Genomic DNA, 72,089 nt, shown 5'->3' on the forward strand with positions numbered 1-72,089 from the left:
CCTTTCATCAAGGCTGTTTTGTAAAAGTCCATTACATCTCATCAGAAAACAAGTATCAGCCAAACCAGCTGCTTTTTAACAACTGGCTTAAATATTAAACTGACTTATTCACAAACAAAAATAGTAAAAGGTGAGATCTTCAATAGTCCAAATACAGTACTGGGGATCAAAATAGATTCAAAATAAATCTGTCAGCAAGTCCCTTTGAATTCTCTTGATAGAAATCCTGATCATTTACTTCAGAAGAAAATAAGCAATCCTATTTCTCAGCAGAAACAGTAGTTTTTATAATTATGCAAGAAAGCACTTGCAGAGCCTAATTTACCTCCATATACCAGTTAGATAAACAAAGTCAATTTATGAATAGTAGTTTTATTATACTTGCTTTTAAGGTAGGGCTGTTAGATAAAAGGTGATCAACTGAACAGTAACAACCATCTTTACAATCTATAGACCATAAGGCATGAAGATAATAATGGAATAGGGGTGGTTGATGAGATTTCAAAGATTGGAAAATTGACACCATTTCAACCCACAACAGATCATAGACAGAACTGTACAACTTTAAACAGACGGAAGCCATATGGCCCATTGTATCTGACTCTTTTGTTGAGCATCCCAAAACTAGTTCTGTTGCCCGTGCTTTTGGTGTATCTTTGCATCAAAAGCTTGTCCAATTTTGTCTTAAAAGATGCAGTGTTTTTGGCTTCAACCACTCCTTATATGTATGCACCAAAAGCTCTAGATAATTTTCTCCCAACCTCTCCTCTTTTAATGATAACCCCTCATCAACTCCCAAGGGCCATTACAATTAGTTCCAATGCTGCTGCCTTACCATTAGCCAGTAACCTCTGCTGAGTGTGTTTGGATATTGAATGGGGACATAATAAAAAAAAACTCAAGGCTGTAAAAAAAAGCCAGCATCCATTTGACACTTTATCCCATCACAATTGCTTCCTCAGGATATGCATCAGCTACAATGACCCCCCTCTTCAAAAAAAAACTTCCGTAGCCGTCAACTCTTCCCATGAACCTCTACAGAGAGTAATTATTTTACAATATGAACAGCTTGATCAAGTTCTTAACAGTATTAACTAACTATTTGAAGAAATAATGACCCAAGTAAAATATAAAATGCAGAGTAACTACATAAAACTTTTATTTTTCAAAAAATAATAGACAAGACCTAACATGCATAGCTTTACTTGTTAACTATGCACTTTATTTCTTCAAAACTTACTGACAGCTTTTATGACTTTATTCCCTGCAGACAATGCCAAAGAGACAATCCATGTGATTTCAAACCTGCATTTTAATACAACATTGAGATTACACTCCTACTTGGCGGCAGGGGGGGGGGGGGGGGGGAGGGGAGAGAAATACAAAAACAAATTCAGTACAAAGTACAAAAGTTAATTCCAGTACAAGAAATATATATTGAAATCAGTGCCAAAGTGCAGTTTTATAGAAATAAGGGAAAAATACTATAAATCAAATCTCAAAGAATATTTGGTTAAACAATATTCTGAACAGACCATATCCATCCATTTTATTATTTTTCTACATAAATAGAACTTTTATATTACAATTCTTTCTTCTCCATATATAAATATTATACACATTAACTGAAACTGTCTAACCAGTAATGGCTTCTTCAGATAATTACACCTTAACATGTGTGACCATCTTGAAAGCTACAGTAATATTTTAAGTAAAAAAACAAAAATGTGAACTTACATTTCCTATAATGTATGTGGGTGGGATTGTGAATGTAAAAATCACAACACTGAGGATCACCAGAAAACTTCATTCAAAAAGCAAGTTACTCTTTCTCTTCCTAAAATCTCAAATGTCAATAAATTTGTTGCAAAATTAAATCTCCCCAAGCTGCCGTCGCACTCTCTGTTCTGCACGTTTGTCCAAGGTCCTTTGTCGGAACATAACAATGATGGCAAAAATTACCCCCACCAAAATCACAACTCCTTCAAACTTCCAAAACTTTAGTTCCTCCATTTCAACTGAACGACAGCTATAGAGGGGTGAAAGTGAAAACAGCATTAATGAAAAATGAAAGATATATATATATTTTAATAGGCAATTTCCTGGATCCAACATTGAGATCTACTAGGTTAATGAGATGCAGCTGTGACTTTTATACAGAATTCAAATTCAAGCTTTAGAGGAAGCCACAGCAAAGCATAATTTTCTTTTCATAGATGAGGATTAAACAACTTGAACAAAAAGCAAACTAAGCAGAGAAATACAAGTACTACGTATCCATAATATAGAGTTCTGTATAGCCACCTGGAACATAGCCTCCCAGAAAATGCCTGATTAACCACAAAAACCAAAGTCTCTATTAGCCCCTTTACAGAACCCACTATTTACAGATCCCAGAAACAGCCACCAAGCTAAAGAGTTAGAAATTAGCCAGCCTACGCACGTTTTAAACACCCTTTTTTCGCGTAGTGTTTTTTTTTGTCATGTAAAGAAACCTAACAAAATTCCCCAAAGGTTACAAATGGCGGTTTCAAAATAATCGGCAAAAAGCGGACCACCATACATAAAAAATCGGACCGCCTAAATGTGGCCATTCGGCGAACCGGTACTTGGGTAAAAAAAACAACACGTGAGAAAAGCATGTGTTGCAGCCTCAAACGTCAGTAAATAGGAAGACCTACAAAAAAGATAAATAGAAGTTTTTTAAAAATTCTTTTTCAGCAATTGATTACTTAAGGGTATTGTTAATGTTTCTGATTTTTACTTTTGGAAATGTGTGCGTTTCCTCCCCTGTATTTTTGGCGAGATCGGCCACGCGGTAAAGTTAGCAAGGACGGTGGTTTCCAACACGAATCCTCCAGCAACGCCGATTTTAATCGACAGGCGTATTTTTGGGCCAAATTTACCCCGTTAAAAAATGGTGACATTTTTATTATTTTTTCACAAAAATGACATTAAAAAACAAAGACAGGCTGGCGAATTTCTAGCCCGTAGAATCAACCTGTTCAGCCGAGTGATGTTGCACTTCATTGGAAATAACTCTACTACAATACTTTTACTTATACAGCCCCTTTAATGTAATAATACACCCCAAGGCACTTCACGGGAGTGCAATCAGACAAAAATTAACTCAGTCAAAGAAGCAGATATTAGGAAGAGTGACTAAAAGCTTGGTCAAAGCCATACGTTTTAAGGAGTGTCTTAAAGGAGGAGAGTTGTGGAGAGGTGTAAAGGGTTAAGGAAGGAATTCCAGAGCTTGAGACTTAGGTGGCTGAAGGTATGGCCACCACAGTAGGGCGAAGGAAGTGGAGGATGCCCAAGAGGCGAGAGTTGGAGGAACGCAGAGTTCTTGTAGGACTGGATGAATTTAGAAATCGGGAGGGGCAAGGCCCTGGAGCGATCTGAAGATGAGTAAAATCAAGGCGTTGGTAGACCGGAAGCCAATGTAAGTTAGCAAACACATGGGTGACGAGTAAACAGGACTTGATGCGAGTTAGCATATGGGCAGCGTAGCTTTGCATAAGCTCAAGGTTATGGAGAGTGGAAGACAGGAGGCCAAGCAGAAGAATATTGGAATACTCAAGTCCAGAAGTAACAAAAGCATGGATGAGGGTTTCAGCAACAGTTCGACTGAGGCAGGGGCAGAGATGGACGATATTCAGGAGGCAGAAGTATGTAGTCTTTGTGATGAAGATGAGATTGGATGCTTAGCTCAGAGTCAAATAGGATGCCGAGGTTGCCTACACTCTGGTTCAGCCAGAGGCAGTGGCTAGGGAGAGGTGTGGAATCAGTGGATGGGGAATAGAATTTGTGTCAGTGTCTGAAGAAAATGGCTTCGGTCTTCCGGATATTTAATGGAGGAAGTTTGGGCTCATCCAGGACTGGATGTCGGATTGGCAGTGACAACCAGAAGCAGTGTAGGGATCGAGAGGTGGTAAGCACCGTGGGAGATTTATCGCCATCAAATTGAAAGTGCTATATAAATGCAAGTTGTTGCTGTTGTAGGTACAATTTAAGATCTGTGCTTTTAATTTGCTATGCCAGCAAGTCCGTCAATATACTGGCCATTTTCAGTAATTTTTCTTAGCCGACTGTCGAAAGAAAACTGGGCCATAACACCACAGCTCTAAGCTTGCCAGAGAAGTCACATCCTGCTGAGGATACATCCATAATGATTCACTATAAAGTGGTAGATGAAACACTTACAATAATCACATGCACCCAAATGCAACTGAACAGTCATCCAAAAAGGACCACCTGCAGCAGTTAGTAATGGAGACAAGGGTGGCAACTGTATAACCTCTGATTCTTGGAGTGGCAGGGAGAGCATCCAGTTGGTGTAGTCCACATAGGAACCAATGACATAGGTAGAACTAGGACTGAGGTACTTCTGAGAGTTTGAGGAGCTAGGGTCAAAATTAAAACACAGAATCTTAGGTAATAATCTCTGGATTGTAGGTTATCTTAGGCGGTCCCTCAAAACGAGGAGGACTTGCTACCATGCCAAAAAAAAGGACGAGTTCACAGGTGTTTCAATGAAGGACCCGAACTACATCCTGAAGGGTGGAAGATGCCTGTGCGTGAATTTTTTTTTTTAAACGTGGTGTGGCTGTTGCACACCAGCCACCACACGGGCTTGACAGAGCTAGGTCTTGGTTCAATGGCAAGGATTATCCAAGACAACTGGGCAAAACTGTGCCAAATGGTTCTCAATGTAAGCAAATGTGAGGTTATCCACTTTGGACCTAATAAGGATAGAACAGGGTACTTCCTAAATGGTGATGTGCTAAAAACAGTGGATGTCCAAAGAGACTAGAGGTCCAGGTACATAGATCATTAAAATGCCATGAACAGCTAGAGAAAATAATCAAAAAGGCTCGTGGAATGCTGGCCTTTATATCTAGAGGACTAGAATACAAGAGGGTAGAAGTTATGTGGCAGCTATACAAAACCCTGGTTAGACCACACCTGGAGTACTGTGAGCAGTTCTGGGCACCACAACTTAGGAAGGCTATATTGGCCATGGAGGGAGTGCAGCATAGGTTTACCAGAATTATACCAGCAATTCAAGGGTTAAATTACAAGATTACACAAATTAGTGTTGTATTCCCTAGAATTTAGAAGATTATGGGGTGATCTGATCGAAGATTTCTAGACATTAAAGGGAACAGATAGGGTAGAGAGAGAGAGAAACTATTTCCGCTGGTTGGGGATTCTAGGACTAGGGGCCATAACTTAGAGCCAGACATATCAGGAGCAAAATTAGTTAACACTTCTGTACACAAAGGGTGTTAGAAGTTTGGAACTCTTCTGCAAATGCTAGATCAATTGTTAATTTTAAATCTAAGATTGATAGCTTTTTCTTAACCAAAGGTATTGAGGGATATGGGCCAATGGTGGATATTTGGAGTTAGGTCATAGATCAGCCACGATCCAATTGAATGACGGAACAGGCTCGGGGAGGCTGAATAGCCTATTTGTGTGTTCCTACGAGGGGCAGAAAACACTGGTGGAAGTAGTTTAGAGGCCCCCTAATAGTAATTGTAGTGTCGGGCACAATATAAATCAAGAAATTAGAGGTGCATGTAAAATGGGTAATACAGTTATCATGGGGAATTTTACTTTTCATGTAAACTGCGCAAACCAAATATGCAATAAGAGCAGAGGACAAGTTCATGTAATGCCTGCATTTAAGATAGTTTTCTAGATTAGAATGTTGAGGAACCAACTAGGAACAGATTTTAGATCTAATATTGTGCAACAAGACGGGGTTAATTAATAGGATTCCGGTTCCAGATTAATGTGCAGTACGCTTCTGCGCAGCTTCAGGTCGTTGATAGTCACTCTGTAATTAATAACCTTGTATTGAAGGAACCTCTGGGGAGCCGGGATCATAATACGATAGAATTTTATGTTGGAGTTAGAGAGGGGTTGTCTTATGAAGAAAGGTTGGGCCTATATTCATTGAGTTTAAAAGAATGAGAGGTGATCTTATTGAAAGGTATAAGATTATGAGGGGGCTTGACAAAATAGATGCTGAGGATGTTTCCCCTCATGGGGGAATCTAGAACTAGGGGGCATAGTTTCAGAGTAAGGGGTCGCCCATTTAAAACAGAGACCAAGATGAATTTCTTCTCTGAGGGTCGTGAATCTGTGGAATTCTCTATCCCAGAGAGCTGTGGAGGCTGGGTCATTGAATATATTTAAGGTAGAGATAGACAGATTTTTGAATAAGGGAGTCAAGGGTTATGGGGAGCAGGCAGGGAAGTGGAGTTGAGGCCAAGATCAGATCAGGCTCCAGGGGCCAAATGGCCTACTCCTATTTCTTATGTTAGGTTACAGAAATTGTTAATAAAGCAAGAATACTGGAGAAATTAATAGGACTAAAAGCAGAGAAATCCCCTGGACCCGATGGCCTACATTCTAGGGTTTTAAAAGAGGTGTCTACAGATAGTGGATGCATTGGTTTTGATCTTTCTGAATTCCCTCGATTCTAGAACGGTCCCTGCAGATTGGTAGGTAACAAATGTAATCCCGCTAGTCAAAAAAGGAAGGAGAGAGAAAACCGGGAACGATAGACCAGTTAGCCTGACATCAGTAACAGGGAAACTGCTAAAATCTATTATTAGGGACGTGGTAATAGGGCACTTAGAAAATCATAATATGATTGGGAAGAGTCAACACGGATTTATGAAAGGGCAAGTGTTTGACAAATCAGTTGAGTTTTTTTTGAGGTTGAAACTAGCAGGGTAGATAAAAGGTAGGGGGGGGGGGGGGGGGTGGAGAGAAGAGCAACCGATGTGGTGTATTTGGATTTTCAGAAAGCATTCAAAAAGGTGCCACACGAGATTATTACACAAAATTAGGGCTCATGTGATTGATTGAGGATTGTTTTTTTTGTCCCATAATACTCCTGTGAAGCGCCTTGGGATGTTTCACTATGTTAAAGGCGCTATATAAATACAAGAAAACAATAGGAATAAACAGGTCTTTCTTGGTTGGCAGACTTTAACTAATGGGATACCGCAAGGATCAGTCCTCAGCTATTTACAATCTATATCAATGACATAGATGCGGGGACTGAATATAATGTATCCACATTTGCTGACGATAAAGCTAGGCGAGAAAGTTGTGAGGGGATGCAAAGAGATATAGACAGTTTAACTGAGTGGGCAAGAACATGGCAGATGTGGAGAAATGTGAAATTAACTACTTTTGCAGTAAAAATAGAAAAGCAGAATAATTTTTTTTTTAAATGGTGAGAGATTGGGAAATGTTGGTATTCAGAGGGAACTGAAGGAGTACAACAAGGGTTCACCATACTGATTCCTGGGATGGGAGGGATTGTCCTATGAAGAGATTGGGGAGACGAGGTTTATATGCTCTCGAATTTAGAAGAATGAGGGGTGATCTCATTAAAATATAATATTCTTACAGGGTTTGATATGGTAGATGCTGGGAGGATGTTTTCCCTGGCTGGGGAGTCTAAACTAGTGATTTAGGACTGAGATGAGGAGAAATATCTTCACTAAGAGGGTTGTGAATCTTTGGAATTCTCTATCCCAGAGGGCTGTGGAAGCTCAGTCGTTGAGTATATTCAAGACAGAGATTGATAGATTTTTGGATATCAAGGAATTTGGGGATAGTGCGGGAAGGTGGAGTTAAGGTAGATCAGCTATGATCTCAATTAATGGTGGAGCAGGCTCAAAAGGCCGAATGGCCTATTCGTGCTCCTATTTCTTATGTTCTTATGTCTCTCCACCACTGCAAAATGCAAGCTAAGGATGAACAACAAAAAGGAAACTATTTTAAAAAGAGAGAGAGAGTGTGTGTGCTTGTGTGGGTGCAAGTAGAATGTTGCAGACTGCTAAAACATTCAAACTTTTCAACAAGCAATATAGGAATTGAGTCTTTGCACCAAACAGAAGTTGAAAATAGCATGTATGTGCACTAAATGTGAATTTAAACAAGAGGACAAACATAATGGGCTGATTGGCATGGTCATTCCTACCTTGTGTTCTTATACAACAGTAAAAGAAAGAAATGATCAGCCACATGGTCCTAGTTAAAGATAACAGCCAACCCAAGGGCGAAATCATTAACTTGCAAGTGCAGTACAGCAAATAGAAATGCACAAAACTAATTTTTGATTAATAAAAGTAAGTTAACTAGCACAAAATATAAAAACAGATATCATTAGTATCTAAAATTTTTTTTTAAAGTGTGTCTAAAGTAAATGTTGGTCCCTTAGAGGACGAGTCCAGGTAAGAGGTTATCCACTTTGGTGGTAAAAACAGAGAGACAGACTATTATCTGAATGGTGACAGATTAGGAAAAGGGGAGGTGCAAAGAGACCTGGGTGTCATGGTACATCAGTCATTGAAGGTTGGCATACAGGTACAGCAGGCGGTTAAGAAAGCAAATGGCATGTTGGCCTTCATAGCGAGGGGATTTGAGTACAGGGGCAGGGAGGTGTTACTACAGTTGTACAGGGCCTTGGTGAGGCCACACTTGGAGTATTGTGTACAGTTTTGGTCTCCTAACTTGAGGAAGGACATTCTTGCTATTGAGGGAGTGCAGCGAAGGTTCACCAGACTGATTCCCAGGATGGCGGGACTGACCTATCAAGAAAGACTGGATCAACTGGGCTTGTATTCACTGGAGTTCAGAAGAATGAGAGGGGACCTCATAGAAACGTTTAAAATTCTGACGGGGTTAGACAGGTTAGATGCAGGAAGAATGTTCCCAATGTTGGGGAAGTCCAGAACCAGGGGACACAGTCTAAGGATAAGGGGTAAGCCATTTAGGACCGAGATGAGGAGGAATTTCTTCACCCAGAGAGTGGTGAACCTGTGGAATTCTCTACCACAGAAAGTTGTTGAGGCCAATTCACTAAATATATTCAAAAAGGAGTTAGATGAAGTCCTTACTACTAGGGGGATCAAGGGGTATGGCGAGAAAGCAGGAATGGGGTACTGAAGTTGCATGTTCAGCCATGAACTCATTGAATGGCGGTGCAGGCTAGAAGGGCCGAATGGCCTACTCCTGCACCTATTTTCTATGTTTCTATTAGTAATGGGGAACATGGAGATGGCAGAAACTCTCAACAAATATTTTGTATCAGTCTTTACAGTAGAGGACACTAACAATATTCCGACAGTGGATAGTCTAGGGACTATGGGGAGCAGGGGAGGAACTTAACACAATCACAATCACTAATGAGGTGGTACTCAGTAAGGTAATGGGACCAAAGGCAGATAAATCCCCTGGACCTGATGACTTGCATCCTAGGGTCTAGAGAAGTAGCGGCAGGGATTGGATGCATTGGTTGTAATTTACCAAAAATCCCTAAATTCTGGGGAGGTCCCAGCAGATTGGAAAACTGCAAATGTAATGCCCCTATTTAAAAAAGGAGGCAGACAAAAAGCAGGAAACTATAGACCAGTTAGCCTAACATTTGTGGTTGGGAAAATGTTGCAGTCTATTATTAAAGAAGCAGTAGCAGGACATTTCGAAAAGCAAAATTCAGTCAGGCAGAGTCAGCATGGATTTATGAAGGGGAAGTCATGTTTGACAAATTTGCTGGAGTTCTTTTAAGGATGTACAAACAGAGTGGATAAAGGGAAACCAGTGGATGTGGTGTATTTGGACTTCCAGAAGGCATTTGACAAAGTGCCACATAAAAGATTACTGCAGAAGATAAAAGTTTACAGGGTTGGGGGTAATATATTAGCATGGATAGAGGATTGGCTAACTAATTAGAGAACAGAGAGTCGGGATAAATGGTTCATTCTCTGGTTGGCAACCAGTAACTAGTGGGGTGCCGCAGGGATCAGTGCTGGAACCCCAACTATTAACAACCTATATTAACGACTTGGAAGAAGGGATTGAGTGTAACGTAGCCAAGTTTGCTGACGATACAAGGATGGGAGGAAAAGCAATGTGTGAGGAGGACACAAAAAATCTGCAAAAGAACATAGACAGGCTAACTGAGTGGGCAAAAATTTGGCAGATGGAGTATAATGTTGGAAAGTGTGAGGTCATGTATTTTGGCTGAAAAAAACCAAAGTGCAAGTTATTATTTAAATGGAGAAAGATTGCAAAATGCCGCAGTACAGCGGGACCTGGAGGTACTGGTGCATGAAACACAAAAGGTTAGTATGCAGGTACAGTAAGTGATCAGGAAGGCCAATGGTATCTTGGCCTTTATTGCAAAGGGGATGGAGTATAAAAGCAGGGAAGTCTTACTGCAGCTATATAAGGTATTGGTGAGGCCAAACCTGGAATACTGCATGCAGTTTTGGTTTCCATATTTAAGAAAGAATATACTTGCTTTGGAAGCAGTTCAGAGAAGGTTCACTAGGTTGATTCCGGGATGAGGGGGTTGACTTATGAAGAAAGGTTGAGGAGGTTGGGCCTCTACTCATTGGAATTCAGAAGAATGAGAGGTGATCTTATCGAAACGTGTAAGATTATGAGGGGGCTTGACAAGGTGGATGCAGAGAGGAAGTTTCCACTGATGATGGAGACTAGAACTAGAGGGCATGGTCTTAGAATAAGGGGCAGCCCATTTAAAACAGATGAGGAGAAATTTCTTCTCTGAGGGTTGTAAATCTGTGGAATTCGCTGCCTCCGAGAGCTGTGGAAGCTGGGACATTGAATAAATTTAAAACAGAAATAGACAGTTTCTTAAACGATAAGGGGATAAGGGGTTATGGGGAGCAGGCGGGGAAGTGGAGCTGAGTCCATGATCAGATCAGCCATGATCTTATTGAATGGCGGAGCAGGCTCAAGGGGCCGTATGGCCTACTCTTATTCCTATTTCTTATGTTCTTAACTATCCCATTTTAGAATCAAATTGAATATTTTTCTTCCCTGGATATAAATAGGGATTTGCTGATTAAGTTGGCCTTTCCAGTGGCAACATTTTCATAGAAATTCTTATTTGTTTTCAGCAAGACTGAGTTCTGGGCTTGCCTTACCTTCTATACTTCTGGTCTGATGTACACTTTACTTCTTCCACAAACCCAGTAAACGTACATTCCACATGCACGGTCTGCAGAAAGTTACATAATAAATCATGGAATAATATTAACAATGTACACCATGAGCTTTTTAAAGATAGAAAATACATGAATAGTTAATCTCGTCAACACTAGCTATATGGTAGATTCCTTCTTTTTATTTTAGAACCTGGTTCCTCGATAATATGCAGATGTGTTTCAGATAGTTTCAGTTAGATGAAGTTACTACTAGGGGAATCAAGGGGTATGGTGAGAAAGCAGGAATGGGGTACTGAAGTTGCATGTTCAGCCATGAACTCATTGAATGGCGGTGCAGGCTAGAAGGGCCGAATGGCCTACTCCTGCACCTAGTTTCTATGTTTCTATATGCAAATTGCATGGTTACTTCAATGACCAGGGTATTAAAATTTTTACTTAAATTTTGTTTTTAATTTCATTATTAGTTTCATCAAGATGGCAGAATAAATTGGATCAAAAGCTTTTCTGCATGTATTCAGCAGCAGGAAGATGGATTGTAAAGGGCCGATTTGTCTAAAGTAATTTTGTTTCCTCCTGTTTCTCATAACATTTTCGTCCTATAACCAAAACAGTACATGTCTAAGTTTACTCAGCTAGATTCAGGGCCTTGTCTAAGAAAACAAAGCTCATCCAGACTGCCACAACAATTTAACTGAGACAGCCCTGGGATTCAAAATCCTGACCACCTGATTGGGACTAGAGTGCTTAACTGCTGCATGCTTGACACTACAGCTTCAGTCAGTTATGAAAACAAAAAGCATTACTATTTTCAGGAGGAATAAGTTGATAGAGCACTTCTTTGTGGACAATCTTAGCAGTAAGGCTGAACATTTAACATTTGTAATCTTTTTCCACATGTTGACCTTCGTTCAAGTATTTTTATTCCCTTGACTTAGTAATTGATGTATAAATTTTCATTTTTCAGCTGGCAAATACCTGTAAACCTAATTTCAAAGCCATACTTCAAATTGCAGAATTTATACCTAAACTAACAGTTACTAATGTTACCTTTCAGACTCTGAAAAGACTGCAACTGTATGACAATAATTCTCGCAATCTAGCTGTATTTAAAATACTGCCGTGAAATGACAGAACTTGCATTCATTTAGTGCCTCTCAACCTCAGGACATCCCAAAGCGCTTTACAGCCAATTTTTGAAGTGTAGTTACTGTTATAATGTAGGAAACATGGCAGTCAATTGGTGCACAACAAGGTCCCACAAACAGCAACGGGGCACAATTTGCAGATGACATAAAAATTGGAAGTTAAAGTGAACAGTGAAGAGCATAGTGATGTAGACTTCAAGACAGACAGGCTGGTGGAATGGGTGGACATGTAGCAGATGAAATTTAATGCAGAAAAGTGTGAAGTGATACATTTTGGTAGAAGAACGAGAGACAATATAAACTAGAGTACAATTCTAAAGGGGGTGTATGAACAGAGACCTGGGGGTATATATGTACAAATTGCTGAAGGTGGCAGGGCAGACTGAGAAAGCAGTTACAAAACCATGGACTGGATTTTCGACTTTTTGGATTTCGGGGCATTAATCATGGCAGGGTGTAAAATTATGCGCCTGAAAATAGTTTGCGTTATCATCCGTAAGTTGCACGACTGATTGTGTGCCCAAGCCGAAACTTGCGTCTTTAAAGGGGCGGCCATTTTGCGCATGCGCATAGATATATTTTTTTTCTTTTCTGGTTGCAAATGCAGGTTGCGGTAGCTTCCTGCACACATGTGCATAAAAACCAACCCACTTCAGCGTAGATGGAGGATCAGGAAGGAAGGCAGCATGCCAGATAAGTTACGCCATGAGGCAAGTGACACCTTGCTGGGGGAGCCAGGCCATTCCCTCCTGTGTTTAAGAGAATATGGAGGGAGATAAGCAGACACCTCCTGCGCTAAGACAATGTGCCCAGAAAAAGTTCAACGACCTTCCGAGGGTCATCAGGGTAGCATTTGCATCCACGTATGCCTCCATGACGTCTACATTAATCTCACACACTGAAGTTTGTCATGCATATGGTCCCTCTCAACACTGTGGGGTGGCTATCACAATGTATAAGAAAGATGAAGGCTTACTTCAGCACCCATTGGCTTTTAATGATCCATGCATATTAACTATCATTCACATCGTCGCTTGCAATACACTCCAACCGCCACCATGCCTTTCTGAAAGATCACTTATAGCCCCAGTGTCAGATGCCTCAAACCTGCGAACAAATACGGACGAAGCACATGCAACATCCAAACAGATTGAAAGCAAGCAACGATACCATTCACACAATATCATCCACTGTACTATGATAGGCATATGTGCAACAGCAGAGAAACCCTGCCTGAACCCTTCCTATTTTTCGCTTTGCAGTCCAAACACTCCCATAATAGAAGGAAGCAGCTGCGGATAGGCGGGGATCCGCCTCAACCAATCCCTTCACAGATGGAGGCGAGGGTCACAGCCTTAATCGGAGTCCCAGCTCAGGCAGTTGCCAGGGCGATGCTGAGCCTCCTTTGGGTAGTGAGGGTAGGTAAATGGATCTCACAACTCAAGATACTGCATTGAGATATATTATGGAGTTGCGGCGTCCCTTCAAATTGACATTTGTAATGCCACCTTCCTCAAGTCACCCTGCCCCCCCCACCCCGCTGCTAACCACTCTTCTGTTGTTTTCTACTTCCAGATGACCAACCAGAGGCGCAACATCCCTCGAGGCAGGCTTCCACATCAGGACATGGTGGAGACAACGAGGGAGGGGAGGAGATTACTCCTGCAAAGTATCACAGCCCACCAGTTTCCCCACCGGGGCCAAGTTCATCTGGGGATGACGCTGACTTCCTGGGGTTTGAGGAATCGGCGGCTCCTGGTCTCAGTGGCGTACAGTGCTGGAGTGGAATCTCGCAGGCCAGCTCTCTGGAGCTTGAGTCGGCAATGTCGTTTGCTCAAAGACAGACAGACGTGAATCTGGTGGAAATATCCAGGGAAACCACAGGAATGCACAGTGAGCTGATGGATGCATTGGGATGGACCCCAGCGAGCATTGACAAGCTTATTGCTACTGTTGCGGAGGCAGCATCAGATTGTCATTGCGAGTTGTGAGTCCAGCGAGGCCATCATTGCCCACACAGGCTGGTGGCCTTGAGCAGCGACAGTGGCGTTGAGTGTGTGGCGTGTGCTACTGATCGCACCGCAGACTCAAGCGCATTACAGGCACAAGCTTTGTTTCAGCTTGGCCAAGTGATGCAGTCCATGTCTGCTTCTATAACCCTCTGCGCTCCCAATGTCCAACAGGGAAGTGACGGTACCAAAGCAGGCCAACAAAGTATGGGGAGACATTGTGCTCAGGTTGTTAAGGCCCAGCCCCATTGGAGACTCAGTGGAAATGCGAGGTTGTGTCATTCCTCAGGATGACAGCATTCCAGATCCCACCACTCACTTGCCAACTATGCTCTATACATGGTTGACACCCCAGCCAACTGTGACTGGTGACACTGATGAGGCGCCTCAGTTCAAACCGGCCTTCCAGGTCAAGAGCTGGTGCAGGCCATCCTGAAACACCATCTGCATTGTCTGGCCCCCTAACACAGCATCCCTCTCGCAGTCTTGCTGTACGCCCCGAGGACTTTCAGGAGCAGCAGCAGGTATGGGAGGGGGTGAAGAGAATGGGGGAAAATGTCTTGCAAAGACCCATCGAGTGCTGGCATCACTTTATTGCCAGTAATGTTAAATCACTTTGCTCACTGCAGGAAGCAGTTGTGTGTTAATTTACATAGCATTTAAGGATTGTATATTTTTTTTTGGGGGGGGAAATGAATTGTTAATGTTGAATCTTGACCTTTGCCATTGGTGGCTTGTGTCTCATTTGCAGAATCAAGTGTAGAATAGCCAGCATGGTGGCACAGAGTAGCGAGTCAATGTTGCAACCCCACCCTCCCCCTTCAACCAAACCAGTCAATGAGCTGCCAACGTAAGGCTCTAGCTGCAGCCACATCGACACTGCCTCCCCTGTGGTTGTGGCGATGGCGATTCCTCGCCAGGATCCTCTTCCTCCGCCTCCTTCTCCTCCTGTGGTCCTGCAATCCCCACTGGCAATGCCTGTCCCCTCATGATGGCTAAGTTGTGTAGCATGCAGCAGACGACAGTGAACTCAGACCTGTTGTGGGGAGTATTGAAGGCTGCCTCCAGAGCAGTCCAGGCATTAGAAGCGCTGCTTCAGCACGCCAATTGTCTATTCGATGATGCTGCGGGTGGCTGCATGGCTCTCATTATAGCGTTGCTCGGCTTCTGTGACAGGGTTCCGGAGGGCATCATGAGCCAGGTGGCCTCATCCTTTGTCCCCGATCAGCCAGCTCTGATCTTGCCTTTGTCGCTGAATCATTCGTGCTCTCACGCAGGATGAAAGCATCATGTGTGCTCCTTGGAAAGCGGACATTTTCACTGAGGATGCACGGAGTGTGGTCACAGACCAGCTGTACGTCGAGAGTGGTATCCCTTTCGGTTTCTGAAGACCTCTGCATTATGTGATGGTGCTCGCAAGGAGACGTGTGTACAGTCAATGGCACCTTGAACCTTGGGGAAGCCTGCAAATCGTCCAAACCCTAGAGCCCTCTCATTCTGTCTGTCCCTGCTCACTGAGAACTTTATGAAGTTCATTCTGCGGGCATACAGAGCCCTTGTAACCTGACAAATGCAGCGAGATGTTGTACATATCTATCCCCTGCTGTTGCCTGGAAGGATCCGGAAGCATAGAAGGCCATCACCTTCACCTCGACGGGCACCGCAGTCCTGTTGGCACTGGTAGGCTGTAGGTCTGCCTGTATGAGCTGGCATATCTCTGGTAGCACTCCTTTTCAGAAGCACAGCCATCTAACGCACTGGGCATCAGATGTGGAGGTATGAGCGATATTCCCTGTAAACCCGTGGGGGAGGGTAAGGCCTCCTCCCCAAATGTCTGCGACCTCTTTGATTCCGTGGTCCAACATGGACAAGTACCCATCTTCCAGCTTGAAGGCTCCTGCCAAGAGCAACCAGCATGATTTGCTGGCGAACGAGTACTGCCCCCATGGAAGTCTCTCACTGACCTTGTAAGCAAAGTGTCATGGCACATAAAAATGCCATTACAACTCGAAGCCTCACACAGCGTTCTACGCGCAATCATAGCAGTCACTGATAACTGCGATATAAGATCCTCCAGCCTCCGTTTAAATATGCTGCCAATAGCACCTGCTGCACCCCGGGACCAGCTGTATTTTTCAGATGTTTTCTGAGGCGATCGTTAAATGAGGCATTAGGACCGAAAGTTCCATCGGGGCGCTAACGTAGCCATGCACAACGATTTATGTCATACTGACGGTCAAAACCGAGGGCGGGGTGCTAAGTTTTTGTGCCACCGCAAAACCATTTGCGAAACTTCCGGCTATGCACTAAATCCTGGACGTGCCGTTTCATGCCCAGAAACAGCATTTACCGTCCCGCCGAGGCGCAAAAGAGTGGAAAATTCAGCCCCATAATGGTTCCTGTGCTGCCTAAATAGAGGCACAGAGTACAAAAGCAAGGAAATTATGAAGAACCTTTATAAAACACTGGTTCAGCCTCAACTGGCGTGGTGTCCAATGCTGGGTACTGCTCTTTAGGAAGATCTTAGAGGGTGCAGAAAAGATGTACAAGAATGGTTCCAGGAATGAGGGACTTCAGTTACGTGGATAGATTGGAGAAGCTGGGGTTGTTCTCCTTAGACCAGAGAAGGTAGAGAGGAGATTTCATGAGGGGACTAGACAGCGTAGAGAGAGAGAAAATGTTCCCATTGGCATAAGGGTCGAGAATCAGAGGACACACATTTAAGGTGAATAGCAGAAGAAACAAAGGCGACGAGGAAGAACCTTTTTTGTTTACACAGTGAGTGGTTAGGCTCTGGAATGCACTGCTTGAAAGGGTGGTGAAGGCAGATTCAATCATGGCTTTCAAAAGGGAATTGGATAAGTACCTGAAAGAAAATTTTTTGCAGGGCGACAGGGAAAGGGCGAGGGAATGGAACTAGCTGAAGTGCTTTTGCAGAGGGCTGGCATAGACTCGACGGGCCGATTTGGCCGCCTTGTTGTTTATGTTGATTCATTCTTTAATGACCAGATAATATTTTTTCTTTTTTTAGTGATGTTGGTTGAGGAATAAATATTGGCCCAGATGGGGAGGACTCGCCTGCTCTTCTTCGATTAGTACCATGGGATCTTTTAGGTCCACTGCGAGAACAGGGCCTCAGTTTAACGTCACATCTGAAAGATAGCATCTCCGACAGTGTAGCACTCCCTCCGTACTGCACTGGAGTGACAGCCTAGATTTTTGTGCTCAAGTCTCTGGAGTGGGACTTGAACCCACAACCTTCTGACTCAGACTAATGCTACCAACTGAGCCACAGCTGCTACAGTAAGTTCTGCATGTTAGAAGTGGGAAGGAAATGCAAATTAGGGTGTGAATTCAATGCCAAATCAGAAGAAAATGAAATAGAGAGGGAAAGAAAGATTAGATTTTATTTTTTTTTTTTTAAAAAGAGACAAAGGAAATGTTAAAGTTTGCCTCACTTATTTTGACAGCAAGTTATGGCCCAATATGCTGCGCACAACTTACCAACTAGTTATGAAGTGACATTGGGAGCAGGCTGGTTAGTTAATGGTACCAAAGGCATAAAAGGTAACAAATACGTGTCTCAAAATTATTTTTATTCACAATATCAAGTTACTGATTTCCCTCCCCCCACCACCCCATCTCACAAATAAATCTATAAATCCAAGCATAAAAATGTTTCTAAGTTACACACAGACACACATAATACCTTTTCATAATCACTGCATGGAGCACATTCTTTTACAATACTGAATTCTTCTTTTTCCCAGCAAGGTCTTGGTTGCAAAATACTTGCTGTTTAATTCATAAAGATAATAAAAATAAAGTTTTGGAACATTATTACTTTCTGCTTAAAAATTCTTTAACATTTCAGTATTTTGTAACTATTGGCATTTTTAAATAAATTACCTCCAATAGAAGCATTTTCTTTACCTGAATTGATTTCTAGGTGTGCATCTCAATGTTAGAGTCACAGCTAACTAGTAAAATTCTAGAAAAGACATACAACATCTTTTGGGCTAGTCCAGTGGCATAGCATGTTCAGTTAACCAACACAGCTACTGTATAGGATACTGAATGATTGATATCTGTGATTCCCCACACGACAGGTAAAAACATTTATGAGGATTGGGGGGGGGGGGGGGGGGGGGCGGAAAGGGGGAGGAGATTAGCAGGGGAAGACACTAAACAGAGACCAAGTACTTTCCCAGAGGGGAAAAAAGACATGCGAACTTGGACCACACTTCCATACAGACGAGAAATTGGCTCCAGAGAACTGTTGGCAAAGATCAGGTAAGCTTTTTTTCCCTCAAATAATGCTCGATTCAGGGTAAATACAGGAGATTATTTGTGTACTACATTATACATAGCATACAAGTCAATTCTTACCTTTTCAAGAGAAAAATCAGAATTTATTTGCAGCGGTTCAAGCCAAATGGAAGAGATGTCACATTTGCACTAGCCAATTTATATATAATACAAGCAGAACATAATGAAGTTAATTCACAAAATTCCTCCTATGTGCCCAGTCACCTCAATAAACAAGTTGCTTTAGCTCATCATACGGCCCTTTCCTTTCACAATGTTCCTAATCTTCAGGTTTATTTTTTGTTTAATTAAATTGCTTACTCATTCCTATTAGGGAAAGAGAAACAGCTCTGTAAAGACATATAGACTATTCACCTCCTCAGATGAGTATTAGTGGATGCTAGGTGAAATGGCTACATCTGGCTATACTTCCCAATACATCTCAAAATTAAGGCAGGCTGCAAGCTGCCCACGAGATCTATGCTCCATGCTTCTTCTGTACCAACTGAACTGTGGGAAGTTGCCAGGAGCAGGATTTAGCAGAGTTTGCTCCAACCTCCAGTGAGCAAAGACTCATCACCATCATAGGCGGTCCCTCAAAACGAGGATGACATGCTTCCACGCCCAAAAAAAGGATGAGTTCACAGGTGAAGGACCCAAATTACATCCTCAAGGGTGGAAGATGCCTGTGCGTGCATATTTTTTAACATGGTGTGGCCATTGCACACCAGCCACCACACGGGCTTGACAGAGCTAGGTTTTGGTCCCGTGGCAAGTGTTACCCAAAACAAGAGACCAGCTCTGCTGCACAGACCTAGGGCGCGCACATGTATCGCAGTGTGGGCTGGTCCGTGCTGCCCCTGGGCCCCGAACTCGCGTCTCCCCTGGGCCCCGATCAGGTTCCTCCAGGCCCTCGCCGCTCCTTTGCCCCGACCTCGCTGCTCCTGCTGTATCTGCCCACACTCCAATCACTAACCTGGATTTTGATGATGTCACTCTTCATAGCCGTCACCCTCGCAGGTCGGGGCAGCGGGAAGGCCCCGACCTGCGAGGGAACATCAGCGGCAGGTCGGGGCCTTAAAAGGAGCAGCAAGCGACGACCATGGGCAGCGTGGAGGCTTGCCACTACAAGGAGCAAAGACTAGGAAACTAGGTTATTCTAGGACCCATACGAGCAAGCATTATAAGTTGTTATGGTTTTTGAAGTGCTACATTAACACTCTCAAACGTGCTGAAGTCTGAAAGCAAACTGTTTACTCATCCATTTAGCTCTATTAAAACTTATTGCATAGGGGTGTGGCCTTCAATTTAAAAGTTAGAGGAAAATTACAATATTACACTGCAATTCTGCAATTTTGATACTGAGGAAGAGGAACAGAGGGATTTAGTCCACAGATCCCTGAAAATAGGACAGGTGGATAAGGTGGTTAAGAAGGCATACGGGATACTTTCCGTAATTAGCTGAGGCATAGAATAAAAGACCAGAGAGGTTATACTAGAATTGTATAAAACACTAGTTAGACCACAGCTAGAGTACTGCGTGCAGTTCTGGTCACCACATTAGTACAAGCACATCTTTCCTGTAGAGGAGATTTGTGAGAATGTTGCCAGGACTGAAGAATTGGAGCTATCAGGAAAGATTGGATAGGTTGGGGTTGTTTTCTTTGGAACAGAGGAGGCTGAGGGGAGACTTAATTGAGGTGTATAAAATTGTGAGGAACTTAGAGCGGATAAGAAGGACTTATTTCCCTTAGCAGAAATGTCAAAAACCAGGGACATAGATTTAAAAGAATTGTATGAAGGATTAGAGAGGAGAGTTGAGGATAACTTTTTTCACCCAGAGGGTGAAAATTCTTCAGTCCTGGCACATCAAAAGCACAACGAACGATCCTGAATTAATTTAGCAGACATAAAACTCGATCACAAAAGACAAATACATTCAAGAAAACAGGATATGTTTTCAATGAACTCTTGGGATGTGGGCATCACAGGCAAAGCCTGCATTTATTGCCCATCTGTAGTTTCCAAGAAGGTAGTGATGGGCCTTTGCTACAGTCCCCCTGGAATGGATGCTCCCACAAGGCAGTTAGGAAGGAAGTTCAGGATATTGACCCAGTGACAATGAAGGAATGTTCAGATAAGCTCAAGTCGGGATAGTGTGCGACTTGGTGAGGAACTTGTAGGTGATGTTGCTCCCATGTAGTAGTTGTTCTTGTTTTTCTATGTGGTGGATGTTGGGGGATTGAGATGCATATTTTGCATTCAATCCTCTGTAGTTAAAAACTTGTATCTTCACATTCTATTAATCCAGCTTTGTTTTCAATGGCAGCTAGGATTCTGTATTTAAGGCTCTTTTTCTATATTTTCAAAAATGCAAAACAAAGTTTTGATACAACTCGTCAGTTTTACCACTACATCACTTACTTGTATTCCTTTCTGACTGCAATGGCACAGCTGCACATACCCTAAAAGAAGCAGACACTAATTTCAACAAAATATCATTACACATACATAAACAAGCTGATTAGTTACTCGCTTCACTTTTTAAAATGTATTTGAAAAGAAAAATCATAAAAACGGACTCTTTTGAAGGCAGCATGCAAAATTAAAAATATTGTATGCAATATTAAACCAATTAAAATTGTACTCTTTCACCATATTGTATTTTTTGCAGAAAAAAAATGTTCTGGTAAAACAGCATGACTAGTAATTCATCAAGTGCACTTTCAAAGAGCAATTTAATCTGGTAATGGTCCAGCAATGATATAGTTCCTGCAACTTAGAATTGATGACAAATGTATATCGAGAGGATTGTGAGTGTGATTGCACAAAAGCGATCTAATTGAAGGATTCAGATGTTGGTACAAACAGAAGTTGGAAAGCTTAAATTGGTTCAAACCTTTATGTGTACCACCAACATTAGTTTTTAAGCCTTGAAGTCTTTCCTCAGTATCTTAATTAATATTTATTGGGCTGAATTTTGTTACCAGTGAATAGATTGTGTTGATAAATAGTGTCTGAACACACTTTGCCCCTTTTTATCTGATGACATAGTTTTTTTGCACTAAAATATTGAGGCTATTTACATCCATACTAACATTCTGCAAGAGAATCAAAGGTCACATGGAACAAAAAAAAATTCTTATTTGAAGATTAAAGTAACATTTACATTTTTAAAGGCCCTTTGGCATTGGGTCTCTCTAGTTTAAAGCATTAAAATATTACTGGTGCCATAATATCAATTCCACGCTTTCTCCTAATGGATGGCAAAAGAAAGCTGCTGTGGGAGAATGATTTAACTTTTGGTAGCAGAGGCAGAAAAACAACAATGCAATCATTCAAGAAGAGGATTCAAGGCTTCTACAGAACAATGAGCTAAACAGGCCAAATGGCTTCCCTCATTCTTATCAATTCTGCTCATCACAAAAAGTGAACTATTGCATTAGCAGTAGAGCTGCAAAAATATAAACAAACACTAAAGTATGGATCATAAAAGATCACGTGAAATACAACCGATGAGAGTTATGGGTGTGAACTATAAAACTGAATGAATGTTATGGAGTTTTGCTTAATACTCTTGGTGATCAAGAGAAATTGCAGTGTATTTTTGTTTACTTCCTGCCTCCCCTAACGGTGCAAGCTCTGAGGTAAAGTTGCATGGATGTCAACGGTCTTGTTCTTCAAATGCGAGTCGAGGCACAGAATGTCAGCAAATGATTCCACCATGGAGGGCATCACAGCCATCTGAACATGTTTGCATCTGACACTCACGTGCACGCTTTCCAGCAGAGGTCAGTAGATATTAATAAGCAGTAGAAACTCAGGCTGCTTTTCCCCTCCCTAGCCCATGGGACAGCGGCTGGTTGCAGCACCCAACTTCGCCTTAGTTGAGATCAGCTACATTATTAAAAAAAAAAAGAGTAGGAACAGAATCTGGGGCATTCCAGATTAGAACTACATTGGATGATATCTTTACCTAATCAGCCATCAGATTAGCAATTTACAGAACTGTGCTTGTTGTTGGTTGGTAATGATGAGCTGCAACAACTTGCATTTATATACATCTTTAACATAGTAAAACGTCCCAAGGGCATTGCAAATTTTCTTTACAAGTGCATGGTCTTTTCACATGTCATACTTTAAGTTCTTAGGAAGCAGCACAACTTTCCATTGCCAGGTCCACTCTCACCCAAGCTGCAGCTACAATTTCCCAAAGTGCATAACTAAATCAATTTTCCTAAAGGTGTTCTACAAGGACAAAAACTACAGGGCTAACTTAGCATTTTAAATAAACAAAATTATAAACACCAAACAAAGCAACAATGGGCTTTTTAAGTGTCTACTCAGGCCCAAATTATACAGCGCAATTGCTTTAAACAAGTTTAAAAAAAATGTGCGCCTGTAATCCTGTACTTTTACCAACTTACATTTGTTGGCAAGGTTAATCAAGCTCAACACTCAATTCTGCATAGATACTTATTTTACCTGAAAGATGTGAACATGCTCCACATTGTACACAGATAAATCAGAAGTTCCACCAATTCTACCAACTGCAACATTTTCTTTTTTTTCCCCCTCCACTCTGGGCACCTTAGAAGACTTGCTGCAGTAAAACAATAGGAATGTTAGGAAATGCATTCACCCATTTTGAAAAAAATCAATGTCTCACATCTAACAGTGATCTAATTATCAAAACAACAGTTTTAAAAATTGCATAAATGATGCCTGGGAGAATGTACATTGCATTATACTGTTAAAACACAAACCTAATAGAGATGTTTAAATGTCAAATATGAAAATAATGCTCAAGTTGGTCATAGAATCATCTGAACCATAAAATTAGATTTACATCACATCTCAATTATTTTAGATAGTAAACTTAATATGTAGTGAAATATCCTTGTTACTGTACTATTTTAAAACATTTTTTTAAAGTGTTCCTGAGTGTCAGTGGAGTGCTGAATTGTAGCAGAGTATTCTGCTCATTTATGACATCAATACAAGTTTATTGAAGAATAATTTATAGCACAAGTGTCAGCCGTGGCTCAGTGGTAGCACACTCACCTCGGAGTCAGAAGCTTGTGGGTTCAAGTCCCACTCCAGGGACTTCAGCACATAAATCTAGGCTGACACTCTAATGCAGTGCTGAGGGAGCGCTGCACTGTTGGGGGTGCCATCTTTTGGATCAGAAGTTAAATTGAGGCTCCGTCTGCTCGCTCAGGTGTACATAAATGATCCCATGCCGTTTTTCGAAGAAGAGTAGGGGAGTTATCCCCGGTGTCCTGGCCAATATTTGTCCCTCAATCAACATAGCAAAAACAGATTATCTGGTCATTATCACATTGCTGTTTGTGGGAGCACGCTGTGCACAAATTGGCTGCCGCATTTCCTACATTACAACAGTGACTACAATCCACAAGATAAAAGTTCACAGGTTTGGGGGTAATATATTAGCATGGATAGAGGATTGGCTAACTAACAGAAACAGAGAGTCAGGATAAATGGGTCATTTTCTGGTTGACAAACAGTAACTATTGGGGTGCGGCAGGGATCAGTGCTGAGGCCTCAACTATTTACAATCTATATTAATGACTTGGATGAAGGGACCGAGTGTAATGTAGCCAAGTTTGCTGATGATACAAAGATGGGTGGGAAAGCAAATAGAGAGGCAGACACACAAAATCAGGCTAAGTGAGTGGGCAAAAATTTGGCAGATGGAGTATAATGTGGGAAAATGTGAGGTTATCCACTTTGGCAGAAAAAAATAGAAAAACAAATTATAATTTAAATGGAGAAAAATTGCAAAGTGCTGCAGTACAGAGGGTCCTGGGGGTCCTTATGCACGAGACACAAAAATGTAGCATGCAGATACAGCAAGTAATCAGGAAGGCAAATGGAACGTTAGCCTTTATTGCACGGGGGAGAGAGTATAAAAGCAGAGAGATCCTGCTACAACTGTACAGGGTATTGGTGAGGCCACATCTAGAGTACCGTGTACAGTTTTGGTCTCCGTATTTAAGGAAGGATATACTTGCATTAGAGGCTGTTCAGAGAAGGTTCACTAGGTTGATTCCGGAGATGAGGGGGTTGAGTAGGTTGGGCCTATACGTGTTGGAGTTCAGAAGAATGAGAGGTGATCTTATCGAAACATAAGGTAACGAGGGAGCTCAACAAGGTGATGCAGAGGATATTTCCACTCTTATAGGAAACTAAAACTAGGGGACATTGTCTCAGAATAAGGGGCCGCCCATTTAAAACTGATGAAGAGGAATTTCTTCTGAGCGTTGTAAATCTATGGAATTCTCTGCCCCAGAGAGCTGTGGAGGCTGGGTCATTGAATATATTCAAGGCGGAGATAAACAGATTTTTGAGCAATAAGGGAATAAAGGGTTATGGGGAGCAGGCAGGGAAGTGGAACCAAGTCCATGATCAGATCAGCCATGGTCTAATTAAATGGCGGAGCAGGCTCAAGATGCCAAATGGCCTACTCCTGCTCCTATTTCTTATGTTCTTAAGTACTTAATTGGCTGTAAAGCCCTTTAAGACATCCGGTGGTTGTAAAAGGCGCTATATAAATGCAAGTCTTTATTTTTTGATATTGCAGACATAATATATATGGTAACTTGGGAGTAACCATACAGCAATACACTTAATGAAGAAGTCAGTTGACATCATAAATTCAGAACATTTTGTTTTGTCTTTCAAAATATATTTGAACTTTGAAATGAGATTACTACCTTGAAGTCAGTTCCACATATCAGTTCTGCATTATAAAAATGTAAAACTGGTTTCATTCCATTTTGATTCTGTGTTTCATCTGGCATTAAAATTCCATATAGGAAAAACATTTCTCAAGTTTCTATTAGCAGATTTCACTATATAAAAGTCATCCCAAATCACTTCACAACCAGTGAATTACATTTGAAATGTAGTGATTATTATGCAGGCAAATGCAGCAACCCATATGTACAGCATGGTCCCACAAACAGCAATTAGTTAATCTGCTTGGTGATGTTGACTATGGGAAAAACATTAGTTGGGTGACTAAGCAGTGGATATTTAACTTCCACTTAAATGGACAGACAAGGCTCAATTTAATGTCATCCGAAAGACAGCACCCCCAGCAATGCACCAGCCCTTCAGTACTGCACTGAACTTTCAGCCTAAAAAGTGCTCAAGCCCTACGTAAGTTAACATTTGAAATAACCTGTTGTAGCCACCAAACATTGTTTTCACTTAATTGGTCAACAAATTGAGGAGTATTATACTCATTTATGCCAACAAAAATAAAACGACTTAAACCAAAACAATCTTTATGACTTAGCCATGACTGCCACATAGCAAAGAAATCATTTTCAAATGTTACTTACTGTAAATAAAATATGTGTCACAATATCAAGTCCCTGAAACACAATTTGCTGCTATTCAACATAATATCGATAGGATCTTAATACCTATGTATATATACACATAGGCAAGTTCTGCAACTCTAGCCTGTGGTAAATCCCCTGCTAATATGGATACGCCAAGGCTTGCATGCACTCTCAAAGCCCCTGTACTAATTAGCAAAAAACACATCAGCTATCCAGAGGAAGTAACGTACTAAGAAAATCAATAAATACAGATTCTTGAACTACTGAAGCACCTTGCAGACTCCAGTTTGAGAACTTATGGTGTGTGCTCTACACACGCAGGGTGCGGGGGGAGGGGAAGAGGAAGATTGCTCATTGAAACAGGCCTTTCCCTGGTTCCAAGAGTTGCAACTCTGATTGGACGTCTTCCTGGAGGTTTCATCACATGCCCTCCCACCCAAACAGCCTATTTCCCCTCTCCAATATTTTTATAATAAACTAAAGCAGTTAAAAGAAAATGAAACGCAGTTTTGTTGAATACCCCGGTGATGCTCCTCCTGAGCTCCTCGCAGCAGAGTCTACGGTTGATGAACAGTGGTGTACATTTAAGGAGATATATCACAACTCTCAAGAAAAATATATTCCAGTGAGGAGAAAAGGGTGTAAAAGAAAAGATTGCCATCCATGGCTAACTAAAGAAATAAAGGACGGTATCCAATTAAAAACAAGGGCATACAAAGTGGCCAAAACTAGTGGGAGGACAGAAGACTCAGATGCATTTAAAAGCCAGCAAAGAATGACTAAAAAAAATGATTAAGAAAGGGAAGATAGACTATGAAAGTAAACTAGCACAAAATATAAAAACAGATAGCTAAAGTTTCTATCGGTATATAAAAAGGAAAAGAGTGGCTAAAGTAAATGTTGGCCCCTTAGAGGACAAGACCGGGGAATTAATAATAGGGACCATGGAGATGGCAGAAACTCTGAACAAATATTTTGTATCAGTCTTTACAGTAGAGGACACAAGCAATATCCCAACAGTGGATAGTCAAGGGGCTATGTGGGGGGGGGGGGGGGGGCAGGGGAGGAACTTAACATAATCACAATCACTAAGGAAGTAGTACTCAGTAAGATAATGGGACTGAAGGCAGATAAATCCCCTGGACCTGATGGCTTACTTCCTCAGGTCTTAAGAGAAGTAGCAGCAGGGATAGTGGATGCATTAGTTGTAATTTACCAACATTCCCTGGATTCTGGAGAGTTCCCAGTAGATTGGAAAATTGCAAATGTAACATAGAAACATAGAAAATAGGTGCAGGAGTAGGCCACTTGGCCCTTCGAGCCTGCACCACCATTCAATAAGATCATGGCTGATCATTCACCTCAGTACCCCTTTCCTGCTTTCTCTCCATACCCCTTGATCCCTTTAGCAGTAAGGCCACATTTAACTCCCTCTTGAATATATCGAATGAACTGGCATCAACAACTCTCTGCGGTAGAGAATTCCACAGGTTAACAACTCTCAGTGAAGCAGTTTCTCCTCATCTCAGTCCTAAATGGCTTACCCCTTATTCTTAGACAGTGTCCCCTGGTTCTGGACTTCCCCAACATCGGGAACATTCTTCCTGCATCTAACCTGTCCAGTCCCGTCAGAATTTTATATGTTTCTATGAGATCCCCTCTCAGCCTTCTAAACTCCAGTGAATAACGCCCCTATTTAAAAAAAAGGAGACAGACAAAAAGCAGGAAACTATAGACCAGTTAGCCTAACATCTGTGGTTCGGAAAATGTTGGGAGTCCATTATTAAGGGAGCAGTAGCAGGACATTTGGAAAAGCATAATTCGATCAGGCAGAGTCAGCATGGATTTATGAAGGGGAAGTCATGTTTGACAAATTTGCTGGAATTCTTTGAGGATGTAACAAACAGGGTGGATAAAGGGGAACCAGTGGATGTGGTGTATTTGGACTTCCAGAAGGCATTTGACAAGGTGCCACAAGATAAAATTTCATGGGGTTGGGTGTAATATATTAGCATGATAGAGGATTGGCTAACTAACAAAACAGAGAGTCGTGATAAATGGGTCATTCTCGGGTTGGCAATCAGTAACTAGTGGAGTGCCGTAGGGATCAATGCTGGGACCCCAACTATTTACAATCTATATTAATGACTTGGAAGAAGGGACTGAGTGTAACAGAGCAATGTTTGCTGATGATACAAAGATGGGAGGAAAAGCAATGTGTGAGGAGGACACAAAAAAAATCTGCAAAAGGACATAGACAGGCTAAGTGAGTGGGCAAAAATTTGGCAGATGGAGTATAATGTTGGAAAGTGTAAGGTCATGCACTTTGGCAGAAAAAAAAATCAAAGAACAAGTTATTATTTAAATGGAGAAAAATTGCAAAGTGCTGCAGTACAGCAGGACCTGGGGGTACTTGTGCATGAAACACAAAAGGTTAGTATGCAGATACAGCAAGTGATCCCATTGGTCTTTATTGCAAAGGGGATGGAGTATAAAAGCAGGGAAGTCTTGCTACAGTTGTACAGGGTATTGGTGAGGCCACACCTGGAATGCTGCATACAGTTTTGGTTTCCATATTTACAAAAGAATATACTAGCTTTGGAGGCAGTTCAGAGAAGGTTCACTCGGTTGATTCCGGTGATGAGAAGGTTGACTTATGAGGAAAGGTTGAGGAGGTTGGGCCTCTACTCACTGGAATTCAGAAGAATGAGGTGTGATCTTATCGAAACGTACAAGATTATGAGGGGGCTTGACAAGGAGGATGCAGAGAGGATGTTTCCACTGATAGAGGAGACTAGAACTAGAGGGCATGATCTTAGTTTTAAATGGGCGGGTCTTATTCTGAGATGAGGAGGAATTTCTTCTCTCAGAGGGTTGTAAATTTGATGAATTCGCTGCCTCAGAGAGCTGTGGAAGCTGGGACATTGAATAAATTTAAGACAGAAATAGACAGTTTCTTAAAAGTAAAGGGAATAAGGGGTTATGGGGAGCAGGTGGGGAAGTGGAGCTGAATCCATGATCAGATCAGCCATGATCATATTGAATGGCAGAGCAGGCTCGAGGGGCCATATGGCCTACTTCAGCTCCTATTTCTTATGTAGTCCAGATTGATCTTTAATCGCTGGTGTCTCCAGGACAATCCTGGATCTGGGTTGAGACGGCGGCTGCGAGTAAAACCGAGCTCTGCGGGGTCAGTGTCCTATTCCAGTGCCCTGGAACTGGGTTACTGGCCCCGGGGGTGAAAGGGACCAGGCATTTCCTCTCCCCAGACCACAGCGGGTGTATTGCGGACAGGGGGAGGCAATAGACGCCGGGTCAATGACCGGAGCAGAGTTACTCACCTCACCCAGCACTGCGCTCTCATCAAGCCCCCAAAGCGGCTCTCAGGCTTCGGGCCTCCTCGCCCGTCACCAGGCGACACAATCAGGCCGGCCGACAAACAACCAATCAGCGATAGCTGCGCGCACGTGCGCTGGGGTGAGGGGCGGTGCCTGACGTCAACATGATTGACGTTATTGTTGACCATACATTTTCCACACCCCGCTGAAACTCGTTGCCGCCTTCGACCTATCGGCGTCCAGCTCACATTCGTTGCTAAGCAGGTTGCCGTGCGACGTGTGACGAGTTTCTTGGCCCGCCCCTGCCCGGTGCAGTGTGTAGGAGGCTGCTGCTGGTATTTGAAAGTTGCATGAACCGGATCAGAAAAGGCTGGGGATTGTAAACGCCACTTGTTGTCTAACTTTCCCCCCTCCCTCATGGTGGGTGGGGTGGCTTGACCCATCCACCTCCACGGAGGTGTGTGGGGGGCCTGACCCATCCACCTCCATGGCACGAACCTGGTATTGCACTACTTCCAGGAACGGTGCAGTGGCTCTAGGCCTTTTGGCTAAGAGCATTGACGCAGAGTGATCCTTGATGTGTGCAAGGTGACCTCTGGCGTTTGTGATTTGACAAAGAATTGGAAAGATTGGCAACGAATAAATCAAATAAAATAAATAAATTAAAAAATTTTTAAACTTTCCCCCCTCCCTCAGGCATCCTCCGTATCAAGTGGCTGCTTTACTCTGTGAGCATCAACAGTGAGTGACAGCAGATTATAGTGAAACCAGGTGCTGCCCTCACCCAATGGTCACACACATCAGGGAGGTGCAGATAATGATCCCTCGGTTACCCAACAGCGCTGATCATAGAATCATAGAAGTTCACAGCACGGAAGGAAGCCATTTTGGCCCATCGTGTCCATGCCGGCCAACAAGAGACTATCTAGCCTCATCCCACTTTCCAGCTCGAAGTCTGTAGCCCTGCAGGTTACGGCACTTCAGGTGCACATCCATGTATTTTTTAAATGTGATGAGGGTTTCTGCCTCTACCACCCTTTCAGGCAGTGAGTTCCAGACCCCCACAACCCTCTGGATGAAGAAATTTCTCCTCAAATCCCTCTAAACTCCAAGGTAACCAAACTAGGAACTCAACATCCAGGGATATTCAATATTCAGGAAGGATAGACAGAAAGGAAAAGGAGGTGAGTTAGCGTTACTGGTTAAAGAGGAGATTAACGCAATAGTAAGAAAGGACATTAGCTTGGATAGAAACATAGAAACATAGAAAATAGGTGCAGGAGTAGGCCATTCGGCCCTTCTAGCCTGCACCGCCATTCAATGAGTTCATGGCTGAACATGCAACTTCAGTACCCCATTCCTGCTTTCTCACCATACCCCTTGATTCCCCTAGTAGTAAGGACTTCATCTAACTCCTTTTTGAATATAGTGAATTGGCCTCAACAACTTTCTGTGGTAGAGAATTCCACAGGTTCACCACTCTCTGGGTGAAGAAATTCCTCCTCATCTCGGTCCTAAATGGCTTACCCCTTATCCTTAGACTGTGTCCCCTGGTTCTGGACTTCCCCAACATTGGGAACATTCTTCCTGCATCTAAGCTGTCTAACCCCGTCAGAATTTTAAACGTTTCTATGAGGTCCCCTCTCATTCTTCTGAACTCCAGTGAATACAAGCCCAGTTGATCCAGTCTTTCTTGATAGGTCAGTCCCGCCATCCCGGGAATCATTCTGGTGAACCTTCGCTGCACTCCCTCAATAGCAAGAATGTCCTTCCTCAGGTTAGGAGACCAAAACTGTACACAATACTCCAGGTGTGGCCTCACCAAGGCCCTGTACAATTGTAGCAACACCTCCCTGCCCTTGTACTCAAATCCCCTCGCTATGAAGGCCAACATGCCATTTGCTTTCTTAACCGCCTGCTGTACCTGCATGCCAACCTTCAATGACTGATGTACCATGACACCCAGGTCTCGCTGCACCTCCCCTTTTCCTAATCTGTCACCATTCAGATAATAGTCTGTCTCTCTGTTTTTACCACCAAAGTGGCTAACCTCACATTTATCCACATTATACTTCATCTGCCATGCATTTGCCCACTCACCTAACCTATCCAAGTCGCTCTGCAGCCTCATAGCATCCTCCTCGCAGCTCACACTGCCACCCAACTTAGTGTCATCCGCAAATTTGGAGATACTACATTTAATCCCCTCGTCTAAATCATTAATGTACAGTGTAAACAGCTGGGGCCCCAGCACAGAACCTTGCGGTACCCCACTAGTCACTGCCTGCCATTCTGAAAAGTCCCCATTTACTCCTACTCTTTGCTTCCTGTCTGACAACCAGTTCTCAATCCATGTCAGCACACTACCCCCAATCCCATGTGCTTTAACTTTGCACATTAATCTCTTGTGTGGGACCTTGTCGAAAGCCTTCTGAAAGTCCAAATATACCACATCAACTGGTTCTCCCTTGTCCACTCTACTGGAAACATCCTCAAAAAATTCCAGAAGATTTGTCAAGCATGATTTCCCTTTCACAAATCCATGCTGACTTGGACCTATCATATTACCTCTTTCCAAATGCACTGCGATGACATCCTTAATAATTGATTCCATCATTTTACCCACTACCGATGTCAGGCTGACCGGTCTGTAATTCCCTGTTTTCTCTCTCCCTCCTTTTTTAAAAAGTGGGGTTACATTGGCTACCCTCCACTCCATAGGAACTGATCCAGAGTCAATGGAATGTTGGAAAATGACTGTCAATGCATCCGCTATTTCCAAGGCCACCTCCTTAAGTACTCTGGGATGCAGTCCATCAGGCCCTGGGGATTTATCGGCCTTCAATCCCATCAATTTCCCCAACACAATTTCCCGACTAATAAGGATTTCCCTCAGTTCCTCCTCCTTACTAGACCCTCCGACCCCTTTTATATCCGGAAGGTTGTTTGTGTCCTCCTCAGTGAATACCGAACCAAAGTACTTGTTCAATTGGTCCGCCATTTCTTTGTTCCCCGTTATGACTTCCCCTGATTCTGACTGCAGGGGACCTACGTTTGTCTTTACGAACCTTTTTCTCTTTACATATCTATAGAAACTTTTGCAATCCGTCTTAATGTTCCCTGCAAGCTTCTTCTCGTACTCCATTTTCCCTGCCCTAATCAAACCCTTTGTCCTCCTCTGCTGAGTTCTAAATTTCTCCCAGTCCCCGGGTTCTCTGCTATTTCTGGCCAATTTGTATGCCACTTCCTTGGCTTTAATGCTATCCCTGATTTCCCTTGATAGCCACGGTTGAGCCACCTTCCCTTTTTTATTTTTACGCCAGACAGGAATGTACAATTGTTGTAGTTCATCCATGCGGTCTCTAAATGTCTGCCATTGCCCATCCACAGTCAACCCCTTCAGTATCATTCGCCAATCTATCCTAGCCAATTCACGCCTCAAACCTTCAAAGTTACCCTTCTTTAAGTTCTGGACCATGGTCTCTGAATTAACTGTTTCATTCTCCATCCTAATGCAGAATTCCACCATATTATGGTCACTCTTCCCCAAGGGGTCTCGCACAACGAGATTGCTAATTAATCCTCTCTCATTACACAACACCCAGTCTAAGATGGCCTCCCCCCTAGTTGGTTCCTCGACATATTGGTCTAAAAAACCATCCCTTATGCACTCCAGGAAATCCTCCTCTACCGTATTGCTTCCAGTTTGGTTAACCCAATCTATGTGCATATTAAAGTCACCCATTATAACTGCTGCACCTTTATTGCACGCACCCCTAATTTCATGTTTGATGCCCTCCCCAACATCACTACTACTGTTTGGAGGTCTGTACACAACTCCCACTAACGTTTTTTGTCCTTTGGTATTCTGCAGCTCTACCCATATAGATTCCACATCATCCAAGCTAATGTCCTTCCGAACTATTGCCTTAATTTGCTCCTTAACCAGCAATGCTACCCCACCTCCTTTTCCTTTTATTCTATCTTTCCTGAATGTTGAATACCCCTGGATGTTGAGTTCCCAGCCCTGATCATCCTGGAGCCACGTCTCCGTAATCCCAATCACATCATATTTGTTAACATCTATTTGCACAGTTAATTCATCCACTTTATTGCGGATACTCCTTGCATTAAGACACAAAGCCTTCAGGCTTGTTCTTTTAACACCCTTTGTCCTTTTAGAATTTTGCTGTACAGTGGCCCTTCTTGTTCTTTGCCCTGGGTTTCTCTGCCCTCCACTTTTCCTCATCTCCTTTCTGTCTTTTGCTTTTGCCTCCTTTTTGTTTCCCTCTGTCTCCCTGCATTGGTTCCCATCCCCCTGCCATATCAGTTTAAATCCTCCCCAACAGCACTAGCAAACACTCCCCCTAGGACATTGGTTCCGGTCCTGCCCAGGTGCAGACCGTCCGGTTTGTACTGGTCCCACCTCCCCCAGAACCGGTTCCAATGCCCCAGGAATTTGAATCCCTCCCTGTTGCACCACTGCTCAAGCCACGTATTCATCTGCACTATCCTGCGATTCCTACTCTGACTATCACGTGGCACTGGTAGCAATCCCGAGATTACTACTTTTGAGGTCCTACTTTTTAATTTAGCTCCTAGCTCCTTAAATTCGTTTCGTAGGACCTCATCCCTTTTTTTACCTATGTCGTTGGTACCAATGTGCACCACGACAACTGGCTGTTCTCCCTCCCTTTTTAGAATGTCCTGCACCCGCTCCGAGACATCCTTGACCCTTGCACCAGGGAGGCAACATACCATCCTGGAGTCTCGGTTGCGGCCGCAGAAACGCCTATCTATTCCCCTCACCATTGAATCCCCAATCACTATTGCTCTCCCACTCTTTTTCCTGCCCTCCTGTGCAGCAGAGCCAGCCATGGTGTCATGAACTTGGCTGCTGCTGCCCTCCCCTGATGAGTCATCCCCCTCAACAGTACCCAAAGCAGTGTATCTGTTTTGCAGGGGGTTGACCACAGGGGACTCCTGCACTACCTTCCTTGCACTGCTCTTCCTGTTGGTCTTCCATTCCCTATCTGGCTGTGGACCCTTTCCCTGCGGTACGACCAACTCACTACACGTGATACTCACGTCATTCTCAGCATCGTGGATGCTCCAGAGTGAATCCACCCTCAGCTCCAACTCCGCAACGCGGTCTGTCAGGAGCTGGAGGCGGATACACTTCCCGCACACGTAATCGTCAGGGACACCGGAAGTGTCCCTGAGTTCCCACATGGTACAGGAGGAGCATAACACCCGACCGAGCTCTCCTGTCATGACTTAACCCTTATATACACTTAAATTGGCAACAACAATGTTAAAAGTTACTCACTGATATAGAAGAGAAAAAAGAAAAACTACTCACCAATCACCAGCCAATCACTTACCCTCTTGGCTGTGACATCACCTTTTGATTTCTTTCTACTTCTTTTTTGCCTTCTCCCTGTAGCTGCACAAGTCCCGCCTTTTATAGGCCTCTCCACGCACCTCCTCGACGCTGCTCCCGACTGCCGCCGACGCTGGGCCCCGGACTCCCTGCTGTGCCTTTTATAGGCCTCTCCACGCAGCTCCTCGACGCTGCTCCCGACTGCCGCCGACGCTGGGCCCCGGACTCCCTGCTGTGCCTTTTATAGGCCTCTCCACACACAACCTCGACGCTGCTCCCGACTGCCGCCGACGCTGGGCCCCGGACTCCCTGCTGTGCCTTTTATAGGCCTCTCCACACACCTCCTCGACGCTGCTCCCGACTGCCGCCGACGCTGGGCCCCGGACTCCCTGCTGTGCCTTTTATAGGCCTTTCCACGCACCTCCGACGCTGCTCCCGACTGCCGCCGACGCGGATGTGGAATCTATATGCGTAGAGCTGCGAAACACCAAAAAACATTAGTGGGAGTTGTGTACAGACCACCAAACCGTAGTAGTGGCCTTCATAGCTAGGGGATTTGAGTACAGGAGCAGGAAAGTCTTACTGCAGTTGTACAGGGCCTTGGAGAGGCCTCACCTGGAATATTGTGTTCAGTTTTGGTCTCCTAATCTGGGGAAGTATGTTCTTGCTATTGAGGGAGTGCAGCGAAGATTCACCAGACTGATTCTCGGGATGGCTGGACTGACATATGAGAAGAGACTGGATCGACTGTGCCTTTATTCACTAGAGTTTAGAAGGATGAGAGGGGATCTCATAGAAACATATAAAATTCTGACGGGACTGGACAGGTTAGATGCAGGAAGAATGTTCCCGATGTTGAGGAAGTCCAGAACCAGGGGACACAGTCTAAGGATAAGGGGTAAGCCATTTAGGACTGAGATGAGGCGAAACTTCTTCACTCAGAGAGTTGTTAACCTGTGGAATTCCCTGCCGCAGAGGGTTGTTAATGCCGGTTCATTGGATATATTCAAGAGGGAGTTAGATATGGTCCTTACGGCTAAAAGGATTAAGGGGTATGGAGAGAAAGCAGGAAAGGGGTACTGAGGTGAATGATCAGCCACGATCTTATTGAATGGTGGTGCAGGCTCGAAGGGCCAAATGGCCTACTCCTGCACCTATTTTCTATGTTTCTATGTTTCTACTGAACTTAAAGAAAGGTAACTTTGATGGTTTGAGATATGAATTGGCTAGGATAGACTGGCAAAGGATACTTAAAGTGTTGACGGTAGATAGGCAATGGCAAACATTTAAAGATCACATGGATGAACTACGACAATTGTACATCCCTGTCTGGCGTAAAAATAAAACGGGGAAGGTGGCTCAATCGTGGCTAACGAGGGAAATTAGGGATAGTGTTAAATCCAAGGAAAAGGCATATAAATTGGCCAGGAAAAGCAGCAAACCCAAGAACTGGGAGAAATATAGAATTCAGCAGAAGAGGACCAAGGGTTTAATTAGGAGGGGGAAAATAGAGTATGAGAGTAAGCTTGCAGGGAACATAAAAACTGACTGCAAAAGCTTCTATAGATATGTGAAGAGAAAAACATTAGTGAAGACTAATGTAGGTCTCTTGCATTCAGAATCAGGTGAATTCATAATAGGGAACAACAAAACCAATTGAACAAATACTTTGGTTCTGTCATCACGAAGGAAGACACGAATAACCTCCCGAAAATACTAGGGGACCGAGGGTCTAGCGAGAAGGAGGAACTGAGGGAAATCCTTATTAGTAAGGAAATGGTGTTAGGGAAATTGATGGGATTGAAGGCCGATAAATCCCCAGGGCCTGAAAGTCTGCATCCCAGAGTACGTAAGGAAGTGGCCCTAGAAATAGTAGATGCATTGGTGGTCATTTTGCAACATTCCATGGACTCTGGATCAGTTCCTATGGATTGGAGGGTAGCTAATGTAACCCCACTTTTTAAAAAAGGAGGGAACGAGAAAACGGAATTATACAACGGTTAGCCTGATATCAATAATGGAGAAAATGCTGGATTCAATTATTAAAGATGTAATAGCAGCGTATTTGGAAAGCAATTACAGGATTGGTCCAAGTGAGCATGGATTTATGAAAGGGAAATCATGCTTGACAAATCTTCTAGAATTTTTTGAGGATGTAACTAGTAGAGTGGACAAGGGAGAACCAGTGGATGTGGTGTATTTGGACTTTCAAAAGGCTTTTGACAAGATCCCAGACAAGAGATTAGAGTGCAAAATTAAGGCACATGGGATTGAGGGTAATGTATTGAGATGGATAGAGAACTGGTTGGCAGTCAGGAAGGAAAGAGTGGGAATAAACGGGTCCTTCTCAGAATGGCAGGCATTGACTAGTGGGGTGACGCAGGGCTCATTGCTGGGACCCCAGCTATTTACAATATATATTAATGATTTAGATGAAGGAATTGAATGTAATATCTCCAAGTTTGCAGATGACACTAAACTGGGTGGCATTGTGAGCTGTGAGGAGGATGCTAAGAGGCTGCAGGGTGACTTGGACAGATTAGGTTAGTGGGCAAATGCATGGCAGATGCAGTATAATGTGGATAAGTGTGAGGTTATCCACTTTGGTGGCAAGAACAGGAAGGCAGATTATTATCTGAATGGTGACAGATTAGTAAAAGGGAGGTGCAATGAGACCTGGGTGTCATGGTACATCGGTCATTGAAAGTAGGCATGGAGGTATAGCAGGCAGTAAAGAAAGCAACTGGCATGTTGGCCTTCATAGCAAGTGGATTTGAGTATAGGAGCAGGGAGGTCTTGCTGCAGTTGTACAGGGCCTTAGTGAGACCACACCTTGAGTATTGTGTTCAGTTTTGGTCTCCTAATCTGAGGAAGGACATTCTTGCTATTGAGGGAGTGCAGCGAAGTTTCACCAGACTGATTCCCAGGATGGCATGACTGACATATGAAGAAAGACTGGATCGACTGGATCACTGGAATTTAGAAGAATGAGAGGGGATCTCACAGAAGCATATAAAATTCTGACGACATTGGACAGGTTAGATGCAGGAAGAATGTTCCTGAAGTTGGGGAAGTCTAGAACCAGGGGTTACATATAAGGGGTAAGCCATCGAGGACCGAGATGAGGAGAAACTTTTTCACCTTGAGAATTGTGAACCTGTTGGAATTCTCTACCTCAGAAAGTTGTTGAGTCCAGTTCGTTGGATATATTCAAAAGGGAGTTAGATGTGGCCCTTACTGCTAAAGGGATCAGGGGGTATGGAGAGAAGGCAGGAGTGGGGTAATGAAGTTGCATGATCAGCCATGATCATATTGAATGGTGGTGCAGGCTCGAAGGGCCGAATGGCCTGCTCCTGCACCTATTTGCTATGTTTCTAGGTAAACCTTCTACCAATTACTTTAAATTTATGCTCCCTGGTTGTTGACCCCTCTGCTAAGGGAAATAGGCCCTTTCTATCCACTATATCTAGGCCCCTCAGAATGTTATAAACCTCAACGAGGTCTCCCCTCAGCCTCCTCTGTTCCAAGGAAAACAAACCCAGCTTATTCAATCTGTCCTCATAGCTTAGATTCTCCACTCCCAGCAATATCCTCCTAAATCTCCTCTGTACCCTCTCCAGTGCTACCATGCCCTTCCTGCAATGCGGTGACCAGAACTGCACGCTATGGCCGAACCAGTGTTTTATACAGTTCAAGCATAACCCCCCTCTGCTCTGTATTCTATGCGTTGGCTAATAAAGGCAAGCATTCCGTATGCCTTCTTAACCACCTTATCTACCTGGCCTGCTACTTTAAGAGATCTGTGAACATGCACTCTAAGGTCCCTTAGTTCCTCTACACTTCTCAGTTTCCTACCATTTAATGTGTATACCCTTTCCTTTTTAGCCCTCCCACAATGCATTACCTCACACTTCTCTGGATTAAATACTATTTGCCACTGTTTTGCCCACCTGACCAGTTGATTGATATCTTCCTGCAGTGCGCAGCTTTCTTCTTCATTATCAACCACACAGCCAATTTTAGTATCATCTGCAAACTTCTTAATCATACCCCCTATATTCAAGTCCAGATCATTGATGTAAATCACAAAAAGCAAGGAACCTAGTATTGAGCCCTTCAGAATCCCACTGGAAAAAGCCTTCCAGTCGCAAAAACACCCATCAGCCATTACCCTTTGTTTCCTGCCTCCGAGCCAATTTTGGATCCAACTTGCCACTTCGCCCTAGATTCCATGGGCTTTTACTTTTGTGACCAGTCTGCCATGTGGGAACTTATCAAAATCTTTGCTAAAATCCATATACACTACATCATACGCTTTGCCTTCATTGACTCTCCTGGTTACCTCCTCGAAAAATTCAATCAAGTTAGTCAGACACGACCTTCCCTTAACAAATCCGTGCTGACTGTCCTTGATTAATCTGTCTACGCACATACAGAGGCTGAACTCTAGGAGATAGTTGACGTATTTACTGAGGCGTACAAAAGCATGGACCTTACGCTAAACATCTGTAAGACAAAGGTCCTCCACCAGCCTGTCCTCGCCGCACAGCACTGCCCCCCAGTCATCAAGATCCACGGCGCAGCCCTGGACAACGTGGACCACTTCCCATACCTCAGGATCCTCTTATCAACAAAAGTAGACATTGATGACGAGATTCGACACTGCCTTCAGTGCGCCAGTGCAGCCTTCGACCGCCTGAGGAAAAGAGTGTTCAAGGACCAGGCCCTCAAAACTGCCACCAAGCTCATCGTTTACAGGTCTGTAGTAATACCCGCCCTCTTGTATGGCTCAGAGACATGGACCATATACAGTAAACACCTTAAGTCGCTGGAGAAATACCACCAACGATGTCTCCGCAAGATCCTACAAATCCCCTGGGAGGACAGACACACTAACATTAGCATCCTCGACCAGGCCAACATCCCCATCATTGAAGCACTGACCACACTTGATCAGCTCCGCTGGGCAGGCCACATTGTCCGCATCCTAGACTCCAGACTCCCAAAGCAAGCACTCTACTCGGAACTCCTTCACGGCAAACGAGCCAAAGGTGGGCAGAGGAAACGTTACAAGAACACCATCAAAGCCTCCCTGCTAAAGTGCAACATCTCCACTGACACCTGGGAGTTCCTAACCAAGACCGCCCTATGTGGAGGAAGTGCATCCGGGAGGGCGCTGCGCATCTTGAGTCTCATCGCCAAGAGCATGCAGAAATCAAGCGCAGGCAGCGGAAAGAGCATGCGTCAAATCTGTCCCACCCTCCCTTACCCTCAATGACTATCTGTCCCACCTGTGACAGGGACTGTGGCTCTCGTAGTGGACTGTTCAGCCACCTAAGGACTCATTTTAAGAGTGGAAGCAAGTCTTCCTCAATTCCGGTGGATTGCCTATGATGATGATGATATCAAAACTGTTATACTCATAATAAATGGTCGGACCGAGTCCTGTGTGTAATGAGCAAGTGTGACCTTAGCTACTTTATTGTAGTTCCAGAGTGCAGATACCTCGTGGATGACCTGCTTATATACTGTGCTCCCAAGGGATGCTGGGGTCCCTTGGGACTCCAACAGGTAGGCCCTCTGGTGGACAGGTGTGATGCAGGTTACAAGGGGTTAAATATATAACATCACTCCCCCGTGAATTCAACAATAACTTATTTGCAAGATGAGATGATCTAGGGCTTTGCGTCCCTTGTCGATCGTCGCGGTACAAATGCTGGTGTGGTTAGGTTGGTCAGTTCTTCATTGGGCTGTTGGGCAGCTGGCCTTGTCAGGTTGCTAGGGATGATGAGTTCTGTTTTGTGGTCAACTGTGACGTCAGTTGTCACTTGTGTGTGTGTGTTGGAAGGTCAAAGTTGGTGGTGTCCTCTTCAAGTTGTACGAAGCTGTTGGTGAACCGCAGTTTAATTTGGTCCAAGTGTTTTCTGTGCGTTTGTCCATTGGTCAGTTTGACCTGAAATACCCTACTCCCCTCTTTGGCTGTGACTGTGCCAGTGAGCCATTTGGGACCATGTCCATAATTGAGCACAAACACAGGATCATTGATCTCAATATCGCGTGACAAGTTTGCACGGTCATGGTACACATTTTGTTGGTGCCGCTTGTCCTTGACATGATCATGTAGATCGGTGGACCAGAGAGAGCCTTGTTTTAAGTGCCCTTTTCATGAGCAGCTCAGCTAGGGGAATCCCGGTGAGTGAGTGGGGTCTGGTGCGGTAGCTGAGCAGTACTCGGGACAACCGGGTCTGCAGGGAGCCTTCCAACACGCGTTTCAAGCTTTGCTTGATGGTCTGAACTGCCCGTTCTGCCTGGCCGTTGGATGCGGGCTTGAACGGGGCAGATGTGACATGTCTGATCCCATTGCGGGTCATGAATCCTTTCAATTCCACACTGGTGAAACACGGCCCATTGTCGCTGACAAGGACATCAGGTAGGCCGTGCGTGGCAAACATAGCTTGTAGACTTTCAATGGTGGCCAAAGATGTGCTTACAGACGTTATTGCACATTCAATCCACTTTGACTAAGCATCCACGACAACCAAAAATAGTTTGCCTAAGAATGGGCCAGCATAGTCTACATGGATCCTCGACCACGGTTTGGACGGCGAGGATCACAAACTTAGCGGTGCCTCTCTGGGTGCATTGCTCAACTGAGAGCAAGTGTTGCAATGGCGCACACATGACTCTAAATCTGAGTCGATGCCAGGCCACCACACATGGGATCTGGCTATGGCTTTCATCATCGCCTGGGTGGGTGCTGTGCAGTTCGCAAATGAATGTGTCTCTGCCTTTCTTGGGCAAGACTACGCGATTGCCCCACAAAAGACAGTCCGCCTGCAGGGACAGCTCATCTTTGTGTCTGTGGAATGGCTTAATCCCTTCCTGCATCTCCACTGGGACACTGGACCAGCTCCCATGGAGGTCACAGTTTTTTTACCAGGGACAGTAAAGGATCCTGGCTGGTTCAGGTCCTGATCTAGCAGGCTGTAACGGGGGATTTCTCGTTCTCAAATGCCTCCATGACCATGAGCAAGTCCGCTGGCTGTGCCATTTCCACCCCGGTGGTGGGCAATGGTAGCTGACTGAGAGCATCTGCGCAGTTCTCTGTGCCCGGTCTGTGGCGGATTACATAGTTGTATGTTGACAGCGTGAGCGCCCATCTTTGGATGCGGGCAGAGGTATTAATCCCTTTGCTCTCTGAGAATAGTGATATGAGCGGCTTGTGGTCAGTTTCAAGCTCGAACTTGAGGCCAAGTAAGTATTGGTGCATTATTTTTACCCCGTAAATCACGCCAGAGCCTCTTTTTCAACCATGCTGTAGGTGTGGACAAACTCCTGGATGCATACGCAACTGGTTGCAAAATTCCCGATTCATTAGCCTGTTGCACACACACACTCGACCCCGTATGATGACGCATCGCAAGCTAACACCAATCGTTTATATGGATTATACAGGACAAGCAGTTTGTTAGAACACAATAAATTTCTGGCATTCTTAAAGGCAGCCTCTTGTGAATTGTCCCATATCCCCCCAGTCGTCTCCCTTGTGCAGTAGCGCATGTAGGGGTTCTAGCAGAGTGCTTAACCCAGGTAGGAAATTACTGAAGTAGTTAAGGAGTCCCAGGAATGACCGCAGCTCCGTCACATTCTGTGATCACGGCGCGTTCTTGATGGTCTCCGTCGTGGCATCTGTCATGTATTCAACCAGCATTGTAACCCATGTATAAACTGACCTAAGTTGTACACCGTGAGAACAATGACCACTAGGTGGGAGACACTCCTAACCTGGACCTTCAGGTATAAAAGGGGAAGCTCCACCTACCTTCATCACTTGAGTGCTAAGGAATAAAGAACATGTCACAGACTGACCTTCTCTCAAGCATGGGCCTCGTGTGCATTTATACTGTATAGTAAGGACGTATCAATGGCGACAAGAAACTGGGATTTAAACCACGCGAGCATGGCCACTAGCAGAACAGACGAGAGGTACTGTGTTAAGGAATGGTTGGGACAGAGATTCAACATTGTTAAAGCAGCACAGTTCTCCAGGCAGACAAGGGCAGTCGGGCATGCCCCAACATGTAGTCGAACCCAGAGGGGGAGTTCGACAGAGACAATGGCAAGCTGAACAGCGATTCACGCCATTGCAAGGGACAATGCAGCCAGTAATGGGGCCATCAACACCTGTTAATGGTGCACTCAAGGACAATAACAGGGGCAGTCAGGGACGATCGACTGGCAAGGGACCTTTTGTTTCAAACCGCAACTCATGCTGGAGGCGTGGAGGCACACACTCAGCCGGAGTTTGCAGAGATGAGCAAAATACTTGCAGAAATTGCAGAAATGGACACTGGGGGAAATCGCTGGAAGCTGAAGTTCAGCGAGTTCGTGTGGAGCACGTATACAGTTCATACATCAGGACGCCACCGATAATGATGAAAGTGCTCCTCAATGGCATCCCAGTATCAATGAAGTTAGACACGGGTGCCAGCCAGTCCCTGATGGGTATCAAACAGTTCGAAAAGTTGTGGGCATCCAAGGCCAGGAGACCAAAATTATCGCCGATTGACGCACAGCTACGGACTTACACAAAGCAGATCATTCCGGTGCTTGGCAGCGCCACAGTAGTCGTGACCCACAAAGGTTCGGAGAACAGACTGCCACTCTGGATTGTCCCAGGGGACGGTCCCGCACTACTGGGGAGGAGTTGGCTTGCTGTCATGAATGGAAATGGAGCGATGTCAATGCAATTTCCTCTGTGGAGCGAGTATCATGCTCACAGATCCTGGACAAATTTGACTCATTATTTCAACCCGACATTGGCACTTTCATGGGGGCCAAGGTAGTGATTCACATGAACCCGGATGCCAGGCCAGTACACCACAAGGCCAGAGCGGTGCCGTACGTGATGCGGGAAAAGATAGAAGGCAAATTGGACCGCCTGCTGAGGGAAGGCATCATCTCGCCAGTCGAATTCAGTGACTGGGCGAGCCCAATTGTGCCGGTGCTCAAGGCAGATGGGTCAGTCAGGATATGTGGCGATTACAAGGCCACCATCAATCGGGTGTCACTCCAAGACCAGTACCCGCTACCGAGAGCGGAGGACCTCTTTGCGACGCTATCCGGTGGCAAACTTTTTTCAAAATTGGACCTGACCTCAGCTTACATGACCCAGGAGCTGGCGAGTGAGTCGAAGAAGCTGACCACCATCATGACACACAAGGGGTTGTTTGAGTACAACAGATGTCCGTTCGGGATTCGCTCGGTCGCCGCGATCTTCCAACGAAATATGGAAAGCCTCCTCAAGTCGATTCCAGGGACGGTGGTTTTTCAGGACGACATCCTCATTACAGGTTACGATACTGAAGAACACTCCACAACCTGGAGGAGGTGCTAAGCAGACTGGACCGGGTAGGTCTGCGACTGAAAAAGGCGAAGTGCGTCTTCCTAGCTCCAGAGGTAGAATTCCTGGGGATGAGGGTAGCAGCAGACGGGATCAGCCCTACAGCATCCAAGACGGAAGCGATCCAGAGAGCACCCAGACCCCGTAACACGACGGAGCTGCGTTCGTTCCTGGGACTCCTGAACTATTTTGGTAACTTTCTTCCCAAATTGAGCACACTGCTAGAGCCGCTACATGTGCTCCTACGCAAAGGTCGCGAATGGGTCTGGGGGGACAGCCAGGAAAGGGCTTTTAATAGAGCACGCAATTTGTTATGTTCCAACAATCTGTTAACGCAATATGACCCATGTAAGAAACTTGTGTTAACGTGCGATGCGTCGTCCTATGGTGTCGGGTGTGTGTTGCAGCATGTCAATGCCAAGGGTCAGTTACAGCCGGTAGCTTATGCCTCCAGAAGTCTGTCCCAGGCAGAAAGGGGCTACGGGATGGTAGAAAAGGAGGCACTCGCATGTGTATTTGCGGTAAAGAAAATGCAACAGTACCTGTTTGGCAGGAAATTTGAGCTGGAGACAGATCACAAACCCCGAACGTCCCTTTTGGCCGACAACAAGGCCATAAATGCAAACGCATCGGCCCGCATACAGAGGTGGGCACTCACGTTAGCCGCCTATGACTACACAATTCGGCACAGACCGGGCACCGAAAACTGCACCGATGCACTCAGCAGGCTCCCACTAGCCACCACTGAGGGGGCTACCGAGCATGCTGCTGAGATGGTCATGGCTGTTAAAGCTTTCGGAAGCGAAGGCTCACCCGTGACAACCCGTCAGATTAAAGTCTGGAAAAATAGAGACCCGCTATTGTCTCTAGTCAAGAAATGTGCCCTGAATGGGTACTGGGCAGCCACGTACAAGGCATGCCCTGAGGAATTTAAACCATTTCAAAGGCGCAGGGATGAACTCTCGATTCAGGCCGATTGCCTACTGTGGGGAAACCGCATAGTCATGCCCCAGATGGGCAGAGAGGTGTTCATCAGAGTACTCCACAATGGGCACCCGGGCATTGTCACGATGAAGGCAATTGCCAGGTCACACGTTTGGTGGCCAGGGATAGACGCAGATCTGGAACACGTGTGCAACACGTGTGCCCAGCTGGGCAATGCGCCCAGGGAAGCCCCCCTTAGCCCCTGGCCATGGCCCGCCAAGCCTTGGTCACGCATCCATGTGGACTATGCAGGTCCTTTCATGGGGAAAATGTTTTTGGTTGTAGTAGACGCCTACTCCAAATGGATCAAGTGTGACATTTTAAATTCAAGCACATCCTCTGCCACGGTAGAAAGTCTACGGGCAATGTTCGCCGCCCACGGTCTACCGGACATCTTGGTCAGCGACAATGGCCCGTGCTTCACAAGCACTGAATTCCAGGACTTCATGGCAGGCAATGGAATTAACCATGTTAGAACGGCACCGTTCAAGCCGGCCTCAAACGGCCAGGCAGAACGAGCAGTGCAGATAATCAAACAGGGGATGCTCAGAATCCAAGGGGGTTCCCTACAAACGCGCTTATCACGCCTCCTGTTGGCCTATAGATCCCGACCACACTCGCTCACAGGGGTTCCACCCGCAGAGCTACTAATGAAAAGGACGCTCAAAACTCGGTTATCCCTTATACACCCCACCATGAAATAAATTGTCGAGAGCAGGCGCCAGTCACAATATGACTACCATGACAGGAATGCGAGGGCGTGATGTATTGATGTAAATGATCCTGTTTTTGTCCTCAACTATGCTGCAGGGCCCAAATGACTCGCAGGCACTGTGATTGCCAAAGAGGGAAATAGGATTCTGGTAGTTAAACTTACCAATGGACAAATCTGCCGCAAACATGTGGATCAAACAAAAAGGAGGTTCAGCAACCCCATAGAAGAAACAGAGGAAGAACACGATATAGAGTTCACTCCACCACTGGTGACCGAACACCGGAACCAAAGGGAGGAGAGCCCAGTCACTGTGGGCAGTCCGGACAGGCCTGAGGCACCGCAAACAGCAGAGACTCAGGCCAGCGCCCAACAACCGGAGCCCCAACTCAGGCGCTCTACAAGGGAGCGTAAACCACCAGAGAGACTCAACCTGTGATCCCAATAAGACTTTGGTGGGGGGTGGAGGTGATGTCATGTATTCAACCAGCATTGTAACCCATGTATAAACTGACCTAAGTTGTACACCGTGAGAACACTGACCACTAGGTGGGAGACACTCCTAACCTGGACCTTCACGTATAAAAGGGGAAGCTCCACCCACCTTCATCACTTGAGTGCTAAGGAATAAAGAACATGTCACAGACTGACCTTCTCTCAAGCATGGGCCTCGTGTGCATTTATACTGTATAGTAAGGACGTATCAGTGTCGATGGGTCTGATGCCGTCTGCTGTGATTCTCTTTCCTAAGAATTCAACGTCCTGTGCCAGGAAAACACACTTCGAGCGTTTCAACCTGAGCCCCACGCAATTCAACCTACTAAGAACCTCCTCCAGATTCTTCAGGTGCTCTATGGTGTCCCGACCTGTAACCAATATGTCGTCCTGGAAGACCACGTGCAAGGAACCAACTTTAGCAAGCTCTCCATGTACCGCTCGAAGATCGCTGCTGTCGACCGAATCCCAAACGGGCACCGGTTGTAGATAACAGACCTTTGTGCGTGTTGATGCAGGTGAGGCCTTTCGAAGATTCCTCCAGCTTCTGTGTCATTTCGGCCGAGGTCAGGTCCAGCTTGGTGAACGTCTTCCCTCCAGCCAGGGTCGCAAATAGGTCATCTGCCTTGGGTAGCGGGTACTGGTCCTGCATCGAAAAACGGTTAATCGTTACTTTATAGTCCCTGCAAATTCTAACCGTACCGTCCTCCTTGAGTACCGGAACAATCAGGCTGGCCCAGTTGTTGAATTCCACCGGCGCGATGATGCTTTCACGTTGCAGCGTGTCGAGCTCAATTTCCACTTTTTCACGCATCATGTACGGTACTGCCCGAGCCTTGTGGTGGATGGGTCGCGTACCGGGAACCAAATGGATCTGCACTTTCACCCCCGAGAAGCTTCCAATGCCTGGCTCAAATAACAAAGGGAATTTGCTTCGAACCTGGGTACATGTGGTGTCATCGACGGACAAGAGTGCTCAGATGTCGTCCCAGTTCCAGTGAATTTTTCCCAGCCAGCTTCTGCCAAACAACGTGGGGCCATCCCCTGGTACAATCCATAGCGGGAGTTCGTGTACTGCTCCATCATAGGAGACTTTGACTTTAGCAATGCCAATTACAGGGATTAGTTCATTGGTGTAAGTCCTTAGTTTGGTGTGAATGGGGCTGAGCTTGGGCCTGTGTGACTTCTTTCCCCACAGCCTGTCGAAGGCCGTTTTACTCATTATGGATTGACTTGCCCCCGTGTCCAGCTCTATAGACACTGGAATACCGTTCAGTTCAACTTTCAACATTATTGGTGGGCATTTCGTAGTGAATGTGTGTACCCCGTACACCTCTGCCGCCTCCGTACGAGTTTCCAATTTCGTCTGATCCACTGTGGATCAATCTTCCTCTGCAACGTGGTGGTTTGCAGGATTTGCAGCTCGCCTGCACATTCGTTGGAGGTGTCCCATTGTTCTGCAGCCATTGCACGCATTGTGCTTAAAGCGGCATTGATGGGGCCGATGATCACCCCCGCAGCGCCAACAGGGTGTTAACTGCCTCGCATTAACAGATGATGGTGGACTCTGGGTCAATTGAGGTCGGGCCACAGCAGCCGGCGTGTACATTTCTGCTTAAAACCGACGTTACTTTATGCACAGTACTGGCCGCAACTTCTTTGTTCTGCGAAATCTGCTTGGTGTTATCGCTGGTGGACATAAATGCCTGGGCTATCGTTATGGCTTTACTCAGATTCGGAGTTTCTTCAGTCAACAGATTGTGAAGGATTGTCTCATGTCCGATGCCCAGTACAAAAAAGTCTCTGCGCATTTGTTCTAGGAATGCCTCAAACTCACAATGTCCTGCAAGGCGCCTTAGTTCGGCGACGTAGCTCACCACTTCCTGGGCCCTCCGATTATTGACATGTGTAGAACCGATATCTCGCCATCAAAACGCTTTCCTTAGGATTTAGGTGCTCCCGGACCAGCGTACACAGCTCTTCGTAGGATTTCTCTGTTGGTTTAGCCGGGGCCAGGAGATTCTTCATGAGGCCATAGGTTGTTGCCCCACAGACAGTTAGGAGGATCGCCCTTCGTTTGGTCGCATTCTCGTCCCCGTCCAGCTCGTTGGCCACGAAGTATTGGTCGAGTCTCTCCACGAAGGCCTCCCAATTGTCCCCCTCTGAGAATTTCTCCAGGATGCCGACTGTTCTTTGCATTTTTGCGCGGTTGTTCGTTACCTCGTCGCCAATTGTTATACTCATAATAAATGGTTAGACCGAGTACTGTGTGACCTTAGCTCCTTTATTGTAGTTCCAGTGTTCAGGTACCTCGTGGGTGGGCCTGCTTATATGCTGTGCTCCCAAGGGATGCTGGGATCCCTTGGGACTCCCAACAAGTAGGCCCTCTGGTGGACAGGTGTGATGCAGGTTACAAGAGGTTAAATACATAACAAAAACCTTTGCTAAAATCCATATACATTACATCATACTCTTCATCGACCTTCATCGACCCTCCTGGTTACCGCCTCGAAAAATTCAACCAAGTTAGTCAGACACGACCTTCCCTTAATAAATCCGTGCTGACTGTCCTTGATTACTCCGTGTCTTTCAGTTGTGCTCCCAGTGCTAGGGTGCTTGGGATCAGATAATTCACTAACTGTTTTCAACAAGTCTGTCCACAACCTCGCCATCCTATTTGATCCCAAGCTGAGTTTCTGACCTCATTTCCTCTCCAGCGCAATCTGCCCAGGTCCATCTCTTTAATATTGCCTATTTCCAACTCCACCTCAACCCATCTTCTTTTGAAACCCTCATACATGCCTTCCATCACCTTCAGAAACGATTTCTACTAATCTGTAAACAGTTTTGATCCTAGCCCAATTGCTAGACGGATGGTTCGAATCGCCCCTGCCTTACGAAAGTTCTCGACCCTGGAATTATTATTCAGTGTGTAAATGAAATGAGTCACGGACAGGAAGGCTCCGGTGAAAAATCATACTTGTATTTATTTGGTCTAACATACACTGGCTAAAAAATGCACTACTAAATGAAATTACTGTCTCGGTAGAGAATAAAATCCAGGTTACAAACAACATACATACAGTACAGAAATGAGACCAAGTAACATGCGGTCATTCCCTGGTGGATTCTAACTCCACCACTACCAACGAATTGCCCAGTCGAAGCTTCCTCCCCAGAATAACCCTGAAAAGCTTTACTTCTGAAAAAAACCCTGAGCCCTTACACCTCTCCCAGCTCGGCTGGGATATCTGGTTACCAGCTTGGGACACACGCGACCATGCTCACCACCACAAGCAGCTGGTCTCGATCGCTCTTCTCCTGCAGAACTGCGGCTTCCTCCTCGGTGGTGCGAGAGCGAGAGGGAGAAGAAGAAGCTCTCTCTCTCTTCCTTCCTTTCTTACTTTCTTATCGTACATCGATCTTGGTGGAGCGAGAGTGAGAGGGAGAGGGAGCTCTCTCTAGATACAAGCTGCAAGCTGCCAGCTACAAGCTTCACTACAAGCTAAAAATAAAGTGGAAAGAGCCTGTCTTTATGAGTGTCTTGCTACACCCTATCTTTCCCGCCAATCTTTAAAATCCTTTTGTTTCTAAGCACAGGTGCTTAGTTAGTGATGGGCCATCCAACCCATATGTATTGGACTGATGGCCCTTAGTCTGGGCATTTCTCTCAGTCTGTGTTGGGAAAGACCTGGCTCCTCTTTGGCTGGCCAGGCTAGTGGGTTCATTGTTCTGCTTTCCTTCTTAGATGGAGATGAGAAGTGCTTTTGCATATTAGAGTGGCTTTGTCAATGGCCCCCCTTCCTGGCCGACAGCTCTTTTGTCACATCTAACTGCCATGCGGTCTCTTTAACAAAAACCAGCCTTTTCACTTATCCGCACAGGCCAACCCCAGCACAGGGAAAATACCCTCAGAAAAAAATAAAATCCACAAAATATTCTCGACTGAGTCCATTCTTTAAACAGAGACTTTGCGATCTCTTCAAATCCTTTTCTGGCTGACCTAGCCACCATAAATTTCAGCTTATCCAAAACTTGTGGCAATGTATAAATCAGGAAATGACAGGTGCATGTAACAAAGGTAATACAATAATCTTGGGGGACTTTAATCTATATATATAGACTGGGCAAACCAAATTTGCAATAATATTCATAGGCAGTCGCTCAAAATCGAGGTAGACTTGCTTCCACTCCTAAAGTGAGTTCTTTGGTGGCTGAACAATCCAACACAAGAGCCACAGACCCCGTCACAGGTGGGACAGATATTTGTCGGGGGAAAGAGGGGTGGGGTGGCACTGATTTACCACACGCTCCTTCCGCAGCCTGCGCCTGACCACTTCACGCAGGCAGCGTTGAGATTCAAAGTGTTATGTAATGATGTGTGTATCGTCCCAGTACCTTAAATGTAATGTAAGTACTATGCCACACCACAGAGGGCGCTGTGGTGGGAAACCCTGGTAGTACCTGTAAGAAGGATTATATAAGGGTGACCACCACACCTGGGAGGCACTCTGGAGCTGAACAATAAAAGACGAAGGTCACAGCAGTTAGATTAACACCAGACTGTGTGGAGTCAGTGATTTGTGTGCTACATACAGCACATTGGCAACGAGGAAGCGGACGAACTCCACGCAACCATGGCTACTCTGGGCTCGCTAAAGGATTTTACCGTGGGCAATGATTGGGAGGCCTTTACGGAAAGACTCGAGTACTACTTCACAGCAAATGACCTGACGGAGGACACATACGCAATGAGAGAGAAGCGTAAGGCGATATTGCTCTCCAGTTGTGGAGATGAGGTTTACTGTCTCGTCAGGAATTTGCTGGCACCTGGGAGCGTCAGGGACAAGTCATACGAGGCGCTGACTGAACTCATTCGTGATCAGTTGAAACCGAAGGAGAGCATCCTCACGGCCAGATACAAATTTTCCATCACTGCAGACCTGAGGGCCAGGATGTCACCAAATATGCTGCGGACCTCAGGAGACTCGCGGCGCCGTGTGATTTTGGGGCACACCTTGACGAGGCTTTGCGGGACGTTTTCGTTATGGGGATTGGCCACGAGGGCCTCCTTCACAAGCTGCTGGCCACGGAACCCACAGTCACTCTGACAAAGGCCATCACCATCAGCCGGGCATATATGACCTCGACTTGCAGCACCAAGCAAATAATCCACACAGTCTTGAACCTGGCAGGCACTGTCCACAGGATAGCGGCCACCACGGACAAAACTGCAGAACGTGGCTCTGCCCGGGGCAGAGAGCACGGACCTCGGGATCCTGGAGCTCAGAGTCCGCCGAGGGGGGCCAATCAAGCAGCACCATGCTGGCGCTGTGGAGGAAGCCATGGGGTTCACCGGTGCAGGTTTGCGGAGTATACGTGCAATACCTGCCACGTTAAAGGCCACCTTCAGCGTATGTGTAAAAGAAATCAGACTCACCATGTGGCTGGGGAGATGGAGGATGATCCACTGTTCAGCGAGGAGCAGGTAGAAGATGATGAGGTGTTTGGACTGTATACGTGTACCGACAGATTCGCCCCCAGTGATAAGTGAAGTAAAAATCAACGGAGTCCTAGTGAGTATGGAAGTGGACACGGGCTCGGGTCTGTCGTTGATGAGTCGGAGAACTTTTGATAAACTGTGGATTAACCCAGCTGCACGACCCAAGCTGGTCCCGGTCACGGCGAAGCTGTGTACCTACACCAGGGAACTAATACCTGTTCTTGGCAGAGCGATGGTGCAGGTATCCCACCAGGACGAGACGCACGCTTTACCTTTGTGGGTCGTTGCAGGCGATGGGCCGACACTCCTCGGCCGGAGGTGGATGGGGACGGTCCGTGGGAGCTGGGAAGACTTCATTCCTCCACAGGCTGCTGCTCCCCGGGGTGCTGCCGTGCCCCGGGTCCCCAGAGAGCAGCGCCGACCGAGCTGGAGCTGCAGCCTCAATCCACCCACAGGCAAGTCCCAGGCCCGGATCTCACACAGAGACCCTGCAGCCCCAGCCCCCACAGGCAAGCAGCCCTGCACAGAGGGGCCCAAGGGGGGGTTGGGGGTTGAGCCGGCTGTGGGAGGGGTGCTGAGGGATCCAGGGGCCGGCGGTTCGGAAGGGCCCCGCAGAGAAAGAGGCCCCGCAGAGGAGCTGGTAGTGTCGGTCGGCGGCCATGGCAGCCGCAGGGGAGGCCGCTACGGAGGCCGTGGGGGACGCGGCAAGTGCGGCCGCTGGAGAGGCCAAGGCGGCCGCAGGAGAGGCGGCAAGTCAGGTGGCAGCGGAGGGGAGCGGTGGCTGCGACGGCGGAGGGCATTCGGAGCGGCGGAGAAGAAGATGGCGGCGGCATTGTGTCGGAGCTGCAGAGCATCAAAGATGGCGACACCCATGGAGAAGCCTCGTGGAATCCTCCTGCATCAAAGATGGTGCCTTAAAGAGGAAATGCACCCGGGAGTCTTAAAAGGGCCTTACAAAGAGGTGGTCCCCACAAAGGACTTCTGTTTGGCAGAGCGAGTCGAAAATGAGCTATGTTAATGTGAGATAGTGAATTTATAATAAGAATTACTTTTTTTATGCTGAATGGCCACTGTATTTGTGTAAAATAATGGATGAAGTACAATTAATGATAACGGTTAACAAGGAAATCAAGGTTCCGCTACCGGTCAATAACCAAGTAATGTACCAGATAATATGTACCATACTAACGCATTGTCTATGCCCACCTGCCTTCCGTTGGACAAGTGTGATGTTATGTAATGATGTGTGTATCGTTGTCCTGCGTCCAGATGGGGGGGGGGGGAAGGTGATGTTATGTAATGATGTGTGTATCGTTGTCCTGCGTCCAGATGGGGGGGGGGGGAAGGTGATGTTATGTAATGATGTGTGTATCGTCCCAGTACCTTAAATGTAATGTAAGTACTATGTCACACCACAGAGGGCGCTGCGGTGGAAAACCCTGGTAGTACCTGTAAGAAGGACTATATAAGGGTGACCACCACACCTGGGAGGCACTCTGGAGCTGAACAACAAAGGACGAAGGTCACAGCAGTTAGACTTACACCAGACTGTGTGGAGTCAGTGATTTGTGTGCTACATACACCACATAAAGAGCTCAACGCCCTCCCAGATATACTTTCTCCACCTAGGGTGGTCTTCGGCCAGAGTCTCCCAGGTGTCAGTGGTGATGTCGCACTTCACCAGGGAGGCTTTGAGGGTGTCCTTGTAACGTTTCCGCTGCCCACCTTTGGCTCGTTTGCCATGAAGGAGCTCCGCGTAGAGCAATTGCTTAGGGAGTCTCATGTCTGGCATGCGAACTAAGTGGCCTGCCCAACAAAGCTGATCGAGAGTGGTTAGTGCTTCAATGTTGGGGTGTTAGCCTGGGCGAGGACATGTTGGTGCGTCTGTCCTCCCTGGTGATTTGCAGGATCTTGCGGAGACATTGTTGGTGGTATATCTCCAGCGACTTGATGTGTCTTCTGTACATTGTCCATACCTCTGATCCATACAGGAGGGCGGGTATTATTCCAGCCCTGTAGACCATGAGCTTGGTGGTAGGTTTGAGGGCCTGGTTTTCGAACACTCTCTTCCTCAAGCGGCCGAAGGCTGCACTGGCTTACTAGAGGCAATGTTGAATCTCTGCATCAATGTCTGCCTTTGTTGACAAGAGGCTCCCGAGGTATGGGAAGTGGTCCACGTTGTCGAGGGCTGCGCCGTGAATCTTGACGACTGGGGGCAGTGTTGTGCGGCGAGGACAGGCTGATGGAGGACCTTTGTCTTACGGATGTTAAGCGTGAGGTCCATGTTTTCATATGCCTTGGTGAATACATCGACTATATCCTGGAGTTCAGCCTCAGAATGTGTGCAGACGCAGGCATCGTCCGCGTACTGCAGTTCAACGACAGAGGTTTGGGTGATCTTGGACCTGGCCTGGAGGTGGCGTAGGTTAAACAGCTTCCCACTGGTTCTATAGTTTAGTTCCACTCCAGCGGGGAGCTTGTCGACAGTGAGGTGGAGCATGGCAGTGAGGAAGATTGGGAAGAGGGTTGGAGCGATGATGCAACCCTGTTTGACCCCGGTCCGGAGATGGAATGGGTCTGTAATGGATCCGCTGGTAAGGATCACGGCCTGTATATCGTTGTGAAGCAGGCGAAGGATGTTGACAAACTTTTGGGGGCATCCAAAACGGAGGAGGACGCTCTATAACCCCTCACGGTCGATAGTGTCAAAGGCCTTTGTAAGATCGAAAAAGGCCATGTATAAGGGCTGGCGCTGCTCCCTACATTTTTCCTGCAGTTGTCATGCTGCAAAGGTCATGTCCGTTGTTCCCGGTAGGGGATGAAATCCACACTGTGACTCCAGGAGGAGCACCTCGGCCACAGGGAGAAGACCGTTGAGGAGAACTCTAGCGACAACCTTCCCAGTGGTTGATAGCAGGGAGATTCCCCTGTAGTTGCCACAGTCGGATTTGTTCCCCTTTTAAAAATGGACAGAATCACTGCACCTCAGATCTCCCGGCATGCTCTCCTCCCTCTAAATGAGAGAGATGAGGTCATGAATCCGTGCCAGCAGCGCCTCTCCGCCATATTTTAGTGCCTCAGCAGGGATTCCATCCGCTCCCGTAGCCTTGTTGTTCTTGAGCTGCTTTATGGCTTTTCCTACCTTGTGCAGCATTGGAGTTTCACTGAGGTGGTGGCTGGTCACATGCTGTGGGCTGGAGTTGAGAACACTTAAGTAAAGGCAGAGTTTCGATTGAGGAGATCTTCAAAGTGCTCCTTCCAGCGGGCCCTGACAACCTCGGTGTTCTTGATGAGTGTTTCCCCGTTCTTGGCCAGGAGTGGGGTGGGGCCTTGGGAGTTTGGACCGTAGGTGGCCTTGACTGCAATGAAGAATCCTCGCATGTCATGGCTGTTGCTAGTTGTTGTATCACCTGCGCTTTCTCCATCCACCACCTGCTCTTTAGGTCCAGGGTTTTTTGTTGAACTTCATCCTTGAGCTATCTGTAATGTTGCTTTGTAGCCCTCGAGTTGGGTTGTTGCTTGAGGCTCAGAAATGCTCTGCGTTTACGATCTATTAGCTCTTGAATCTCCTGATCGTTTTCATCAAACCAGTCCTGGTGTTTTCTGGTTGAGTAACCAAGTGTCTCTTCACAGGCACTGGTTATGGAGGCCTGGGGGGGCAGACCAAGGGCTGTGGGCATTGAGCATCTCAGGGTCATCAAGGCACGCCAGAATGGCTGTGAGGCATTGGCTATATAGGGCTGTCTTGGCTGGATCTTTAAGTGCCCCGATGTTAACTTTTTTGCGGCACTGCTTCTGCTGTACTCTCTGCTTTGGGGCCATGTTAATATTGATGACAGATCGGATTAGGCGATGGTCCGTCCAGCAGTCGTCAGCTCCTGTCATGGTGCGGGTGATGTGCACATCCTTGCGATCCCTGGCTCGGACGATGACATAGTCCAGCAGGTGTCAGTGTTTGGAGCAAGGGTGTTGCCACGATGCCTTGTATTTGTCCCTCTGGTGGAACAGGGTGTTAGTGATGAGGAGTTCGTGCTCTGGACATTTTGTCAGGAGTAGGTTTGCCGCCGTTAAGATGGCCGCCGAGGTGGCAGCTCCCTAGGGAGCTCCTCTGCTAAAACAACTTTAGCCTCGTCATATTCCGTCATTCGAAAACTTTTCACCCTCAACCTCCCCTCTCCCACTGTCTAAACTTCCCCTAGCCTTAATAGACCCTAATAAAGGGTCCATTTTCTTAATAAATTACCTTAAACACTAATCCTACAAATCCCACAAATTCGGGCCTGAACTCAGGCGTGAACCTTCCCTCCAAATGCCCACGCCTCTCATCGGCGGCGAGGACGAGCAGACTACCAGACTTCCAGCGACCGAGCCTCCTACAACAGCGACCTGGACCTGCAGTAATAATGTGGAGGATGAATTCATGGATTCTATACAAGATGGTTTTCTAGATCAGTATGTTGAGGAACCACTAAAGGATAGGCTATTTTAGATCTAGTATTGTGCAATGAGAAAGGGTTAATTAATAACCTTGTCGTAAAGGGGCCCTTATGGAAGAGTGACCATAATATGATAGAATTTTACATTAAGTTTGAAAGGGATTTAGTTAAATCCAAAACTAGGGTCTTAAATCTAAACAAAGGAAACTATGTAGGTATGAGGGGAGCGTTGGCTAAGGTAGATTGGGAAACTACATTAAAAGGTATGACGGTAGACAAGCAATAGATAGTATTTAAAGAATTAATACATCATTTACAATAAATATACATTCTTTTCAGGCACAAAAACCGCACAGGAAAAGTGGTCCAACCGTGGGTAACAAGAGAAGTTAAAGATAGTATTTGGTCAAAGGAAGAGGCTTATAATGTTGACAAAAAGAGCACTAAGCCTTAGGATTGGGAGGATTTTAGAATTCGGCAAAGAAGGACCAAGATATTGATAAAGAAAGGGAAAATAGAATATGAGAGTAAAGTAGCGAGGTACATAAAAACAGACAGTAAAAGCTTCTATCGATATGTAAAAAGGAAAATATTAACAAAAGTAAATGTGAGGCCTCTACAAGCTGAATCAGGAGAAATTATAATGGGGTTTAAGGAAATGGCAGAGAAATTAAACAGATGCTACGTGTTTGTCTTCACAGAAGAAGACACGAAAAACCTTCTGGAAATAGTGGAATACCAAGGATCCAGTGAGAATGAGGAACTAAAAGAAATTAGTATTAGTAAAAAAATAGTACTGGAGAAATTTATGTGACCAAAAGCTGATAAATCCTCTGGACCTGATGGCCTACATCCTAGGGTTTTGAAAGAGGTGGCTATTGAGATAATGGATGCATTGATTGTCATCTTCCAAAATTCCATAGATTCTAGAATGGTTCCCACAGATTGGAAGGTAGCTAATGTAACCCTGCTATTTAAGAAAGGAGGGAGAGAGAAAACGGGGAACTACAAACCAGTTAGCCTGACATCAGTAGTAGGGAAAATGCTAGAATCTATTACTTAGGATGTGATAATAGGGCACTTAGAAAATAATAATAGGTTTGGGCAGAGTCAGCATGGATTTATGAAAAGGAAATCATGTGTGACAAATCTGAGAGTTTTTTGAGTTTGTAACTAGCAGAATAGATAAATGTGGATGTGGTGTATTTGGATTTTCAGAAGGCATTCGATAAGGTGCCACACAAGAGGTTATTGAACAAAATTGGGGCTCATGGGATTGGGATTAATATGCTAGCATGGATTGAGGATTGGCTAACAGAAAATAGGAATAAACGGGTCATTTTCGCGTTGGCAGGCTGTAACTAGTGGGGTGCCACAAGGATCAGTGCTTGGGCCCCAGCTCTTCACAATCTATATCAATGATTTGGATGAGGGGACCAAATGTAATATATCTGTTTGCTGATGATACAAATCCCCCATTAGCACATCCAGTCTGCAATCCCCACTCTAAACCCTTCAAACCTCCACCTCCCTCTCCTCCTTTAAGACCCTCCTTGAAATCCATCTCTTTAATGAAGGTTTTGGTCACTGTTCCTAATCTCTTCTTTGGTCCAGCAAAAGTTTTCTCACAGCTCTGTGAAGTGCCTTTGGCCATTTTTCAATATTAAAGGTGCTACATATATGTAAGTTGTTATTGTTTTGATTTTAAAATAGTATTTTTTCTGTTTGGTTTAAGTATTTGATTCTGAGTGGTCATAGAAAAACACAAACTACTTCAAATCAAGATTATTTTATATTAAAATGGAATAGCTGAAGCTGATCAAATGACATTTGACACCATCAGTGACCCTGAGTAATTAGAATTCATTTTGAAAATCTTAATTGTGCCTTCTAAACTTTATCTCAAATTATAAATGATACTGTGGCTTAGAAGGTTAAATTATATTAATAGGTTGCATAAACTTGGCTTGCATTCCCTTGAGTATAGAAGATTGAAGGGTGATCTGATCGAGATGTTTAAAATGTTAAAAGGATTTGATAGGGTAGATACAAAGGAACTATTTCCTCTAGTGGGGAATCAAGGATAAGGGGATGCAATCTTAAAATTAGAACTAGGTCATTCAGGAGTGAAATCGTGAAACACTTTTTCACAAAGGCTAGTAGAAAACTGGAATTCTATTTTTTGTTCTCAGGATGTGGACTGGTATGGCTGAATTTATTTCCCATCTCTAGAGAAGGTGGTGACAAGCCTCTTCCTTGAACTGCTGCAATCCTTGTGCTGATGCTGCTTTTACAATGGTGTTAGGTAGAGAATTCCCTGATATTGACTCAACAATGAAAGAATGGTGTTGTAGGTCCAAGTCAGGATGGTGCATGACTCGGTGTTACAGTAGCATAGTAGTTGTGTTACTAAATTAGTAATCCAGAGGCTTGGACTAATGTTCCAGAGATGTGAGTTCAAATCCAACCATTACAGCTAGGGAATTTACATTCAGTTAATTAAATAAATCTGGAATTTAAAAAAAAAATTAAATCTTAAAAAAAAGTATCAGTAATGGTGACCATGAAACTACCGGGTTGTGGTAAAAACTCATCTGGTTCACTAATGTCCTTTAGGGAAGGAAATCTGCCATCCTTACCCAGTTTGGCCTGTATGTAACTCCAGACCCACAGCAATGTGGATGACTCTTAACTGACCACTGAAATGGTGCAATTAGGGATGGGCAATAAATGCTGGCCTTGCCAGTGACACCCACATCCCGTGAATGAATGAATTAAAAAAAATTAGAGGGGCATTTGGAGGTAGTGGTATTCCAAAACACTATTGCTCTTCTTGGTGATAGAGGTCACAGGAGAGGGAGGTGCTTTGAAGTAATCTTTATGAGTTGCTGCAGAGCAGCCACAGTATGCAGTGGTGGATATTGAGCTTGTTGACATGGATGCCAATCAAGCAAATTGTTTTGTTCTGGATAGTGTTGATCTGTTCGTGTTGCTGCAGCTTCATCCATCCAGGTGAGTGGTGAATATTCTATCACATGCCTAACTTGAGATTTGTAGATGGTGGGTAGGCTTTGATAAGGTCAGGAAGTGAGCCACTCATTGCTGAACATTCCAACGGGAGCAAAGCATGCTTTAATAAGGATTTGGTGCTCTGAAGCATATAAATCCTTAAAACAAGTCATAAGAATATAAGAAATAGGAGCAGGAGTAGGCCATTTGGCCCTCGAGCCTGCTCCGCCATTCAATAAGTTCATGGCTGATCTGATCCTGGTCTCAACTCCACTTCCCTGCCCACTCCCCATAACCCTTGTCTCCCTTATCATTCAATAATCTGTCTATCTCCACCTTAAATATATTCAATGACCCAGCCTCCACAGCTCCCTAAAGTAGAGAATTCCAAAAAATCATGACCCTCTGACAGAAGAAATTCCTCCTCATTTCTGTCTGGAATTCTGAAACTGTGCCCCCTAGTTCTAGATTCCCCCATGGGAAACATCCTCTATGCATCTACCATGTCAAGCCCCCTCAGAATCTTATATGTTTCAACAAGATCACCTCTCATTCTTCTAAATTCCAATGAGTATAGGCCCGACCTGTTGAACCTTTCTTCATATGACAACCCCTTCATCTCAGGAATCAACCATGTGAACCTTGTCTGAACTTCCTCCAATGCAAGTATATCCCTCCTTAAATAAGGAGACCAAAACTGTAGGTAATACTGCAGGTATAGTCTTATCAACGCCCTGTGTAGTTGGAGCAGGACTTTCCTGCTTATATATGCTGTCCCCGTGCAATAAAGTCCAACATTCCATTTGCCTTCCTGATTACTTGCTGTAGCTGCATGCTAACTTTTTGTGTTTCATGTACAAGGATCCCTAAATCCCTCTGTACTGCAGCATTTTGTAATCTCTCCCCAATTAAATAATAATTTGCTTTTTTATTTTTCCTACCAAAGTGGATAACCTCACATTTTTCCACATTATAGTCCATCGGCCAAATTTTTGCCCACTCACTGAGCCTATCTATAATCCCTTTGTAAATTCTGTACGGCTTCCTCACAACTTGATTTCTCACCTATCTTAGTATCATCAGCAAATTTGACTATGTTACACTCGGTCTCTTCATCCAAGTCATTAATATAAATTGTAAATAGTTGAGCACTGATCCCTGTGGCACCCCATTCGTTACAGTTTGCCAACCTGAAAATGATCCATTTATCCCGACTCTCAGTTTTCTGTTAGATAGCCAATCCTCTATCCATGCTAATATGTTAGCCACAACCCCATGAGCTCTTATATTGTGCAGTAACCTTTTATGTGGCACCTTATCGAATGCTTTCTGGAAATCCAAATACACGGCATCTACTGGTTCCCCTTTATCCACCCTGCTCGTTACATCCTCAAAGAACTCCAGCAAAGTTGTCGAACATGATTTCCACCACATGGACACGATGCGCTGAAATGGCCTCGTCCGTGCTGTAAACTTCTATGATTCTATGATAAAACCATGCTGACTCTACTTGACTGCATTTTGATTTTCTAAATGTCCTGCTTCTGCTTCCTTAATAATGGACTCCAGCATTTTTCCAATGACAGATGTTAGGCTAACTGATCTATAGTTTCCTGCTTTCTGTCTCCCTCCTTTCTTAAATAGGGGCGTTACATTTGTGATTTTCCAGTCTGCTGGGACCTCTCCAGAATCCAGGGAATTTTGGTAGATTACAACCAATGCACTATCTCTGCAGCCACTTCTTTTAATACCCGAGGATGCAGGCCATCAGGTCCAGGGGACTTGTTCATCTTTAGTCCCATTAGTTTGCCTAGTATTTTATCTCGAGTGATAGTGATTTTTTTAAGTTCCCGCACCCCCCCCCACGCCCACCCCCACCATTAGCTCCTTGATTATCAGTTATTGGAATTTTTTTAGTGTCTTCTACCGTGAAGACTGGTATAAAATATTTGTTCTAAGTCTCCGCCATTTCCCTGTTACCCTATTAATTCCCCAGTCTCATCCTCTCAGGGACCAACGTTTACTTTAGCTACTCGCTTCCTTTTTCTATACCTGTCAAAGCTCTTACTATCTGTTTTTATATTTCTTGGTAGTTTACTCACATATGCTATCTTCTTTGCCATTATCATTTTTTTAGTTGTCCTTTGCTGGTTTCTAAATATTTCCCAAACCTCTGACCTTCCACTATTCTTCGCAACATAGTATACCTTTGTTTTCAATTTGATGCCATCCTTCACTTCCTTAGTGAGCTAGGGATGGTTCATCCTTCCCTTAGCATCTTTATTTCTCACTGGAATAAATCTTTGTTGAGAGTAATGAAATATCCCCATAAATGTTTCCCACTGCTTTTCTAATATATTTTCCCAGTCCACCTTAACCAACTGTTATGTATCTGTAAAGCATGCACTCCCATGTTCCGCCACCAGGGAGCGCATCCCCTGAAGTCCCAAAGGATCCCAGCATCCCTTGGGAGCACTGTATATAAGCCGGCCCCTAAGGCCTGTTCCTCACTCTGGAGTGTCTTAATAAAGACTGAGGTCACTGTTACTTTAACCTCCCTGTGTTCAGTCTCATCTGTGTTAGGAACACAATAATTGGCGACGAGTATACGAATCCAATGCAAAGATGCAGCAAACTGTGGGCATCCTGGAGAAGTTCCCGGAGGGTGAGGACTGGGAAGCCTCTGTCGAACGGCTAGACCAGTACTTTGTAGCCAACGAGCTGGACGGAGAAGGAAGCACTGCAAAAAGGAGACCGGTCCTCCTCACGGTCTGCGGGGCACCGACCTACAGCCTCCTGAAGAATCTTCTGGCTCTGGTGAAACCCACAGATAATTCGTATGAGGGGCTATTTACACTGGTTCGAGAGCATCTTAACCCGAGGGAGAGCGTGCTGATGGCGAGGTATTGGCTCTACACATGCCAGCGATCTGAAGGTCAAGAAGTGGAGAGCTACGTTGCTGAGCTAAGGCAACTTACAGGACAATGTGAGTTTGATGGCTACCTGGGGCAGATGCTCAGAGACTTTTTTGTACTGGGCATTGGCCACGAGACCATCCTACGAAAACTTTTGACTGTAGAGACACCGACCCTCAGTAAGGCCATTGTGATAGCACAGGCGTTTATGTCCACCAGTGATAACACCAAACAAATCTCTCAGCACACATGTGCTAGCAAAGTTCATAAATTAACTGGAACTGTGTTTGAGAGCAGAAATGTACAGGGCAGAACCCACGAGTCTGCAACTGCCAGCAGGCCTGAGGTGATCCAGATGAGTCAGAGTCCCCAACAAAGGATGAATGCAAGGCAATTCACACCTTGTTGGCGTTGTGGAGCCTTCCATTCAGCCTATTCATGCCACTCCAAAGGGTATGTTTGCAAGAGCTGTGGAATAATGGAGCACCTCCAACGAGCTTGCAGACGAGCTGCAAGCTCTGAAAAAGCTGCTAACCACCACGTGGCAGAGGAAGATTGGTCCATAGTGGATCAAAGCAATTTCAAGCCTCAGATAGAGGAGCCAGATGCTGAAGTACATGGGGTGCACACATTTTCGATGAAATGTCCACCTATACTGCTAAATGTAAAATTGAATGGCTTACCCGTAGCCATGGAAATGGACACTGGCGCTAGCCAATCCATCATGAGTAAAAAGATGTTTGAGAGACTGTGGCGCAACAAGGCACTCAGACCAGCCCTGAGCCCCATCCACATGAAACTGAGAACATACACCAAAGAGCTCATCATTGTTCCGGGCAGCGCCATGGTCAAGGTCACCTACGAGGGCATGGTGCATGAACTGCGATGGCCCCACACTGCTTGGAAGGAGCTGGCTGGGCAAAATCCGCTGGAACTGGGATGACATCCAAGCACTATCACATGTCGATGAGGCCTCATGTACCCAGGTTCTTAACAAATTTCCTTCCCTTTTTGAGCCAGGCATTGGAAACTTTTCCGGGTGAAGGTGCGGTTCCACTTGGTCCCAGAGGCACGACCCATTCACCACAAGGCGCGAGCGGTACCTCACAAGATGAGGGAGAGAGTGGAAATCGAGCTGGACAGGCTGCAATGCGAGGGCATCATCTCCCCAGTGGAATTCAGTGAGTGGGTCGGCCCGAATGTTCCAGTACTCAAAAGTGATGGCATGGTCAGGATTTGCGGCGATTATAAAGTAACTATTAATCGTTTCTCGCTACAGGACCAATACCCGCTACCTAAAGCAGATGACCTATTTGCGATGCTGGCAGGAGGCAAGACATTCACCAAGCTCGACCTGACTTCGGCCTACATGACACAGGAGCTGGAGGAATCTTCGAAGGGCCTCACCTGCATCAACACGCACAAGGGACTGTTCATCTTCAACAGATGCCCGTTTGGAATTCGGTTGGCCGAAGCGATATTCCAGAGAAACATGGAGAGCCTACTCAAGTCAGTACCACGCACAGTGGTTTTGCAGGATGACATATTGTTTATGGGTCGGGACACCACCGAGCACCTACAAAACCTGGAGGAGGTCCTCCAGCGACTGGATCGCGTAGGGCTGCGGCTGAAGAGGTCGAAATGCGTCTTCATGGCAACAGAAGTGGAGTTTTTGGGGAGAAAGATCGCGGGGGACGGCATTCGGCCCACAGACGCCAAGGCAGAGGCTATCAGGAACGCGCCCAGGCCATAGAACGTCACAGAGCTGCGGTCATTCCTGGGTCTCCTCAACTATTTTGGTAACTTCCTACCGGGGTTAAGCACCCTCTTAGAGTCCCTACATGTGTTATTGTGTAAAGGTGAGAACTGGGTATGGGGAAAAAATGAAGTAATTGCTTTTGAGAAAACCAGAAACATTTTATGCTCCAACAAGCTGGTTGTATTGTAGAACCCGTGTAAAAGACTTGCGCTAGCATATGACGCATCGTCGTATGAAGTCGGGTGTGTATTACAACAAGCTAACGTTGCAGGGAAGTTGCAACCTGTCGCCAGGAGCTTGTCTAAGAGCGAGAGGGCCTACAGCATGATTGAGAAAGAGGCATTAGTGTGTGTGCTCGGGGTAAAGAAAATGCATCAGTACCTGTTTGGCCTCAAATTTGAGCTGGAAACTGATCACAAGCCCCTCATATCCCTGTTGGCTGAAAACAAGGGGATAAATACTAATGCCTCAGCCCGCATACAAAGGTGGGCACTCGCGCTATCAGCATATAACTATACCATCCGCCACAGGCCAGGCACTGAGAACTGTGCGGATGCTCTTAGTCGGCTACCATTGCCCACCACGGGGGTGGAAATGGCGCAACCTGCAAACTTGTTGATGGTGGTGCAGCCCGCAGATTTGTTGATGGTCATGGAAGCGTTTGAAAATTATAAATCACTTGTCACGGCCCACCAGATTAGGACTTAGACCAGCCAAGATCCTCTGCTGTCTCTAGTAAAAAACTGTGTACTGCATGGGAGCTGGACCAGCATCCCCGTTGAAATACAAGAGCTAATCAAGCCGTTCCAGCGGCGAAAGGACGAGCTGTCCATTCAGGCAGACTGCCTTGTCATGTATTCAACCAGCATTGTAACCCATGTATAAACTGACCTAAGTTGTACACCGTGAGAACACTGACCACTAGGTGGCAGACACTCCTAACCTGGACCTTCAGGTATAAAAGGGGAAGCTCCACCCACCTTCATCACTTGAGTGCTAAGGAATAAAGGACAGGTCACAGACTGACCTTCTCTCAAGCATGGGCCTCGTGTGCATTTATATTGTGTAGTAAGGACGTATCAACCAGCGGCGAAAGGATGAGCTGTCCATTCAGGCAGACTGCCTGTTGTGGAGTAACCGCGTAGTGCTACCCAAAAAGGGCAGGGAGACGTTCATCTTGGATCTCCACAGCACTCACGCGGGTCTAGTAACGATGAAAGCGATAGCCAGATCGCACGTGTGGTGGCCCGCTATCGACTCTGGCTTAGAGTCCTGTGTACAGCAATGCAGCGTGTGTGCTCAGTTGAACAATGCGCCCAGAGAGGTACCACTAAGTTTGTGGTCCTGGCCCTCCAGACCACGGTCGAGGATCCATGTCGACTATGCGGGCCCGTTTCTCGGTAAAATGTTCCTGGTGATGGTGGATGCTTTTTCAAAATGGATTGAATGTGAAATAATGTCAGGAAGCACCGCCACCACCACCATTGAAAGCCTGAGGGCCATGTTTACCACCCACGGCCTGCCTGACATACTGGTCAGTGACAACGGGCCATGTTTCACCAGTGCCGAATTTAAAGAATTCATGACCCGCAATGGGATCAAACATGTCACCTCAGCCCTGTTTAAACCAGCCTCCAATGGGCAGGCAGAGCGGGCAGTACAAACAATCAAACAGAGCCTTAAACGAGTCACAGAAGGCTCACTCCAAACCCGCCTGTCCCGATTACTGCTCAGCTACCGCACAAGACCCCACTCGCTCACAGGGGTGCCCCCGGCTGAGCTACTCATGAAAAGGACATTTAAAACCAGACTCTCGCTGGTTCACCCCAACCTGCATGATCAGGTAGAGAACAGGCGGCAGCAACAAAATGTAAACGATGGTCGCGCCACTGTATCACGGGAAATTGACCTGAATGACCCTATGTATGTGCTAAACTATGGACCTGGTCTCACATGGATCGCGGGCACGGTGATAGCTAAAGAACGGAGTAGAGTGTTTGTAGTCAAACTAAACAATGGACAAATTTGCAGAAAGCACCTGGACCAAACGGGGCTGCGGTTCACAGACTGCCCTGAACAACCCACAGCAGACACCACCTTTTTCGAGCCCACAACACACACCCAAAGGATCAACGACACCACCCCGGACCAGGAAATCGAACTCATCAAGCCCAACAGCCCAGCAAGGCCAGGCTCACCCAGCAGCCCTGCAGGGCCAACAACACGCTAGCCCAGCGAGGGCACAGCCAACACACCAGAACAGACATTTGTACCGAGGCGGTCCACCAGGGAAAGAAAGGCTCCCGACCGCCTCACCTTGTAAATAGTTTTCAGTTTGACTTTGCGGGGGAGTGATGTTGTGTATCTGTAAAGCATGCACTCCCATGTTCCGCCACCTGGGAGCGCATCCCCTGAAGTCCCAAGGGATCCCAGCATCTGTATATAAGCCGGCCCCTAAGGCCTGTTCCTCACTCTGGAGTGTCTTAATAAAGACTGAGGTCACTGTTACTTTAACCTCCCAGTGTACAGTCTCATCTGTGTTAGGAACACAATACCAACAATGCCTTCATACCTTTGTAATTACCTATATTTAAGTTCAGGACACTAGTTTGAGACCTAGCATTCTCACCCTCAAACTGAATTTGAAATTCTACCATGCTATGATCACTCTACCCAAGAGGATCCTTCATTACGAGATCATTAATTAATCCAGACTCATTACATATTACCAGAACTAGAATAGTCTGCTCCCTGGTTGGTTCCACAACGTATTGTTCCAAGAAACCATCCCACATACACTCTATGAACTCTTTTTCAAGGCTACCGTTACCAATTTAATTTGTCTCGTCAATATGAAGATTAAAATCGCCCATGATTATTGCCGTACCTTTCTTACAAGCCTCCATTATTTTTTTATTTATATTCTGTCCTACAGTGTGGCTATTGCTTGGGAGTCTGTCGACCACGTCCACCAGTGACTTCTTTCCCTTATTATTTCTTATCTTTACCCAAACTGATTCTACATCTTGATCTTCTGAACCAATATCATATCTCACTACTGCAATGATCTCATCCCTTATTAACAGAGCTACCCCACCTCCTTTTCCTTTCTTTCTATTCTTAAAAAATGGCAGATACCCCTGAATATTCAGTTCCCAACCTTGATCACTTTGCAACCACGTCTCTGTAATGGCAATCATATCATATCCATTTATTTCTATTTGTGCCGTCAACTCATCCATCTTATTACAAATGCTTTGTGCGTTCAGATATAGAGCTTTTAATTTTATCTTACATGTATACGCTCTGTCCCTTCCTGTCACACTCTGATTGTCATTACCCCTACCGCTACCCTGCACTTTTGGCTTCTCCTTTCGCTTTGACTTTTTAAATTTCCACTCACCGGGTCCCTCCGCCTCCCCCACTCCTCCCCCCCCCCCCCACCCCCCCCCCCGACTTATTTAGTTTGAAGCCCTATCTACAGCCTTAGTTTTTCTATTTGCCAGGACACTGACCCCAACCTGGTTCAAATGAAGTCCGTCCCAACAGAACAGCTTCCTCCTATCCCAGTACTGGTGCCAGTGGCCCATGAATTGTAACCAATTCCTCCCACACGAATCTTTGAGCCACACGTTCATTTCTTTGATCCTATTTACCCTATGCGAATTTGCTCGTGGCTCAGGTAGTAATCCAGAGATTATTACCTTTGGTAACCAGAGGCATAAAAGCAATATATCTGTATAATTTGGAATGATACAACTCCCCTCTGAAATCTAATGTAACAAACATTTACAGAAATAATTCCTAATTCGCGTTGAATATACATTCCCTTAAGGAATAAAAACCCCACGGGAAAAGTGGTCCAACCGTAGCTAACAAGAGAAGTTAAAGATAATATTAGATTAAAGGAAGTGACTTATAATGTTGCCAAAAAGTGTAGTAAATGACGATTGGGAGGATTCTAGAATTCAGCAAAGGATGAGCAACAAATTGATAAACAAAAAGGAAATAGAATATGAGAGTAAACTAGCGAGAGACATAAAACAGATTGTAAAAGCTTCTATAGGTATGTAAAATGAAAGAGATTAGCAAAAGCAAATGTGGATCCTTTACAGACAGAGACAGGAGGAATTTAATGGGGAATAAGGTAATGACAGAGATATTAAACAAATACTTTGTATCATAAAAACATTCTGGAAATAGTGGGGAACTAAGGGCCCAGTGAGAATAAGGAACTTAAAGAAATTAGTATTAGTAAAGAAATAGTACTGGAAAAATTTAGAATTTAGCAGAGGAGGACAAAGTGTTTAATTAGGAGGGGAGAAATAGAGTATGAGAGGAAGCTTGCTGGGAACATAAAAACTGACTGCAAAAGCTTCTACAGATATGTGAAGAGAAAAAGATTAGTGAGGACAAACGTAGGTTCCTTTACAGTCAGAATCAGGTGAATTTACAATGGGGAACAAAGAAATGGCAGACCAATTGAACAAATACTTTGGTTGTGTCTTCACTAAGGAGGACACAAATAACCTTCCGGAAATATCAAGGGTCTAGCGAGAAGGAGGAACTGAAGGAAATCCTTATTAGTCAGGAAATTGTGTTAGGGATATTGATGGGATTGAAGGCCGATAAATCTCCAGGGCCTGATAGGCTGCATCCCAGAGTACTTAAGGAAGTGGCCCGAGAAATAGTGGATGCATTGGTGATCATTTTCCAACATTCTATTGACTCTGGATCAGTTCCTATGGACTGGAAGATAGCTAATGTAACATCACATTTTAAGAAAGGAGGGAGAGAGAAAGCAGGGAATTATAGAATGGTTAGCCTGACATCGATGGTGGGGAAAATGTTGTACTCAATCAATTATTAAAGATGAAATAGCAGCACATTTGGAAAGCAGTGACAGGATCGGTCCAAGTCAGCATGGATTTATGAAAGGGAAATCATGTTTGACATGCTCCTAGAATTTTTTGAGGATGTAACGAATAGAGTGGACAAGGGAGAACCAGTGGATGTGGTGTATTTTGACTTTCAAAAGGCTTTTGACAAGGTCCCAGACAACAGATTAGTGTGCAAAATTAAAGCACATGGTATTGGGGGTAATGTACTGACATAGAAACATAGAAACATAGAAAATAAGTGCAGGAGTAGGTCATCCGGCCCTTCGAGCCTGCACCACCATTCAATAAGATCATGGCTGATCATTCCTTCATTACCCCGTTCCTGCTTTATCTCCATACCCCTTGATCGCTTTAGCCACAAGGGCCATATCTAACTCCCTCTTGAATATATCCAATGAACTGGCATCAACAACTCTGCGGCAGGGAATTCCACAGGTTAACAACTCTCTGAGAAAAGAAGTTTCTCCTCATCTCAGTCCTAAATGGCCTGTCCCTTATCCTAAGGCTGTGTTCCCTGGTTCTGGACTTCCCCAACATCGGGAACATTCTTCCCGTATCTAACCTGTCCAGTCCAGTCAGAATCTTATATGTTTCTATGAGATCCCCTCTCATCCTTCTAAACTCCATTGTATAAAGGCCCAGTTGATCCAGTCTCTCCTCATATGTCAGTCCAGACATCCCTGGAATCAATCTGGTGAACCTTCGCTGCACTCCCTCAATAGCAAGAATGTCCTTCCTCAGATTAGGAAACCAAAACTGAACACAATATTCCAGGTAAGGCCTCACCAAGGCCCTGTACAACTGCAGTAAGACTTCTCTGCTCCTATACTCAAATCCCCTTGCTATGAAGGTCAACATACCATTTGCCTTCTTCACCGCCTGCTGTACCTACATGCCAACTTTCAATGACTGATGAACCATGACACCCAGGTCTCACTGCACCTCCCCCTTTCCTAATCTGCCGCCATTCAGATAATATTCTACCCTCGTGTTTTTGCCTCCAAAGTGGATAACCTCACACTTATCCACATTATACTGCATCTGCCATGTATTTGCCCATTCGCTTAACCTGTCCAAATCACCCTGCAGTCTCTTAGCGTCATTCTCACAGCTCACACAACCACCCAGTTTAGTGTCATCTGCAAACTTGGAGATATTACACTCAATTCCATCATCTAAATCATTAATGTATATTGTAAAGAGTTGGGGTCCCAGAACTGGGCCCTGCGGCACTCCACTAGTCACTGCCTGCCATTCTGAAAAGGACCTGTTTATCCTGACTCTCTTCTTCCTGTCTGCCAATCAGTTCTCTATCCACGTCAGTACATTACCCCCAATAGCATGTACTTTGATTTTGCACACCAATCTCTTGTGTGGGACCTTGTCAAAAGCCTTTTGAAAGTCCAAATACACCACATCCACTGGTTCTCCCCTGTCCACTCTACGAGTTACATCCTCAAAAAATTCCAGATTTGTCAAGCATGATTTTCCCTTCATAAATCCATGCTGACTTGGACCGATCCTGTCACTGCTTTCCAAATGCGCTGCTATTTCATCCTAAATGATTGATTCCAACATTTTCCCCACTACTGATGTCAGGCTAACCGGTCTATAATTACCCGTTTTCTCTCTCCCTCCTTTTTTAAAAAGTGGTGTTACATTAGCAACCCTCAAGTCTATAGGAACTGATCCAGAGTCGATAGACTGTTGGAAAATTATCACCAATGCATCCACTATTTCGAGGGCCACTTCCTTAAGTACTCTGGGATGTAAACTATCAGGCCCTGGGGATTTATCGGCCTTCAATCCCGTCAATTTCCCAAACGCAATTTCCCGCCTAATAAGGATATCCTTCAGTTCCTCCTTCTCACTAGACCTTCGGTCCCCTAGTACATTCAGAAAGTTATTTGTGTCTTCCTTGGATAGAGAACTGGTTGGTAGACAGGAAGTAGAGAGTTGGAATAAACAGGTCCTTTTCAGAATGGCAGGCAGTGACCATTTGGGTGCCACAGGGCTCAGTTATGGGAACCCAGCTATTTACAATATACATCAATGATTTAGATGAAGGAATTGAATGTAATATCTCCAAGTTTGCAGATGACACTAAGCTGGGTGGCGGTGTGAGCAGTGAGGAGGATGCTAAGGGGCTGCAGGGTGACTTGGACAGGTTAGGTGAGTGGGCAAATACATGGCAGATGCAGTATAATGTGGATAAATGTGAGATTATCCACTTTGATGGCAAAAACAGGAAGACAGAGTATTATCTGAATGGTGACAGATTAGGAAAAGGGGAGGTGCAACGAGACCTGGGTGTCATGGTACATCAGTTATTGAAGTTTGGCATGCAGGTACAGCAGGTGGTGAAGAAGGCAAATGGAATGTTGGCCTTAATAGCTAGAGAATTTGAGTATAGGAGCAGGGAGGTCTTACTGCAGTTGTACAGAGCCTTGGTGAGGCCACACCTGGAATATTGTGTTCAGTTTTGGTCTCCTAATCTGAGGAAGGACATTCTTGCTATTGAGGGAGTACAGGTTGATTCCCGGGATGGCAGGACTGACATATGAGGAGAGACTGGATCAACTGGGCCTATATCCACTGGAGTTTAGAAGAATGAGAGGGATCTCATAGAAACATATAAAATTCTGACGGAATTGGACAGGTTAGAGGCAGGAAGAATGTTCTCGTTGCTGGGGAGTTCCAGAACCAGGGGTCACAGTCTAAGAATAAGGGGTAAGCCATTTATGACAGAGATGAGGAAAAACTTCTTCACTCAGAGAGTGGTTAACCTGTGGAATTCTCTACCGCAGAAGGTTGTTGAGGCCAGTTTGTTAGATATAATCAAAAGGGAGTTAGATATGGCCCTTACGGCCAAAGGGATCAAGGGGTATGGAGAGAAAGCAGGAAAGGGGTACTGAGGTTGAATGATCAGCCATGATCTTATTGATTGGCGGTGCAGGCTCGAAGGGCCGAATGGTTTGCTCCTGCACCTAATTTCTATGTTTCTATGAGCTCTTTGGTGTAGGTATGCAATTTTGCATTTACTGGACTCAGCTTGGGTTTCACGGCCTTGGTATCCCACAGCTTTTCGAAAGTCCTCTGGCTCATAATTGACTGACTTGCACCCGTGTCTAATTCCATAGATACCGGCACGCTGTTCAATTTTACTTCAATCATTATCGGTGGGCTCTTTGTCAGGAACGAATGTACACTATACATTTCCTCCTGGGATATCTTGGGTTGCATTGCCGGATCCACTCCGGATCAGTCATCATCATCCACGTGGTGTGTCGCAGCACGCTTGCTGAGCTGCGGACACATCCGCTGAAGGTGCCCCATTTTCGCACAGCCTCTACAAATATACTGTCTGAAACGGCACTGATGAGGTCGATGATTGCTGCCATAACGCCAACAGG

At 45.2% G+C, this 72,089-nt stretch overlaps 1 protein-coding gene across 2 annotated transcripts; it reads right to left on the bottom strand.

Moving 5' to 3' along the window:
• Window positions 1–1,142: 1,142 nt before the first annotated feature.
• jtb (jumping translocation breakpoint) lies at window positions 1,143–29,291 on the bottom strand. 2 transcript variants are annotated; one of them, XM_070862520.1, is made up of 7 exons: window positions 29,180–29,291; window positions 22,951–23,068; window positions 20,890–20,930; window positions 17,867–17,952; window positions 10,983–11,056; window positions 4,207–4,406; window positions 1,915–2,029 (listed from the first exon to the last, which is right to left on the bottom strand). In XM_070862520.1, exons 2-7 carry the CDS (start codon window positions 23,022–23,024, stop codon window positions 2,001–2,003), a joined length of 504 nt encoding a protein of 167 aa, XP_070718621.1. In that variant the 5' UTR covers window positions 23,025–23,068; window positions 29,180–29,291; the 3' UTR covers window positions 1,915–2,000. The 2 variants fall into 2 exon arrangements, with proteins under 2 accessions (XP_070718628.1, XP_070718621.1); XM_070862527.1 differs by lacking the exon at window positions 4,207–4,406 and having other exon boundaries at window positions 1,143–2,029; window positions 29,180–29,287.
• Window positions 29,292–72,089: the final 42,798 nt, after the last annotated feature.

Source organism: Pristiophorus japonicus, chromosome 1, assembly GCF_044704955.1.
Source record: "Pristiophorus japonicus isolate sPriJap1 chromosome 1, sPriJap1.hap1, whole genome shotgun sequence".
In the NCBI taxonomy this organism is placed as follows: domain Eukaryota; kingdom Metazoa; phylum Chordata; class Chondrichthyes; family Pristiophoridae; genus Pristiophorus; species Pristiophorus japonicus.

Coding starts and splice junctions, on each gene's coding strand:
- jtb (XM_070862520.1), bottom strand. CDS start 23,024: ATGTTGCAGTTGGTAGAATTGGTGGAACTTCTGATTTATCTGTGTACA. Junction 17,953..20,889: donor GCAGTCAGAAAGGAATACAA/GTAAGTGATGTA, acceptor TGAATTAAACAG/CAAGTATTTTGCAACCAAGA. Junction 2,030..4,206: donor TTTGGGTGCATGTGATTATT/GTAAGTGTTTCA, acceptor ACCCCTCTATAG/CTGTCGTTCAGTTGAAATGG.